The sequence below is a fragment of the Panicum virgatum genome, chromosome 5K, assembly GCF_016808335.1.
Source record: "Panicum virgatum strain AP13 chromosome 5K, P.virgatum_v5, whole genome shotgun sequence".
Lineage (NCBI taxonomy): Eukaryota > Viridiplantae > Streptophyta > Magnoliopsida > Poales > Poaceae > Panicum > Panicum virgatum.
In genome coordinates, this window is record NC_053140.1 from 2,175,027 (window position 1) to 2,235,974 (window position 60,948).

General features: G+C 48.6%; 5 protein-coding genes and 1 pseudogene across 13 annotated transcripts; 4 read left to right on the forward strand and 2 right to left on the reverse strand.

Annotated features, from left to right (window-relative positions):
* The first annotated feature begins 15,081 nt into the window (after positions 1-15,081).
* LOC120710415 (skin secretory protein xP2-like) lies at positions 15,082-17,470 on the forward strand. Its single transcript, XM_039996105.1, has 4 exons — positions 15,082-16,062; positions 16,184-16,312; positions 16,445-16,617; positions 16,883-17,470. The coding sequence occupies exons 1-4, from the start codon at positions 15,619-15,621 to the stop codon at positions 17,136-17,138; spliced, it is 1,002 nt and encodes a 333-aa protein (XP_039852039.1). The 5' UTR covers positions 15,082-15,618; the 3' UTR covers positions 17,139-17,470.
* Positions 17,471-19,221: 1,751 nt separating this feature from the next.
* Positions 19,222-23,047, forward strand: LOC120705611. Its single transcript, XM_039990049.1, has 2 exons — positions 19,222-19,667; positions 20,940-23,047. Exon 2 carries the CDS (start codon positions 21,049-21,051, stop codon positions 22,834-22,836), a length of 1,788 nt encoding a protein of 595 aa, XP_039845983.1. The 5' UTR covers positions 19,222-19,667; positions 20,940-21,048; the 3' UTR covers positions 22,837-23,047.
* An 83-nt stretch (positions 23,048-23,130) lies between these two features.
* On the reverse strand, positions 23,131-27,016 carry LOC120705612 (sodium/calcium exchanger NCL1-like). The gene is made up of 7 exons (XM_039990050.1): positions 26,569-27,016; positions 25,199-25,387; positions 24,766-24,947; positions 24,504-24,649; positions 24,151-24,418; positions 23,760-24,062; positions 23,131-23,659 (listed from the first exon to the last, which is right to left on the reverse strand). The coding sequence occupies exons 1-7, from the start codon at positions 26,945-26,947 to the stop codon at positions 23,411-23,413; spliced, it is 1,716 nt and encodes a 571-aa protein (XP_039845984.1). The 5' UTR covers positions 26,948-27,016; the 3' UTR covers positions 23,131-23,410.
* Positions 27,017-31,936: 4,920 nt separating this feature from the next.
* LOC120705613 (probable pre-mRNA-splicing factor ATP-dependent RNA helicase DEAH9) lies at positions 31,937-46,120 on the reverse strand. Of its 9 annotated transcripts, none has more exons than XR_005688012.1 (25): positions 45,919-46,120; positions 45,658-45,802; positions 44,896-44,970; positions 44,109-44,198; positions 42,848-42,927; positions 42,359-42,428; positions 42,177-42,262; positions 41,730-41,799; positions 41,554-41,649; positions 40,596-40,701; positions 39,602-39,648; positions 39,423-39,506; positions 39,292-39,345; positions 38,575-38,675; positions 38,210-38,300; positions 37,518-37,682; positions 36,126-36,215; positions 35,970-36,041; positions 35,319-35,417; positions 35,101-35,187; positions 34,578-34,631; positions 33,536-33,615; positions 33,295-33,452; positions 32,610-32,700; positions 31,937-32,417 (listed from the first exon to the last, which is right to left on the reverse strand). XR_005688012.1 is itself a non-coding variant. In XM_039990055.1 (24 exons), exons 1-23 carry the CDS (start codon positions 46,029-46,031, stop codon positions 33,305-33,307), a joined length of 2,103 nt encoding a protein of 700 aa, XP_039845989.1. In that variant the 5' UTR covers positions 46,032-46,120; the 3' UTR covers positions 31,937-32,417; positions 33,295-33,304. The 9 variants fall into 9 exon arrangements, 5 of the variants coding, with proteins under 5 accessions (XP_039845989.1, XP_039845990.1, XP_039845985.1 ...); XR_005688011.1 differs by having other exon boundaries at positions 31,937-32,463; XR_005688010.1 differs by having other exon boundaries at positions 32,610-32,718.
* Positions 46,121-55,326: 9,206 nt separating this feature from the next.
* Positions 55,327-56,056, forward strand: LOC120709413 (annotated as a pseudogene).
* A 1,077-nt stretch (positions 56,057-57,133) lies between these two features.
* LOC120705615 (basic leucine zipper 2-like) lies at positions 57,134-59,515 on the forward strand. Its single transcript, XM_039990058.1, has 4 exons — positions 57,134-58,105; positions 58,227-58,317; positions 58,633-58,759; positions 58,968-59,515. The coding sequence occupies exons 1-4, from the start codon at positions 57,570-57,572 to the stop codon at positions 59,138-59,140; spliced, it is 927 nt and encodes a 308-aa protein (XP_039845992.1). The 5' UTR covers positions 57,134-57,569; the 3' UTR covers positions 59,141-59,515.
* Positions 59,516-60,948: the final 1,433 nt, after the last annotated feature.

Consider the following 60,948-nt stretch of genomic DNA (forward strand, 5'->3'; position numbering starts at 1 on the left):
CGGCCGATTGAACAATTCAATCGATCAAAACACATCAATACATTACTTTTCTTTATATTTATTACCTTTACTTTTGTCTATAAACTCTAGCTCTTTCAACCCCCATATTTGCTGTTCTTCTTTCGTCTCCGCGACGTCTGAAGGCGTTCTAGGTGGCCTGCCGATCCTAGAACAACCCTACGCGCGCTTGCCCTAACGGGGTCCCTCCCGGGCGAGCGTTCGTCGGATTTCGCCGTTCTGCACCGGCGAACCGGTCTGACCGGTTACCCCGACCGGTCTGATCGGTCTGAGCATCGGCGCTGCAATTGTGCCGTCACTCACCGCGCGATCAAGCACATTCGTGTGTTGGCCCTAGATTGGCGCCAACATATTTTGGCGACTCCGCTGGGGAAGAAGATCTTTGTTATTTAAAACCGATCTAATCTATTTCATCTACTGCCATGGTGAAACTGTCGAATCCTGGTGAGATCTATCCCGATAGCATCAGCAGACCGTCTGTTGATGAATTGCCGCCCGAGGATCGTCAAGCTTATGAAGCCTTCATAAAGGAGTGTGAAGAGGAGAACAAGCGGCGCAAGAAAAAAAACTTGAAGAAAAGTATCGGTGGTTCTTGTCTCACTTTTCCAAGAATCGGAAGGGTGATATCTCTAAAGATAAGGAGGTGGTCATTCTTTCGGATGAAGATGAGCAAGGTAAATCAAGTGCTACTGTAAGTGCTACGACACCGCCTACTTTAGAGCAAATTACTCAATTGGTGGTTAATGGTCAAGAAAAGATTCTTGCTACTGTTTAAAATATGATTGATAAATCATTAAGCAACCAACCTTTGATTGATGATAGTGGTACTCCTGGACCTAATATTGATGGCACTTTTTATCATAATACTATGCATCCCGAATCATCGGCGATACCTGCACCACAGTACGGCATGTCGATGAATTTTTATGATGGTCAGAAACCTCCAGAGCAGTGCAATGCGAATGGAACGGTCAGACCGGTTGCACAAACCGGTCAGACCGGTCTCGGTGGACCGGTTCCAACCGGTCAGACCGGTTTTCCGACCGGTCAGACCGGTCCTGGTGCTCCGGTGGCGTATCAGTCGTTTCTGAACCTATTACTAGTATACCTCCTGTTCAGGCTGATTTTAGCCGAACAAATGGGTTTACTGGTTATGGTGTTCCTCCATACTTCACTATGACTTATAATCCGTATACTATGCCTCCCCAAAGTTCGGACTATTCATATGGTGCAATGACAAACCATGGTTATTCGCAGCAAACACCATATACACAGCCGAATCATGCACCGCAAATGCCGAATAATTCTAGCGCCAATGTTCAGAGGCCAAATAATTCTTATTTTAATCAAATACTTGAGAAACATAAGAAAGATTTGGATGTTATGTTTAAAGAGTCTTTCGGTATAGAACTTAAGGATAAAACTATTGTTTGTCAAAAACCATATCCTGAGAGTTTTGATTTCATACCATATCCTCAGAATTTCAAGGTGCCTGAATTTATTAAATTCACTGGGAAGGATAGTAGGACTACATGGGGGCATGTTAGTCAGTTTAATGTACAAATGAGAATTTATGGGAGTCTTGATCATTTGAAAATTAGAATGTTCCCTTTGTCTTTATCTGACACTGCTTTTTCATAGTTTTCGGCATTGGCTCCTAATTCTATCAAAACATGGTCTTAATTAGAGCGTAAATTTCATGAGCATTTTTTCAATGGTGATAATGAATTGAGGCTATGTCATTTAACATCGGTTAAGCAAAAACATGATGAATCTGTTGCTGAATTTGTTAGAAGATTTAGATATACAAAAAACCGCTGTTATAGTTTGTTTATTTCTGAAAAGGATCTTGCCGAATTAGCTCTTAATGGTTTGAGTTTCTAACCGTTAATCAAGTGTTACAAAGGGCTTTGGCTCAAGAAAGCCGAAGTAAAGATGCAAAATTTAAACCCGATCGTCTTAGTATGCATATGCTACAAGGAGAATCTTCAGACGATGAGGGTAATGAAGTATATGCTGCTGAATTTGTATGGTCATCTAGTGATAAGCACAGCACTTGTACTTCTTTAAAGCCGATTTCTAAAAATCGACAAGATGAGATTAAATTCACTTTTGATGTGACAAAGTGTGATATAATTTTTGATGAATTGGCAAAGCTTGGGAAGATTAAATTCTCTCACACTATTCCATCAACGGAGGAATTGAAGTGGCGTGCATATTGTAAGTTACACAATACTTTTTCTCATGCCACTAATGATTGCAATGTTCTTCGTAGTCAAATACAACCGGCTATAAATGAAGGATGATTGGTTGTTCCTGCGATGCAAATTGATCAAAATCCTTTTCCCATTCATACACTTTAGTTGTCGAATCCAAAAATATTGATTCGGCCGCATCAAGCCGAATCGACTAAAGGGATAAATGTGGTGGTTGGTGAGGAAAGGCATGAGAAAAAAGTGCTGCAGAGCAAGACTCCTCGAGTTGCAACAGAGGCTTCAACGCTCGGGGGCAGGACAAGGAAAAAGGGGCCGATAGCGAGTCGACCGGTCTGACCGGTTCTAGAACCGGTCTGACCGGTACGCCTAGTAAGTCTGGGAATTCCTCCAGAAACAAGACAAGGGCGAGTTTTAAAGAACTCTTGGCTAAGTATGAGAAGCAAAGAGTTATTCAGAAGAAGGAGAAGCGATCAGATGAAGCTAAGGATGTGAGCTTATCGTTAGAACTTCAAGAGCAATCGGTTTGTTGTTCACACCAAAATAATTGTTATGGGCCGTTTATTCCCTGGTTTCATCCTTATTTTTATAAGACTATGGATTATAGTAGGATGCATATGCAATCATATTATATTCAATTTCCTCCTATGTATCCAAATTATGTTTCACCACAAAGACCGATTGTTGCTAGCAATGATCGGGTCAAAGGAGACTTTAATTGCAACAAAGAAGACGTGAGAAAAGATTCAAAATATTTACAGTCGAGGTGGTGTCCTTCAGACTTGTCTCGTACCCAAAAGCGAAGATTGCAATGTTTACGCAAACAAGAAACGATGGGACAAAAAGTGGAGGTCAAGACAACAAAGCCAATAGCCATGAAGAAAGTTTGGAGACCGAAGCAAATTGATTCATCATCAACTTGAAGAAAAGCAAGACATGACCGATAATTTTTATCGTCCTTAGTACAAAAAATGGCCGATGAATCGTTGATCATCGCCTTTAGACAATTTTGGTCCAGAAGAGTATTCTTTGGCACGCAAACTTTGCCAAAAAACAGGGGGGCATATGTTGACGACCAAAATTGGCAGCAGACTAGACCAACCGGTCTGACCGGTCGCCCCAGGCGGTCTGACCGGTCTGTGACGATGTAGCCGATCCGGCAGGGGCCGACCGTTCTGACCGGTAGGTCTGACCGGTCCAAGTAGAGTCCGAGTACAACTAGAGATTTTTATAGATTTAGATCTTGTAATAGTATTTATTGCGGGACAAATCCACCCACCCTATAAATATAAAAGGCCACGGCCGATTGAACAATCCAATCGATTAAAACACACCAATACATTACTTTTCTTTATGTTTATTGACTTTACTTTTGTCTCTAAACCCTAGCTCTTTCAACCCCCATATTTGCTGTTCTTCATTCGTCTCCGCGACGTCTGAAGGCGTTCTAGTTGGCCTGTCGATCATAGAACAACCCTACGTGCGCTTGCCCTGACGGGGTCCCTCCCGGGCGAGCGTTCGTTGGATTTCGCCGTTCTACATCGGCGAACCGGTCTGACCGGTTACCCCGACTGGTCTGACCGGTCTGAGCATCGGCGCTGCAATTGTGCCGTCGCTCATCGCGCGATCAAGCGCATTTGTGTGTTGGCCGGCACCAACACTATCCACGAGAACGAGATACGGATTTCTGCACTGACAGACACATCCATCACTTGGAGGCTTGTAGCTCAAGTCGAAGATTGTAGCCACTGTGTATTTGCACACTGAGGCTCTGAAAACGGCTGGGTGCTAATGGGGAACTAACGTCAGGACGATTCAGAAGTCGCACGGATTAAAACCCTGGTTGGAATCAAACATTTCAGTCTGTCAGGTTCAGGTCGCGGCCGCTCAAGAATGTGTCTGTCGTTTTGGACGTAGGGGACGAGGAACAGTCAGTCGATGGCCATGATCGGATCGGATGAGGATTTGGATTTGGAGGAAGGAGCGGATATGATAGGATCCATAGGCGTTGGGCCGTTGGCTAGGTAGGTAGGGCGATCGATGTGTTGCCGCGCCACGGAGCCCGGCCGAGTTCTTGCTCGGCACCGGAGAGAGAGAGAGGACCTCTCTTCGCTCGCGGCTGGCTTTTCGAGGACGATGAGTGAGAGCAGGACTCGAGAGCACATGAGCCGGACCCCGCGAGACGAATCTACACGGACCGGACGGACGCAGCGGCGGCACGCCACACGCGATTCGACAGTTACTTGGGCTTCATCCCCCGTTCCAGATCGTGCACGTGTCAAGCCGCCTCGGGAGCGGAACCACACCCGCCGACCACAGACGTGGGTGGGTTCTGGCACCTGCTGCCGGACATTTTATTATGGATTCCCCTCCTTGCAGGCCGAATTCGTTGCGGGCCGGCCTCAGAGACTGAAACGGGCCGGGCCTGAAATCTGGTTCAGATGTGCAGTTCCTTCCCATAAGGTCCGTCCGTCTTTCCTCCTTGCTGGGCTCTCTGAATTCTGTTGCAGCTAGTTTAATTTGGGTGCTTCAGCCAACCAGACAAACAATAGGATGGCTCCACTCCAAAAAGAAAAGAAAAGAAAAGAAAAATAAAATCAGTAGGTTGGCTGACACGCATGATCCAACAGCTGGAGCAGGACCATCCGGCGACGGTCGATCATCCCCATGGTCCCTTTCACTTGCTGTGCTCGGCCATACAGTGACAGCAGGCGCGCAAGCCCCCCAGCGTTCCGACCCAAGAATACAAGGTTGCCGGGCAGGGCAAAAAAGGACCACAAGATACGGGTGCAGAGAGCGCCCGAGCCTGCGCAAAGGCATCTAGGCCTCGGTGGCACATGCGTGTCCACGGGGACGGGGCTGCCCTTGCAGCCTTGCAGGTAGGCCAACAAGTGAAGCTGTTGCCTTTACTGTCAGCGACTACTACGTACTTCAAAAAAAAAAAAGAACTAGCAGAGGTCATGACTAGCTCGTGCGGGCGGATTGATGGGCCGGCGGCCTGTTGAATTGGTGCCGGATCGTGAGCGTATCCGTGCGGCAGCGACGCGATCACGCGAGGATCCAGCCAGCCAGCCATGTCGAGGCTCCGCTCGATCGAACGGGGGAGGTTGGAGGATTCGGGCGGCCGGATCGGATGAATGGTGCATGCATGTGCGAGCCTAGCTAGCTAGCTAGCTGTGGATCCGCGTGGAACACCCGTGGACATGGTCTATTCATGGCGAGTCCCACATGTAAGACCATGGAATGGAAAGACATATAAGCCAGCAACCAGAACAGAGAGAGGGAAGAAAAAGGAAATCAGAAACTGAATCGGGGTGTTCCCCTTCCGTGTTCGTCCTCGGCGGCGACCATCTCACGTCACGGCGATCTCGCCGGCGGCAACGGGAGAATTTATCCGGTGAGAGCCTGTTATCTTCCTCACGCCCTGGTTCTCACCGCCAGTGGTCTCGGGGTTGTGACACCGCGCCGCGGCGGAGTCAGCCGATCTGGGTGAATCTTTCTCCAAGCTCCACCTGCGCGCCCCAGCTTTCCGGGTGGTCCTGCTCCTGCGCCCCGCGCGCCGTGGCTCGCTCCATCACCCGCCCTAGCTAGCTTCGTCGTCCTCCTCTAGCTACTATCGCCCCACCACCGCCCGCCGGAGATGGACATGCATGGCCAACAAAGCTCGGTCGAGAACGCCGCGCCGGCGCGGGGGCCGGCCGGTGCTGGCATGCATCCATCCGTGCGCGTGAGCGATCGATCATCCTCGCCGGCCAGTCCGACGGCCCGGCCCGGTGTGGCCTCGGATGGTCCGGGGATCGAACGAGCAAGGACGGCCGGGCCATGCGTGGTGGCTAGCTAGCAGCTAGCTTGGAAGGAGCACCGTGATCTTTCCGTCTTACGGGCGGCCCTGAGGTGGACACGAGAAAGATATGGTGGTTAGATATACGGTGACACGGGAGATTGAGCTTGCCATCTCCGAAAGATGCCGCTACCCTTTCCTCCTCTGTAGTATCTAGCTACTATCTTCCTACCTCAGCTCGCCGCGGCCTGTGGATCCATCGAATCACTCACTGCTCTTGCTTGCATCATACTCAAGCTAGCATGGCTCGTGTCATTAGCTCATCATCCATTGCATGGCTTTGGAACCAAGCTCTATCTCTATGTGACTTGTGGGCAGGGTTCACCTTACCGGTGGGAACCAGTCCGGTTCCGGTTTGGGCCAGTACCAAACCGGCCCAAATTCAAAATTTGAATTTGAATTCGAAAAAATGAAAAATTTCTAAAAAATTCCTAAAAATACTTCAAGGTGCGACAAATCTAATGGTGTCAATTTTTCTCAAAAATTCGTTCGTTTAACATACTTTTCGGGCATTCAAAGTTAAAACAAAAAAGAAAAGGAAAAAAATGAGACGGCCCATTAAGGCCCACTTGGTAAACCGGTAAAACCGGCCGGTAAACCGGTCTAACCGGCCGGTATACCGGTCCAAACCAGTTACACATGTGATTTTAAATTTGGATTTGAATACAAACCGGTCAAACCGGCCGGTAAGCCGGTCAAACCGACCAGTAAACCGGTCTAACCGGTCGGTATACCGGTACGAACCGGTTGAACTGAGTTTTTTGAATTCAAATTTGAATTTGACCGGTTTCTACCGGTAACCGGTCAAATCGGTCCGGTAAACCGGAACCGGTGGGGAAAAAAACCCTGCTTGTGAGTGCGTGCTAGCCTGCTCATACCGTGTATGTACGGGACGCAGGAGGTGCTCATGGGTAATTGGTACTCCCGCCGCTCTAAATTATAATTTATTTGACTTTTTTGACCTCAAGTGCGACCACTCGTATTATTTAAAAAATTATCTAAATATAGTCAAATTTAAATTATTTTTTAGAAACTTATATTAATAAAGCATAACACAACAAAAAAGTGATATTTTACATAAAATTTTAAATAAAACGAGTGACCAAACTTGAAGTTAAAAAAATAAAAGAATTATAGTTTGGAATAGAGGGAGTATGCACATGACATGCATCTACATATGGCGACAGGGTGGAGTCTGTCTACCCCAATGCTGAAATGGTATGTGTTGTGCTGAGATCCCGGCAAGATCTTAACCGATGCGCGCCCGCCTCGTGAGAAACCCTAGCTAGCTACTTTGCTGTGAGATGGACCCATGCGTCACGCTTCTCTGTCGTCTCAACTTAGACGACCATGCATGTAATGTGATTGTGATACAAGTTCAACAAGCTAGACGAGCTGTCCAATGGCCATTGGATGAACGCATGATGAGGCCATGTATATCCATCTATCACATCATTGCTTAACCCACTGGACACGATTATGCTACAAATAACTCTGTCCTAGACTCCACAAAAAGCCTCCCAAACGCGTTACATCTGATGAGCGAAGCAACAACTAACAACGTCCTCGCTCTGAACTCAATCGAGCACTAATTCTACACAAAGGAATGGCCAAACTCCTCCTCCCCTCTAGCTACTTGCAACCTGGATGGATCACGTACGTTAGTACTTCTCCAATTCTTCTAGGATTGTTTGAGACCCTGCCTGACGAGCCGCTGTCACTGTCCCGTACGATCGTATCAACGCTAGCTCACTAGATTCAATTCAGAGACGACGCGCAACAGAAAAGAAGCAAGTTGCATGCGCAAAGAGGCAGCAGCAGGCATACATGATACATGTCCCGTGCCAAGCAGCCGGAACAAGCATCCCCGTCCCCCAGTTGTTCATGATCTGCTGCCGCCCGGCCACCCCCCTGATGAATCGAGGTAGGTTAGGTCGCTCACATGGACCTCGTGCAGTGAATGGGATTCAAGGATCCTCTGAACCGATCGCTTCATCAAGTGGTTGCAGGGAGAGAGAGATAGAGAGGCCAGCAGGGGCCTAGCCTGAAAGAGGGGGCAGAAAGGAGCTGCGCGCGTTGCCAATCCGAGCGAGATGGCCGAAACGAGGAGGGTTGAAAAGCTTGGGGGAGATCAGGAGGAGATCGTGCTGGAAGCGCGTCCTGATCGGAGATCGCAGAGAAGCTACTGTGAAAGCTCGTGCGCTTTGTCCTGGCTCGCTGGAATTGTTTTGGTCGGCCCCAACTGATGGAGAGAATAATGGCTTGTATTCTTTCAAATTTTAGAAGAGTGAGATATATAGATTCTATACATGTGCTTCTAGATGTGTCTCTATACATGGGCTTATATATACACCAACACCCCCCACAGTCTGAACTACCAGCACAGCGGTGTTCAAGACTGAACAGCAAGAAAGCCAACACCCCTCCGCAGTCTGAACAACCGGCGCAGTGTTGTTCAAGACTGGACAAGAAGAGAGTACAAAGGGCAAATACTCTCCCGCAGCCACAACTAGCCACCTGCTACGTTGAGGCTGAAGCGAAACTCCGAGAAGGTCGAGGAGGGTACTCCCTTGATGAAGATGTCAGCAAACTGGGAGGTAGTCGGGACATATAGTACCCGAACATCGCCGATGGCGACTCTGTCGCGCACGAAGTGCAGATCGATCTCCACATGCTTCGTCCGCTGGTGCTGGACGGGGTTGGTGGAGAGATACACGGCGTTAACGTTGTCGCAGTAGACGAGCGTGCTCTTGGCGAGCGGGCAGTGGAGCTCCGCCAAGAGCTGTCGGAGCCAGGACGCCTCCACCACGCCGTTAGCGACAGCCCGGTACTCCGTCTTAGCACTGGAGCGGGAGACGACCGGCTACCGCTTGGACGACCAGGAGACCAGATTACCGTCCAGAAAGACGGCGTAGTCGGAAGTGGAGCGACGAGTGTCCGGGCAACCAGCCCAGCCAGCGTCGGTGTAGACTACCAGTTCAGCAGAGGGCGAGCGGTGAACCACCAAGCCGAGGTCCACAGTGCCACGGACGTAACGGAGGAGACGCTTCAGCACAGCAAGGTGTGCCTCCCGGGGATCATGCATGTGGAGACAGACCTACTGAACCGCGTAGGTGAGGTCCGGCCTGGTGAAGGTGAGGTACTGCAAAGCGCCGGCCAGACTCCGTTAGGCAGTAGGATCAGCCACCGGAACACCCAGATCAGCAGACAGCTTCGCCTGAGTTTCGATAGGAGTGGAGCAGGGATTGCAATCAATCATCACAGCCCGCTCCAGAATATCAAGTGCGTACTGCCGCTGGTGAAGGAGAAGACCAGACGGGCGAGGCTCAACAGTGACGCCCAAGAAGTGGTGGAGCTGACCAAGATCCTTCATAGCAAACTCCTGCTGTAGGGAGGAGATGACACTCTGAAGCAACCGCTGACTGGAGGTTGTGAGCACAATGTCATCGACATAGAGCAGCAGATAGGCAGTCTCATCCCCACGGCGGTAGATGAAGAGAGACGTGTCAGACTTGGCCTCGGTGAACCCCAATGTCAGCAAGAACGTGGCGAACCGAGAGTACCATGCCCGAGGAGTCTGCTTCAGACCATATAGAGACTTGTTGAGCCGGCAGACCATATCCGGACGACTCGAGTCCACAAATCCCGCTAGCTGAGAGCAGTAGACAGTCTCTGACAGAGTGCCGTGAAGAAACACATTCTTCACGTCCAGCTGGTGCACAGGCCAAGAGCGCGAGAGCGCAAGCGAGAGGACCATGCGCACCGTAGCGGGCTTTACCACTGGACTGAAGGTCTCATCATATTCCACACCAGATCGCTAAGTGAAACCCCGGAGAACCCAGCGAGCCTTGTAGCGCTCCAGCGAGCCTTGTAGCGCTCCAGTGTGCCATCAGCCCGACGCTTATGCGTCTAGATCCACTTGCCAGTCACCACATTGCAACCAGACGGACGCGGCACGAGGTCCCACTTCTGGTTGGCAAGAAGAGCCGCGTACTCCTCTTCCATCGCGCGACGCCAGGGAGGATCCGCCAAGGTGTCGCGGACAGAAGAGGGTACCGGAGAGACCCGCGGCTCTCCCTCGGTGGCGGAGAGAGTCGCGACCTGAGACGCCATCCGCTGAGTCACCATGGGATGTATATGCCGAGGATCCCGATGGATGACTAGTGGGTGGTACACCTCCGACTCGGCTCGAGTGGGAGCCGGAGGAGGCGGCGGCGGCGACGGCTCCGGTGTAGATGTCCCAGGAGCCTCCGGAGCAGGAGGTGGCGCCGGTGTCGGCGCCGAACGACGCCGGTACACCTGCACCGGCTGAACGTACCGCTGCGGCGCCGGTGTCGGCACCGAACGACGCCGGTACACCTGCACCGGCTGAGCGTAACGCGTAGGTGCAGGGGAAGGCACCGGGTCCGCGCGTGGCGCAGCGGGAGACACCGGGTCCGCGCGCGGCACGACCGGAGGTCCGGGGGCCGCGCGTGGCGCGATTGCAGGTACCGGGGCCGCGCTCGGCATAGCAGGGATCACCGGAAGCGGTGCCGGTGTGCCGAAAAAACCTGCAGGGAAAGGACAAACAGGTAACAGTGGCTGAACCACCGAGTCAGTCGGAAACAGAGACTCCAGCTCGGGGTCAGGAGAAGGAGTGGAGGAGGTGGAGTAGGGGAAATCCGACTCGTCAAAGACGACGTGTCGGGAGATCAGGACGCGGCGAGAGGTGAGGTCAAAGCATCGGTACCCCTTGTGGTTAGGGGAGTAACCGAGGAATACATAATGAGTCGAGCGGGGCGCCAGCTTGTGAGAAACGGTGTCGGAGGTGTTAGGGTAACACGCACACCCGAAGACCCGAAGTTGGTCGTAGCGAGGAGGGGTACTGAAGAGAGCGTGGTGTGGAGTGGGAGCAGGAGAAGTAGTGGACGGAAGGCGGTTGAGCAGGTAGGTGGCGGTGTGGAGGTTCTCAGCCCAGAAGCGCGGGGGCAGAGAGGCCAGGATCAGAAGGGTGCGCACGACGTCGTTCGTCGTGCGAATCATCCGCTCAGCCTTGCAGTTCTGAGGAGAGGTATATGAACAAGACATACGCAGCTGAACACCCCGAGAGAGAAAGAAGGAAAGGGAGGTGGAGTTATCGAACTCTCGCTCGTTGTCACACTGGACGACCTTAACGGTGAGGCCGAACTGAGTGGACACCCAGGAAAAGAAGTGGAGGAGATTGGGGAACGTCTCAGACTTGGCGCGCAAAGGAAAAGTCCAAGAGTAATGAGAAAAATCATCAATAATGACCAGATAATATTTATAGCCAGACATGCTGAGTACAGGAGATGTCCACAGGTCACAATGAATAAAATCAAAAGCATGTGCAGCATGCGAATAAGAAGAAAACAGAAGTCTAACATGACGACCTAACTGACACGCATGACAGAGGTGCTCAGCAGGAGCCCTAGTACATGGAACATCAGTATTATGACTTAGCTGAGCCAAAACGTCACGGCCGGGGTGACCAAGCCGGCGGTGCCAGGTGGTAGAAGAAGGCGACACGGCAAAAGCAGTAGACGAAGAAGAAGTCGAAGCCGGAGCAGTGGCAGCAGGAAGCCGAAGAGTGTAAAGGGGCCCCGGCCTGTCACATCGGAGGAGCGGACGCCGGGAAGCCGAATCCTTCACAGTAAAACCAGAAGAGTCAAATTCGATAGAACAGGAGTTGTCAGCAGTAAACTGCCGAATGGAAAGAAGGTTGTGAACCATTTGAGGAGCAACAAGAACATTAGAAAGACGAGGAGCAGAATCCACTGCAGTGACAGGAAGGCAAGACTCATCACCAACCATGATAGAAGAAGGACAAGAGAGGTGTGGGGTCGGACAGAAGAGAGGATACCGGCATCAGGAGTGGTGTGGAAGGACGTACCCGAGTCGGCGATCCACTCGGTGCTGACCGGCGGTGTCAGTCCCATGGTACTGAAGGACTGCGCCAGAGCAGTCTGGTCACACCTCCCAGGTCAGGTCAGCTGTTGGCTGGGCTGAGCGGGCGGGGTCCAGTACGGTGCGGAGAGGGGAGCAGCACCGGTGAACATGGCCGCAAGCTGGAGCTGAGGACGAGGCCCCCTCCCGGACCCTGGAACGGCCACATAGAGATGCGCCTTGACTATGGGTTGCTGAAGGTTGGCCAGGGCGTATCTCCAGGGGCAGGGGCAGAAGCGGGAGTCGAAGCCAGAGCCGACGGAGTCGGCGCGCCCCGACGACCCCCACCAGTACCGGTACCCCCAGAAGATGGGCCACCACCACCACCACGTCCCCCCCCCCCCCCCCGCCGCCGACGTTTACGCCCCCCCCCCACCTACGGTCTGCCCGGTGGGAGCAGCACCAAGGACAAAGGTGGCAGGGGCGGCGGAGGAAGCCGGTGGAGCAGCGACGAGCACGGTTGAGGTGGACGAGGGCGATCCGGACGCGAGACCCCTGGTGATCTCCTCGAGGGCGAGGTTGTCTCGGACCTGCAGGAAGGAGGGGAAGGGCCTCTGATGGGCGATCTAGCTCTTCAGGTGGTCGTAGGTGCTGCTCAGGCCCCGCAGGACATTGAGCACCAAGATCCGATCGGACACCGGATCCCCAAGGTCGTGAAGAGCATCGGCCATGCCCTTCATCCGCCGGCAGTACTCACCGACGGAGAGGCCCCCCTGCACAAAGGTGCGGAAGGTGGCGTCGAGCTGGAGGGCGCGGTACTCGGCGTTGCCGAGGAACTGCCCCTCGAGTGCCACCCAGGCCTGCCGCGCGGTGCCGCCGTGTGTCCTGACGAGGTCCTGAAGATCTAGGGAGATGGTCCCAAAAATCCAGGACATGGCGACGCTGTCGAGGCGCAGCCACGCCACGTCCTGCGCCTCGATCGGCGTGTCGATGAGGACGTGGTCATCGAGGGCGTAGCGGCGGAGGGCGAGCAGGACCTGGTCCCGCCAGTGTTCGTAGGAGGAGGACGTGGGGTCGAGGACGACGGTGACCAGTGTTCGGAGGAGGAGGACGCCGGAGGCCTGGAGGTGGAGCTGGGCGACCATGGGGTCGATCGGGTCATACCGGGCTCCAGATCCAGCGGGCGGGCCCTGGTGGGAGGAAGAGGCGCCGAGCTGGCCGGAGGAGACGCGGAGGAAGTGCTCCGCCTCGGCGACCCGGAGAGCGAGGGCGTCGGTCGTGGCGCGCTCCCAGGCGAGGGCAGCCACGCGAACCCGCTCCTGGGCCGCCGAAGCCTCCGACTTGGCGGCGAGGAGGGCCGCGGCGAGAACGGCGTCGGCCTGCTGCCCACGGAGGGCGGCGGCGGCGAGCGGCGCATCCGCGAGCGCCATTTCGAGTCCGGACCACGCGGTGGGGCCGTCAGGGAGGGGCTATTTGCCCGCTGCGTAGGCGGCCTGGGCATCCTGCAGCGCTGGCCCATGCCCTCTGCACCCGCCACGCCCCCAGTGCCCTCAGCAGGAGCGGTGGCTGGGTCAGGGGCGGCAGCACGGTCACGGAGGTGGGGCTAGGCGCCCGGGCCCAAGTCCCCGCGCCCCCTGTGCCCCCGGCGCTCACGCCCCACGCGCCCGCAGTAGCGACGGCGGCAGGGTCGGGCAGGGCGGCGACATCCGGGATGGGATCGAGGACGACCATCGCAGCAGAGGAGGCGGCGGCCCGTGGAGCAAGTCTGGGCGCGGCTGCTGGCGACCACGCGCCCAGAGCAGGGGTGGAGGCGGCGGCCGGCATCCACGCGCCCAGAGCAGGGGCGCGAGCAGAGCCAGCAGCAGGGGAGAGAGGAAGGGGAGAGGAGGGGCGGCGCCGGCGGCAGCGGCTGGGAGGGGAGAGGAAACTCTAACCCTAGGCTAATGATACCATGATGGAGAGAATAATGGCTTGTATTCTTCCAAACCCTAAAAAGGTGGGATATATAGATCCTATACATGAGCCTCTAGATGAGCCTCTATACATGGACTCACATATACACCAACACCAACCTCATTCACCAGAAGGGGAAACTCAGCATTGGGGCTCTATTATTGTGCCCTCTGAATAGAAACCTTGGCAGGCCAGGGGACCAGATTAGGTGCTCCGATCCTTTGCTTTGTTCATCGCATCGGTGATGGACGCAGAGAAGAGGAGATTTTCTTCCGATCCGTCGGCGAGGTTACATGTGGATCGGGGGGAGGGGTTTCTTTGCTGATGCGGATTGGCTTTTGGTCGTTGGATTCCAAGCGATCCGCTTTCGAGGCAGTTCTTTCGCCTGTAGTTCGATCAGGCGGACAAACTATGCTTGTCATGGCCGACCACCCCTTGCCAAGTTTCTCATTTGTGCTTGCCTAAAAAGAGGCTCTGGCAACGTGTAACCACTCGCTAGCTGTAAAATTATTTCACCAAAGTTTAGAAATTCAACCAAATTGTCACATATATATACTAACTGCTCCTATTTTAGCATTCTTAGTTTCAACAGTATGCTGGTTCTTTTGGGGGGCTGCAGGAATGCAAGAAAAATCATCAGTAATTAGTTCAGTGATTTTTTTCTATATATGCAGCCATGCAGGAATAATGCAAGAGAAGCATTAGTAAGCTTTTTACTTAAAAAAAACATTAGCAAGCTGACTTGGCTAGAGACCTACCATTATCCATCAGTTTACTGATTGGTGGTGCATGTCGCTCATGCAGCCTGACAGTTTCCAAGGAGAAGTTGAGTCCAGCCATCTCGCGCGCTCACGCGGCTGCAGCCGCTCGCCGGGAGGGCCGGGCTCCTGGTACGTGGGCGGCTACTCCTCCCCTGCAACCTCGGAGGAGACACGAGAGAACCGGGAGCAAAGTGGAGCGAGGATTAGGGCGGCGGCCGGGTTAGCCGGCCGGGGCGAACGGAGAGGAACAAGATTCGATCCACTGCCCCCTGTTCTCGCTCTAGATCTCCCGCTCCCGAGTCTCCCGGCCGGCTCCAACCGCGCCACTCGCGGGCACACTCCTCCCCCCGGCTCCCACCTATAAATACACCCCTGCTCATGGCGCTCCCCTCAGCCACATGTATTCCTCGATCTGGTAGCCTGCAAGAACCGTGCTGCGAGCCCCTGCTGCATTGATTCCTCCTCTGTCTATTCTCCCGGGACGATCCTGCCAGCAGCTCGTGGCGCCTGCAGGGAATCGATCGATCATCCCCGGTTGCGGAACCGGTGGTTGTTGAATCGTTCTTCTTCGATCACTGCTGGGGGTTTGTTGCTCGCCCCGTCCGTCTCTCAGCTGTTGCTGGAATGGAATAATCTGTTCCTGTTTCTGTTCTTCTTCGTGCTCATCTCTCCCTTGATGCATTTCTCGTTCTTGGCCTCGTAGAGATATCTGTCTGTCCACACCGACCAGAAATTTGATCTCGCGGTCTCTCTGTCTCTAGCGCTGTTCTTCATTGATTTGTTGTGTGTGGGCACTCTTCACTGCCTTGAGTTCATGAAGCTGGAAACTCCGCCACAAAAAGCAGCCTGCATTTACTTGCTGAATCTGTTTCTCCTTCTGTGACGGAACAAGAAGAAGATCATCCAAGAACCCCGGCAGGACTCTCGTCGATTGGTTAGATGCAAAGAGATGGTGCATGAGCAGAGCAGCGGCGGCCACCACCATCAGCAGTTGCCTAGGTACGGCAGCGGCAGCGGCCCCGGCGTGCCCACCGGCGTGGCGCGGGCGTCGAAGAAGAACAAGCCCAAGAAGATCCCGCAGCGCGGCCTCGGCGTCGCGCAGCTCGAGAAGCTACGGATCGAGGAGCAGAAGAAGATGGAGGGAGCCGCCGTGCCGGGGCCCGCGCACGGGCCGCACCCGCACGCCATCGGCGGCGGCGGCCTCGGCCACCTCTCGATGCACCGTCCGGCGCCGGCGCCGGCGCCGCCGCCGCCGCTCTCGCTGAGCGCCCTGCCGAGGCCGGCCGCGGACGGCGGCGTGCACTGCAGCTTCCCGCCGGTGCTCTGGGACCCGGCGGACCCGATGCGACACCCGTACAAGAGAAGCATGTGCCCGCAACCTCCACTTCCAACGGTACGTGCCTTCTTCTCTTCTCTTCTGTTCTCTTCTCTTCTCTTCTCCAGACGCCCACGCGTTCATGCTGACAAGCTTCAGGTTTCAGACCTCAGCGGCGTGGAAACCTTTCGCTGGGCAGGTGAGCACGGGCTTGTCGCTGACGGCGTCGTCGAGCCACCACCCAACGGAGCCCCCTTCAAACCAAATGTACAGCAGCGGCGTTACCAGGAACAGCGCGGCGGCGCCGGCGCCGGCCGACGAGGATAGGGTACGCGTCTCGTCTCGTTGAGGTTTCAGATTTTTTTTATCAATGGAATCGAAGTTTCATAATTATTACTGTGCTGTGAACGTATTTCGGTGCTCGGGATTGCTGCTAAGTGTGGATTTGGCCAGAGTGCAGGACGCGGCCGGCGTGGATAGGTCATGGCCATTCATGTTCGAGGGCATGAACGCGGCCGCCTTCCGGACGACAGGCAAAGCTCCTTTCGCCGCCAGGTCGACGAGGGAGGCCGGGTTGCCTGATGCCTGTCCTGACCTGAGCAGATACGAGTTCAGAGCAACGAATTATTTCAGGTAAATGTTGTAAAGCTAATGCACATGTTCAGTGTGGATTTGTGATTTCATCCGAGTTAGATTCTGCACAAAGCAAATTCTTGGCCTTTTCAGTTATTGCATTATTCTCACAACATTCAGGGGCAAGTCAAAGCTAATGCAGAGAAATGAGGGAGAAAAATACAGAATTACATTTCTTTCTATGCATTTTTGCTGCAACTGATCCCAGTGCTGATAAAACATTTAAGACGCGTAATCTGATTTTAGTTTAATCTCTGCTGTGCAGCACAAATCCGAGTTATTCAGACTGGGCATCAGAGTTTGCTCCCCGCAAGAGCAGCAAGGAGAACGGCTGCACCGGAGAGCCTGCCTACCTCACCTTGAACGCACAGCCTGCTGCTCCCCTCATCAAGCAGCCCCATTTGATCCCGTCGATTCACCTCCCAGAGTACAGCGACTTCGGCGTCATGCAGTCTCAGGCAAGTGAAGTTCTGTTGCCATCTTCCTCTGAAACCTACGATGACTTGGCGGAGACATTCTGATGGAGTAACCTAACTGGTGAACTTGAACAGCAGGGAAGCGTTTCAGCGTCGGCGTCGTCGTCGTCGCGGCCCTTCTACAGCTTCATGCCGGTCGGGCCGGTTCGATGCGAGAGACCCCTGAACGAGATCAAGTCCGACGTGTCTGAAGGCGTCGACCTGGAACTGAAGCTTTGAAGGAGCTCATCAGACATCAGCGTGGGCTCCTCCCTCTGTTCCTTCCAGATAAACATGGCACCAAATCTGCAATGGAAACGACACCTTGTAGAAAAAACCGACCGTAGTGGTGTGTTCAGTCTGTAACCTGAAACATGATGTATCAAAGTTTGCGTTCTGAAGATGGTTTTCGCTTCAAATAAGCATCTGGTGAAAGGGTACCTCTACCTGAGCCATCCCCTGGTCGTTTCAAGCAGAGCGCAGCCTTGTGCGTGATGGAAGCACTTTCTACATCCCGATAAGCTCGTGCTAAATGTTGCAGAGGCTCCCTCAGCGGAGGAGTATCATTCAGATGGGTAGATGCCTAGATGGTGCTGTGTTGAACAGGAGCATGTGCAGGACGGGTATTACTAGCTTGCAGCTAGGCTGTGGGGTCTCTTGCTCTACTGTATATAGATCTAGCAAGCATCATGGTTTTTCTTTGAGACATTTGTGGATGTAGGGTAACATGCATGGAATCACAATATTCCCATTTTATTTGGAATTATTGATATTTTATTACCTTTCAAGATACAACTTTTTATCACAGCCTCCACAATTGTAAGGAATAAATAGATACACTTTTATTAAAGCGTGCCATCATAAATGTTCAAAAGTTAAACTAGAGGTAGCCGGAAAAATAAACAGCAAATAAAAAGAAAATAAAAAAACATAGTTCTTCTAGATATGAAAAAAGTACCTGATAAACATTGACTTCTCTTATATTTAGCTCATAGGTGTTGATGCTACTTAGGTACATTTGGTTACTCGAATGTCTCAACTTAGCTTTTGTATTTGTGAGCCTATCTAATCGTAGCCAACCCGTCCAGCATGCTGAAAAGAGATGGTGTTTAGGTTCTTATGAGGACAAGTTGTATGGGACAAATGTGTTGTATTATTATTTTATTATGTAATTACACCACCATTTTTTTTTCCTCGAATACGTAAGAGAATTGCGCATGTTTTGATTAAGATAGGAAAAAATAAATTACACAATGGAATGCAGGATTCAACCTGGACACCGTCATTGAAGAATATCCAGCAATTCCTTTTTCCCAATAAACTATCATTATTGAAAACAAGTAACGCTCTAATGGTCCGCCAATGATTTCTATTTCCCCAATAATTATTGATTTGCCCTATACTCACAATATGTTAGATGTTTTCAAATGAGATTATTGGGGAACAATAAAAATGTTTCCCAATAATTTATGAAAGTAGTATTGAAATATCCCAATAAAATTATTTGAAGATGTTTATTGGGCACTATGGGAGATAATCATAGTTATATTATTAAGGCTATTTTTTTGAATTGCATTAATCCCAATAAACCAGCTGCACAGTTGCATCTTGTGCAAGGCTGAGACAAATGCTGGCAATCAAACGCTTTCTCAGTTAAGCCTTTGTACTCAACTCAATAACATTCTGTTGGGTTCATTATTCACCAAATTTAACTTCAAATCTCTAATTAAATTGCGGTTTCCAAAAAGATAATTACGATTTTTACAAATTTATTATGCATAAGCTAAATTTTCAACGACCCAATCTTGATTACCATGCAAACTTGGTTGAGATTATCGAATTGAGCAATTGGCCTTGACCTCATTTAACCATAATATTTCCATTCGAGATCTTTTTTTTGTTTTGAAAAGAACCCATTCGAGATCTATCATCAGAACCTTTTCATCTTATTAATCCCGGGAGGAAAAATTCCAAAAAGTTCAAGTTTATTTCGAAGTGTTACGTATGATGAAGATTTTCTTTTTGAAACTCGTATGATGGAGAAAGATGCCAGTAGATCATCGGTCGAACAAATAAAAAAAATGTCACAAAAGAGTACAAATTAAAAAAAAACGATGGCGCAATATCAAAAACACCCCTCCATCTGCGGCCCACTCCCCCTCCAGAGTCCAGCCCTAACCCACCACCCATCCATCGTCTTCCCCCTACCGGCGCGGCGGCGCCACCGACCGACCGACGCCGTCTTCCTGCTTCCCCCACGACCCTTCCGTCCTGACCGTATCGAAGGAAGTGTCACGCCGTCCATTGGCGGCCCTTCTCCGCCAGACGGGCACTCCTCCGCGCCTCCTTCCCCGAAGCGAAGCACTCCAACCACATCGGAGGAATTCGTTCTCTCTACTCGTTCCTCATCCTGCTGTCCTCTTCTGGACTAGCGTGGAGCGGAGATCTGCCCGTGCCAGGCCACGCTGCCCGCCCGCAGGCTGCGTCGCTCTGCCACAAGCCGCGTCGCCCGCTCCCCCGCGCGCGGAGCAGGTCTCACTGCCTGCCTTGCTCATCCTCGCTCCTCCCACGCCTGTGAACCCAGACAATAGAAAGGTAAGCAATCCCCTTCGCTGACACCTCTCAATTTTGTGGGATTTGATGTTAAACTCTAAAATTTGGGGGCAAAATCAAGAAGCCCTACATCTAGGAGCATGGCTAGTGCGCGCTTTCACCAGAGAGCATCAATAGGAGGGTAATAGGATAATATTCACTGATTAACACTACACTTTTGGCTGTGCCGTCTTATTTGCGTGTTGTCTCACTCCCTAGTCTCGTTTCCTATAGATTTTGTGCTCAAATTATATGATAATAACGTCCAACTTTGATATGAATAAGAGCTATGTATGGATGTCAAATAGTGTTTGCATTAGTGTGCAAATTGCAATTTACTCTACCTGGGAGGAATAGAGTCCAAACACTAGCCTTGGGGGCAGTCGGCAGAGAGTGCTACAAATCAGAACATTTGAAACTTTGGGTGCTATTAAATTGTACTGGAACATTTCAGTCTGTTTTGCTAAAGTTGGGACCTTTGAGGGAAACAATCCATTGTCACCCAATCGAGCTGAAATTTTGTTCAATGGGTTAAGTGGACAGTGTGGCTTCACTCACCAGGAAATTGTTATGTTCACTATTGCAAATATAATTCAACTCAGGCTATTTGGTAAATATATGGCATGACCTTTCCGGTTGTCTACTCACTGTGATGGTGGAGCCAAAGATATCATCGGCATACAATGTGCCTTACCAAAGGATAGCGAACTACCAAGTCACTTTTTTTAATGAAATATTGAAAACCCTTATTCTAAGGTTAGAGAACAGAATGTTGTACTTCCATGAAAAAGCAAAAACATATTATTTTACGCTTCTTACAAAGTTACAGCTCAAGTTAGCTGTTAGGGTCCCTTGAGTTTTGAGGCTGTAGAGGGTTTCTTTTTCTTTTTATTTTTTTTATTGCAGGAGGCTTTGCCCCCAAATTGATGATGTTACATACTGAACACTAAAAGCTAGGGCATTGAGTTGGGATATAGATACAGTTTATACATTTGTAGAATGTGACTCAAAGTAGATGCCAAAAACTGATTTACTACTTCCATTTTTAAATATATGATGCATATGGCAAGATAATTGGTGTGAACCAATTTTAGCTTGCCCTAAGTGTCATATATTTAATAACAGAGGGAGTAGTAACAAACTGCAGAGGCAGGCTTTTAATCTGGTGTTTGTACCCTGCATGAATTCTCAGTAGCATAAACCACTTGCCCCTGTATGGAATGAAATATACCTTTGTTACTTTAATGACAAATTGCTTGTGACAATGCTGTGCAGGTCAATGTTTTTGCAGCTAAAGGTATACATTTGTTGCTACCAAGTTATCTGTGTGTTTTCTATGATTCAAGGAGACATATATTCTTCAGCTTAGTGGGTGTGCTCGTTGATGGAAGACGGCCAGATTTTAGTTCAGCAAGAGCAGAACCTTGTACCTAGCGAGCAAACCCTTGTCATTGGTCAAGAGTTTGCAGATGTCGACACATGCCGGAGGGCTGTCAAGGACATGGCCATTGCTTTGCACTATGAGCTCCGTGTCGTGAAATCTGATCGTAGCCGATTTATCGCCAAGTGCTCAAAAGAAGGCTGCCCATGGCGTGTGCACATCGCTAAGTGCCCTGGTGTTCCGACTTTCACTGTCCGGACTTTGCACGGGGAGCACACATGTGAGGGTGTTCGGGATCATCATCATCATCAGCAGGCTACTGTTGGTTGGGTGGCTAGGTCTGTTGAGGCAAGGCTAAGGGATAACCCGCAGATTAAGCCAAAGGAGATATTGCAGGACATTCGGGAGCAGCATGGGGTTGCTGTATCTTATATGCAGGCATGGCGTGGAAAGGAGAGAAGTATGGCTGCCGTTAACGGTACACTTGAGGATGGATACCGCCTTCTTCCTGCATATTGTGAGCAGATTGGGAAGACAAATCCTGGTAGTGTTGCAACATATAGAGGGACCGGACCAGGGAATGCCTTCCAGCGTCTGTTTGTCTCATTTCGTGCATCCATTTATGGTTTCCTGAATGGTTGCAGGCCCCTTCTGGAAATTGACAAGGCTGACCTAAAGGGGAAGTATCTTGGGACATTGCTATGTGCTTCAGCTGTTGATGCTGATCACATGATGTTCCCTCTAGCATTTGGTATTGTCGATTCTGAGAGTGACGACAACTGGAGGTGGTTTGTATCAGAATTGAGGAAGATGCTTGGAGTTAGCACAGATAAGATGCCCGTCCTGACAATACTATCTGAGAGGAAACCGCAAGTGGTTAAAGCTGTTGAAGATAACTTCCCTACTGCTTTCCATGGATTTTGCTTGAGATATGTGAGTGAGAATTTTTGCGATGAGTTCAAGAATCCTAAACTTCTTAACCTTTTCTGGAGTGCTGTTTACAGTCTAACGGCAGCAGAATTTGACGCAAAGGTAAATGAAATGATGCAAGTCCAAGATGTCATGCCATGGCTACAGCGTTTTCCACCAAACCTGTGGGCAGTTGCTTTCTTTGAGGGTATCCGATATGGCCATTTTAGTCTTGGAATAACTGAGATATTATACAATTTATCCCTTGAATGTCATGAGCTTCCCATTGTGCAAACCATCGAGCACATCAGGCACCAACTGACCTGCTGGTTTGCTGAACGTCAGAACTTGGCACAATCATACAATTCGGTTCTTGTTCCCTCAGCTGAGAAACTTATTTCAGAAGCCATCGCTGACTCACAATGTTATCAAGTCCTTCGAGCAAACAAGGTGGAGTTTGAGATTGTGTCATCGGAGCGAACAAACATTGTGGACACTCAAGCTAGGTTTTGCTCATGTCGTCGATGGCAAATTTACGGCATTCCGTGTGCACATGCTTCAGCTGCACTGCTTTCATGTGGTGAAGACCCCCGCCACTATGCTCATGACTGCTTCAGTGTAATGAAGTACCGGGAAACCTACTCCCAGCCGATCTATCCAATTCCAGACAGAAGCCTCTGGAACAGTTCGTCTTCAGGGTTACAGGGCGTACTCAACAAAGCAGATATGATGCTTAGCCCGCCCAATATCCGGAGGCCTCCTGGCCGTCCAAAGATGAAGATTCTTAAGATAGAGAGCCTGAAGCGGCCAAAACGGATTGTTCAGTGTGGTCGATGTCATCTTCTTGGGCATTCACAAAAGAAGTGCTCATTGCGAAGCTGATACTTATCCATTGATGTACATTGAACTTTGTTTTGGCAAAATAGGGAAGTTTATGCTTGTTTGTGTCTGTCTATATTCCTATGTTGTGCTGTTAGTCCGACCAGTTCCCTTCTGCAAATACTTCTAAGTTACCTCCCAGTAGGAGCTAGAAGGTCAAAATAGCTTATGCGTGTTGCACATTTTATACTGCAAAATTATTACTCAATTTTACGAATTTTTTTTATACGAAGCACTGTCTAGGTGCTTTGCCAATAGCTGCGCAAGGAAGGTGGTGAAGAAATACGATTCACACACTTTCACGATCTGAAGACCTTTATCTGATAGAATCTGACTAACTCGAGAAGAAAATACAATCGACACCCACACTGATTTAGGACCTTGATTTGGCTCTACAGTGAGAATGTAGCTGTTAGAATGTGAAGGACGTGGTTTGGATACACAAGGAAAGGTAGAAAGTAGAGCGTGATTACACCAACACGAGAAACAGAGCCTGCCCAGAGCAGTCAAAATTACAGGATCAAACCGACTTGTGGCCGCTAGAAAACAGGCGTTCACTTGAGGAGAGCCAATGCGCCTATGACCAGCCGAAGACGTAGTCGAGGATGTAGACGATGACCAGCGAGAGGGGGTAGAGCATGTAGGCGATGAGGCACGTCCATAGCGGGAACGTGGTCCGGAAGCTGGTGAAGAGGGCCATGATGACGCAGACGACCAGGATGATGAGCACCTCCGACGAGAAGTCCCACGTCAGGTTCCGGAAGTAGATGAGCGCCAGGAACACGCCCAGGCACAGCGTGTTGTTCATCGTCACGCCGCCGTACACCTGCAAGCAAACAAAGAAGCGACATCAAATTTTTGTTGCCAATGCAAGGAGCTCTAGATGCAGTCACCGTGTCTGTCAGTGGTGTGCCAAGGACAGGTACCTCCGAGAAGGTGAGGGAGCAGGTCCTCTGCTTCTTCCTGCTGGCGAAGATGATGGCGGAGACAGCCTCGCTGGAGTTGGTGGCCAGCGGGAGGGCGATGAACGAGATGAAGAAGGATGGGATGTGCGTGGCGTTGGAGAAGTTGTGGACGGCGTCCACGAGCGGGTCCGCGAACGCAGCGGCTATGGCAGCGCCCAGGAGGAGGAACCCCACGGCCTTGGCGATGCACCACCCGGGGTTCTCCACGCTCTCCACCGCTTCGTCGGACTTGTCAATCAGCTGGGCATGCTCCTGCCTCGTCCTCTGCACAATTTCACTCAGCCCACGTCAGGTTTTCTGCACTGCGCCATTCCTGAGCTGCTGGAGGAAGGCTCCAGGGCGAGCAGGTTACCTCGTGGAACTCGTTGATGAACTTGTTGGAGAAGGCGCCGCTTGCCGGCACGGTGCGCTTGGCCTCGTTGAGCCATTTCTTCATCCCCTGCACGAACTCATCCTCCTCCAAGACGTCGTTGCGGGACGTGTCAAAGTCATTCATGACCTTGTCGACCGCGTCCATCTTGTCAAAGTCAAGCTCCTCGAAGTTGATACCGACGATGAGAGCGTGCAGCTCGGAATGGGAAAGGTTGCCGCTGTCATCTATGTCAATCTTGCGGAACAACCTGCGTGTCAACACAAGATAAGGTTCATGATATTTCCATGAAATAGGATTCTCCTGCAGTATCAACAATGTTCAGAGCATCGTACTTTCTGATGACGTCTTCATTGGGTGTGCCGTCATCGTTGAGCAGACGGCCGAGTGCCTGCATTTGGGCATGCCTCAGGATCCCGGAGATCACATGTTTGTGCTTTGCGTATGCAAGCTTCCTCCTCTGAATCCATGGCTGGAAAACCTGGTGCAAGATTGAGGATTCAGTACTGTCAAAGTTGATTCTTGTGGTCCAGATCTGTCAATCTTGTTATCGTTTCACGAAGCTGAAGTACATGAACGTATATATGATTCACTTACCTGATACAGGCAGTAGGAAAGCACGAGCAAGAATGACGTGATAAGGGCCAACAAGACAGCCAGGCGCTGCCCATGGTGGGTCTTCAACATCTTGGGGAACTGAGCAATGATGAAGGGGATAACAGATAACCCCATGATCCGTGCCGCATAGCTGGTCTGCACATCAGTTGTAATACCAGTGCCTGGAACAAATTTACCAGTCTAGTAAAAAGGAAGGCAAACTAAGCACACAGGATCAAATGTTAAAGCATGAGCTTTAGTTTGGTAGTTATTGAGTGTTTATTCTTCCTAGTTGTTAAATCTGTAGAATCCTATCAACCGTTCTAATACAATTCCCCCCTTCTAGATATAACTGAAATTTGTACTTCAGTCTACTACTTCAGAATTACTGGATAACCAAGCATCAGACCTTACATGACAGAAAGCAACCTACCAGTCAGGCTGAAGCCCTTGGTGTTCGTTAAATCAACTGCCTCACGGTTTGGCCCAAGGTCACATTTACCAACAACAACACAGGTTCCCCAGAGCAGGGTGATGAGGAAGACAGTGGAACCAGCAAGCAGCCCCATTCCGATCAGGACCTGACTTTGTGCAGTCTCTTTACTCCCAGAGAGGCCAGATACTGTAATAGTGTAATAAACATTAAACAGATCAGAATTATAGCTGTACGTGCAAACATAGAGAGAATATTCAGTAAAACAAAGCTAGTTTCATGATTCTAGTATATGGGCAAAGAGAAATGTGTTTGATCAACTGTCAACAATACTAAACTTTACATCATTACTATCACAGAACTAATTGCTCTTGCATGACAAGGAAACATAACACATGATTTACAAACAATTTCTCAAACCGCTTTGTATTTTTTAAAGTGGCTTTCACACCATTTGGTTAGAGTAGGACAAAAACATATCTAACGAGGTTGGAGGTTACTGTGGTGTTCAAGCTAGAATAATGATCCGGATGCGACTGTTGTCTAACACCATAGGGGCCTCTGTCAGAATCTGTGGAGTCCCTGTTGGCCCGTGCCATATTGGTACACTGCCGATGCAGATCGCACCGAGATCTATACAGTCAATTTGGCATCCCCACTGTGTTAATGATAACAGGAGAATCTGCATCCGACTGTAACAACGAGGTCTTACTCCTTTCTGAGTACACAAGCTTCAGTAGCGATTTCACTGCACACGAGGCTATGATCTGGTAAAAATTTCTATGGTTCGGGCTTATAACTATGAATTGCCGAACAGAATTTACAAACCAATCCTACACAGTTCGCAAATGAAGAAAAGGGAATTATGCAAGACAAAAGGAAGTGAAAGGAAAAGTTTAAAGGCCAAAAGGCTTTGATGGAACTACAAAAAGCCAATTACAGAGAAGAAAAGGCAGAGCACAGACTGCACATCAAACATTCGCTCTGCTTTAGTCCTGGAATTACCAGAGGCTCCATAAAAGCCAATGAAAATCTCTGATCAAGTAAAAAACAAATTAGACTGATAGAAACATCAGATCTGAAGCAAACAAATAAATGGAGAAGAGATATTTTTTCGAAAAAAAGGGGTGGAAAAGGTTTTGAACTTAATTACTCCCCGATCGCTTTTGCCCTGCTAATCCCAAGAGCAATTAAGCATTCCTTTCTATCCTGATGAAGCGTTCTACCCCGAAGTGAGAAGTAAGCAAGCTTTGCGAAAAGCTCCTAACGCTCGAACCATAAGCTAGGCGGCGGAGCAGGCAACCGAATGCTTGGCAATCCATCAAAGCAACCAGGGAAGGAAGCGAGCGGAGGCGAGGGAGAGCGCGAACCGAGGACGAGGAGCGCGTCGGGGAGGGCGCCGAGGATGGGGAGGAGGAGTCCGCCGACGAGGCCCGGCCCCATGATCTCGAGCAGCAGCTCGCTGCCCGCGGACAGGTACGTGGCGGCCTTGAACATGAGGAAGCCGTAGACGAGGGCGAGGAAGAGGTTCCCGAGCACGGTGGTGGTGCAGGGGAGGAAGCCGTACGACTGCTCGCACTTCTCCTCCGCCGCCGCCGCCGCGGCCGGCGAGGCGAGGCGGATCACCGAGACGAGCGGCGCCGACGGGGAGCCGTCGGAGATGAGGCGGCCGTACGCGGCCGCAGCCATGAGGGAGAGCAGGAGCGGGACCAGCGGGAACGCGCGGCGGGGCTGCCGGCGGGTCGCCATTGCCGCTGCGCCGCGGTGGTGAGCTAGGCCTGCCTGTGGGCTGGGGCGCTCGTGCTGTTGCTTGGTGGCGAGGGCGGGTGCGCGTAGCTTTATACGCCGGGGCGGGGTTTGCGGGATCTTCTGCGCCGGTTCGATGTGTTGCCTTTCCTTTTTTTTCTCTCTTGAATTGATTTTTTTTCTTGTTGGGCGATCAACGGTGCGAGCTGGAACTACGGAGTAGTACTCCGTAGAATAGAAGCGGACGCGACGCGTAACATTCTTTACGTGGCGTGCTACAGGTGCCCCTGTACGCTTTCCATGTGACACTTTTTTTTTCTTTAGATTTAATAAAATACTATATAAAATATGGTAAGCCAAAGCGACTCCGGATCTATAAATGACAGTAGGCAAATATCTTGTAGGGGCCCCACGTGGCAAGTGGGTGTGTGTCCATTTTGGGCTTCACTTTTAAATTCTGTTTTGTGGTTTAAGTGCTTGAACTTATTGGTTGGCCACACATATGTACAAATGGGGAGGTGAGATATCTTGTGATTATTGACACATGAGACGTTTGACAACAAGAAAATGACAAGTAAGGATGAAAACGAAAAAAATCTTGTCCGAATTTGTATATTTATCCCGCCTATTTACGTATTTAGGGAGAAACATTGAATGGGATTAGAAGCGAAAAGGGGTGTATCCCGTCCGTATTTGCGGGATCCTTTTTCATTCGGGATGGCCCCATATTAGTTTCATATTTGTAGAATTCGGAAATAATTTATTATACACACCATATGTTCTCTCTTGTTTCTCAACATCAATCGGTACACTTTTCGAATTTAAACATAGGAAACATGAAGCCTTAATTATATATTTTTAAAATAGTTTGCGTAGAAGAGTGCGCAATGTTATAATCATGCAAGGTGAATGGTGATTAAACAATAATGCATTTTGGTTTTCCAGTTCCTATCCATTTTCGTAACCCAATATTCCGTTTTCACTCCCGTTCCCGGTTATTTCTTTTCCGCTTCTGCTTCCCGAATAGTAACTAAAGGGATATGTACAGATACGCAGCCCTATAAATGTCTATCTGATGGAGACCCATTTTTCAGCTTGCAAACCACAGATTGCAGTTACGAAGACGCTAGTAATAAGGAATGGGCCCCCGTGAGATCGTGCAGGCTACCAACTCACACGCGACATGTCAACCCAGCGGAAAATAATCGAGCCGCCGCGGCACCACCTCGCAACGTCGCCGACACCGTGGCGGATGGCACGCTGCAGCCGATTGGGCACTCAGATCTGCTCTCGCTCGCTGGGTCACTCTCTCTGCTGTGACCTGTGAGCGATCCGGATAGGCACAAAGCTTGGCCAACGGTGCGGCCGTACTGTACCGAGTGGCACTCGGTAGTACTCGTACTCCAAGTGGGCCCACCGCCCACCCCGGCCCCACCTGACAATCGGGAGCCGCCGGGGGGGGGGGGGGGGCGAAAATGGGGTTCCGCGCATCTGATGAGATCATCTCGTGCCACGAATTGGGCGACGAAGCTACCATCCGAGCCACGTGGACAGCCTCACGCCCCCGGGCCCACGCTCATGCACGAGAGCGTTATTTTATGAGGCTGATGAATGGTTGATCGGGAGTCGGTGATCGATCCATCAGCAAAGAGCTTACTACTGTACGGAATAGCTTGTATGCTCTCAAGAGATTAGCAAAGAAAGAAAAAAAAAAGAAGTTGCTCTCATGTACTCCCTCCATCCTCAAATATAAATCATTCTGGGATTCAAAATTTGTCCTAAAATGTAAGTCACTCTAGGTTGAGAGTGGATCCAACCATCTTAATTGTGCATCATTTTCGGGTCTTTCCCAATAGGAAGATGTGCATGAAACCATGTAGAGGGAGGTACATATGGGGGAGGTGCATGGGAAAAGGCATGCTAGTTTAATTAGCACATTCCCGATGCTTAATAATTAGGGATAGAAGAGTCTTTTCTACACAACCATAATCTGTCCTAAAAACTTTAGAATGACTTATATTTGATGACGGAGGGAGTACTTATTATGACCATGCATCATGGGGTAACAGCTAGCGAGCTGCTTCTGCTTGCCTGAGCTTAGCAACCCCGCTGGTTCAGATCGGTGTCACTGACCAGAGTTTTTTTTACCGACCGGTCGGATGAAACCACCGCCGTCCGGTTCCGGTAAACCAGACCGGTTTGACCGGTTACCGGAAAAAATCGGCCAAATTCAAATTCCAAACAAAAAACGACAGTTCAACCGGTTTCCACCGGTTAGCCGACCGGTTAGGTCCTTAAACCGCTTCGGTTTGAGTGGTAACCGGGGCGTTGAACAAAAAAACCGACGGTAGTCTTCCCAAGATTGCTCTGTCCACGCCGATGTTGTCTCCCATTCCTGAACTAACATAATGTAAAAATGGGGATCTTCCCATTCGTACACCCATCTCGTCGGTGGCTGCATGCTGATGTCAGGTATGGGATAGTAAAAAGAGTGCGAGGTATCGCTGTAGGAGGAAGAAGAATACTGTGGAGTGTCGTAGTCCGTTGGTCCAACCGTTCTCCTCTGCGATTGCGGTACTCCATGGTCGGGGGCCCATTTTTTATTTTTCTTTTTTGTTTAACTTCAAATGCCCGCAAAATATACTAAATGAACGAATATTTGAAAAAATTCGACATCATTAGATTCGTCGCAACTTGAAGTATTTTTAGGAATTTTTTTGATAATTTTTCATTTTTTTGAATTCAAATTTTAAGTTTTGAATTGGGACGGTTTGAAACTGGCCGGTACCGGAACCGGTCCAGACCGGTAACCACGCGGACCGGTTCCGGTCGGTAAAAAAACCCTGTCACTGACAGGCCAGATTAAGCTACGCAAGCACATTTTGACCATGGCTAACTAAACCAACACTAATCACCAACGGATTCCACACCTGCCAGATTTGAATAAACCAGCCGGTCGCTTTCTGTCGCTACCAGTCATCGTTCATGGCCTTTCTAGATAGATCACATTGGATTCAATCGGAGCCTGCCGCTCCGGATGGGCGCAGCTTGAGAGTGGGACAGATGGGGCTTGCGCGCGAAAGGCTGCCTGTCGCTCGCAGCTTTGGTTGGAAAAGAAGAGATCAGGTCATGCTTATCAGAAAGAAAAGGGCCCCTCCGGATTATATTAAACCCTAATCAGTGTTGGATCCGCGGAGTGGCCGCGTTGTTCGAAGAAGAATTGAGGGGCGACGAAGCTACCATCCGAGCCACGTGGGATAGCCATGCTCATGCACGAGAGCGTTATTTTATGAGGCTGATGAATGATTGATCATCAGGAGTCGGTGATCGATCCATCAGCCAAGAGCTTTACTACTACTGCGCGGAGTAGCTTTTGTGTGCCCTCAAAGGATTAACAAAAAAAAATGAAGCTGCTCTCATGTACTTATTATGACCATGCATCATGGGGTAACAGCAAGCGAGGTGCTTCTGCTTGCCTGAGCTTATTAGCAACCCCTGCTGGTTCAGATCGCTGTCACTGACCGGGGCCAGATTAGGCCACGCAAGCACATTTTGACCAGCATGGCTAACTAAACCACCACTAATCGCCAACGGATTCCACACCTGCCAGATTTGAATACACCAGCCGGTCGCTTTCTGTTGCTACCAGTCATCGTTCAAGGCCTTTCTAGCTAGATCACATTGGATTCAATCGGAGCCTGCCACTCCGGATGGGCGCAGCTTGAGAGTGAGACAGATGGGGCTTTGGAAGCAACTAGCCTGCATGTCGCTCGCAGCTTTGGTTGGAAAAGAAGAGATCAGGTCATGCTTATCAGAAAGAAAAGGGGCCCTCCGGATTATATTAAACCCTAATCAGTGTTGGATCCGCGGAGTGGCCGCGTTGCGCGCGCGAAGAATTCCGGTGTTGCCGATCGTGCTGGCGCCCGTTTCTGACTACTTATATGCAGGCGTTGTTATTTAGTGTTTACTATCCATAATTCCAGACGTCATGTGTGGAAACTGGAAAGAGAATAGTAATTAATATAGAACGACATGCCTGGCCAGCCCGCTAGTCAGAGTGATAGTGGCGTCCATGGACCATGGCGTATGCTTAAATGTTGTTTAGGTTTGAACAGGCAATAATGCTACGTGCTGATCATAAGGGTTTATATGAAAATTTTAAAAATTATGATGATCAAGTGACTTCCCAGTTTTGCAGGACGTTCTGAGCTTGCGGCGCGTATGAATAGCACGTGCTGATCATAAGCATTTCTCCAAGAAAAAAAAAAGGAATCAGGCTTGTACGTGCCTTCCTTTGTTCCTACAGCAGCAATCGCTAGCTTAGGCCTAGGCTAGCTAACCATTATTATCTCTCTTCCTGCCAACTTGCCACGACAAAATGAGTGGCACGACGAAGCAGCTACCCATCCAACGTTAACGCATTGACACCGGTGGCAGCGGCACGTCGCCTTTGAAGCTTTGATTTGCTCACCATAATAATCCTAATTTCTGTAACCAAATTGCACGAAAGTGTACAAGGCCGTAAAATCCCGGGTTCACACGACACGAGTGGGCAACCGGCCCCGGGTTGAAAGGACAAGAAAAGGAAAAGGGATGGCTTTGCTGCCGTTTAACTGTCGCTGTGGGGACAAGGTCATGTCTATCCTCTACTTTTGTCGGCAGTGACTTTGTGCTGATCCATGGAACTGTGCCACAGCAAAACCATGCGCGGCTTGGGTTTCTTCACGCGCGTCCTCCGCGGCCGCGGGGCACGCGAACGCCACTGGGTCGGTGAACCCGCCCACGCGGGGTCGCCGCGCTGTGCGGGCGGGACGGGGAAGAAGGGCAGAGGGCATGTTCGGGTTCAGACGACAGGTCATTTCTCTGTGCAGGAGACATCAATCTTGATCACATCACATTACTCTCCACTTTTCACTATTTCATAGTACTAGCTCACATCCCCGAATGCCGAAAGGGAGCTAATCGTTTCAGAAAGGGACCGCCCACCAGCACTAAGGTCTGAGGATAGGTGGACTGGGATCCAAATCGAAAGGTTTTAAGATTCTTAAATACGAATACAAATAAAGTTAAAACCACATCGCAAAATTGAGGTGCCACGTTACTGACAGGTACCTAGGCGCAGTGGGCGGAGTGCTCTTTCTATAAAAAAACAAAAGGTTGCATACTCAACCAAGGGACATTCAGTAAAAAATTAATACTCATCAGAAGAGCACTAGATACCATGCGGACTGCTGACTCTTTAGGTTTTCGGGATCTAGCAAATCTAACTTGTTCTTTACCTCGTGCTCAAGACAATCTCATGATATGGAGTGTGTTGGATTCTCCACTTGTCAAAGCAGGTACAAGCAGGCTTGCAAAAAGGTGGACATCATCGTTTGTTTAACGGAGATATTTAGAGCCCACAGGACTCCTTTCTTCCCTTCTTGATACTACTATAGTGCTTGGTGATTTGCTCATTCTAAAACGAATAGTCCTATAGTATGATGAAAATGGACTAGATGAGCTGTAACCTTGTTTCCCTGTTATATCAATAGAAATAGATATAGGTGCCGTTCAGAAAAAAAGGGTTTGATCAGAAAATTCTGGCAAAACATAAAAAAAAATTAAGAAACTTTTGGCAACCATCTGCATGGAGCTTGGAAGAAGCATACAGTAACAAGTTAACCTCAAGTAACAACAGATATTGCCATCTTCAGGAATGTGCAGCGAAAATAACTGCCTTCTGAAAATTCTCAGCCAATCGGTTATTCCAGGAGCTGCAGCCAAGCAATTTCCTATTCAATGATATCTGATTTAACTTTCCACTCACATTTCTTTCATCTCTTCAACGATTTTTCAACTTACAGTATCAAATTCCAAGCAGGATAAACATGTAAACTGATAAGAATGATTCTAACAAGGCATGTTTTACCTAAGCAATGTCCCATAACTACTGGAGTAGGATAACGCCACAAGAGTTGGGCATATCCTTTGCATTAGTAAAAGTGTGTCACTAAGAAAGTAAAGCTCTCTAACAAAACAAAACAAAACAAAGTGTAGCACTGTTCTATAAATTAGTGTACGCACAGATCAGCCAGTAATCAAGCATATACTTAGTCTGACAGCAATACACTCTGGACCTCCAGTTGATTACTGTTAAAGCACGTGCTTTTAGTAAAGCAAGCCATTCTGCTCTACATAATAGCACCAAGCTGAACTAATAAAACCGGTGGCTTTGTATCCAACCTTAGCCAATAAGCAACTGGGAAAAAAGGTGTAAACACCTTGAGTCTTGCCATTAAGTCATTGTTAAAACTTTACACCATTGTTGAATGTAAGGAAAAGACAACTGAGTAACCAAAAGAAATTACCAGAGTTATGTTAGTGGAGAGCTGGATTGGGTGCTCGGAACTGATAAAAATGTGGTGCAGCTTCTGTAAGCCATGACGGTTCAATGGCAATAACATTTCGCATGTAGTGCTTGTCGGTGGAAACAAGAGACTGGTAAACAACCCACTTTGGATTGACCCTAAAATGCAATAATGGTGTCATGAAAGGTATAATTTGAAAAAAACAAGTGTTCATGAAATATAAAATTATTACTGAGCTCACCTAAAGAGAACTGAAGATGGATGAATGTACACTTCTTGTGATGTCCTAAGCGTCTTATACATTCCATTTTGGCTGTATTCCTATATAACAGAGAAAGTCATTAGGGTCACTGAAAATCAAACGCGAGTTACTTAGATGCATGCTGTCGATAAACTGCTCTCTGGGATAAAGGGAAAACGAATGCGGAACGCATGCTAACTACAGAAGAGTTTAATATAATTCATATTATTGCAATGTCCTACAGACAGCAGCTAACTATTTTTGGTGGCAGAATAAAGAACCTTCTGAAATCTCAACACCATGCATCTGCACAGCAAAACCAGCATACTCGAGTGTCGTGGGTAAGGATGATACTTTCAAGATATCAGATACAAATGGAAATGTTGCATTTTTTCTTTCTTTCTTTTGTTCAGGCTACGGTAAGCAACCGAGGAGGCTGGATACGGATCAGCCACCTCACAAAATAAGCAAGGGAAAGGCTGCCTAGGAATTCCCTTAACCAGACTCCACCTTTTGTGCGAGCTTTCAGCACAGGTCAACCTTTTTGTGGTAAGCAACCGAGAAGGTGAAAGTGTAACTGGAAAATGTGTTGACCCATACATATACAGCATTTGGTCAGCTAAGGGATCAACTTTAGGACAAACATACAACCATAAGTACAAAGAAAAAGAATCACAAACATCAGATAGAGACATGGTGTGGGCAAGGAAAGCTGAAGAAACGCACTGTCCAACTTGAGACAGGTTAGCTAGGCAGGCCAGCTCAGTAAAGCCCCAGCTGACTCAGGTGAAATTCATTCCCAATCAGTAGGCCTGTCGACAGTGACCAAATATCCTTTGGAATGTTTTCTCAATCAGACTGGAAAGTAGCTGTCAATTCGCTGATGCACGGATAAAGATTTACAGGCCCAAATCATATACTAGATGTTTGTAGGGATTGAGAAATAAACTAAACTTTCACTAGAAGTTAGATATATTAGAGACCACCCAATCTGCTTGGTAATGTAATAGATAACACCACATTGATTAAATAGAGAAAATACCTCCAGATGACATGCATTAGCAAATGAACCGGCAATAATGGCCTTTCTAACAGCCTACAAAATATCGGGATAGTAATGGAGTAAGCACAAGCACATGGGTATTTTTTATAGCTAACAAAAAATACATTAGGATACAATTAAAAGCACTTCAGATAAGCATAACAGTGAGAGGAATGTGTAAATAACATGTTCTATATAAAAAAGATAGAAAACGGACAGCAGCAAAGAAAATATGAGCTAGTATAATGGTGATAGCAGTAGGCATGTCCCTTAACCAATATATACTATCCTCTGAGTTTGGCTATTTGAACAGTGCTTCATTACTCAGAGCCTAGGGCCAAACAGGTGTGTTGGATGCCACCTCGGTCACACAACTGTCCTGATTGCTGGCCTAGGGTGAGAGGATGACCTTGGCAGTCAAAGGAAGACCAGCCACAGGGGAGCAAGGTCTTGCTGGGTGGAATAAATTAGACCTGATATGCACAAAATAATGATGCCAAAACTAGTTCGAAGTTCATCATACCTGCATATCTCTGTCACATGATTTCAACGGTATTCCAAAACCCTTCACTATCCTGAGAAGCTGGCCCCTAATTTCAACGACTTTCTTCTGCGGCAATGAGAAAAAAGATGTATTTTGAAACGTGTGCGCACACTTGGAACAACGGGAGAACAGCATAGTTTTGGATAGTGCAAGATTCCTAATTTAAAAAATCATAACCTTATGTAGTGAATACATACCAATGCTTGGTAATTCAAAAAGTTCTTGTAACACCATTGGCTAGATTTTCCAGACTGGTGAAATCCTTTGTAGATATTCAGAAATGTTACATGATCTCCCTGTGGTAGAACATACAATCAGGACATAAGAAAATATGATTAACCAACCAAGAGCAAATACAGACAAAGCACATACTTCTATGAAACACACGTCGGAAAGCACTCTAAAAAATATGGATATTCTAGCAATGATGCTAATCTGAAATCCAAGTTTTGAGATAGAAGAAGAAAAAGAAATGACTTATCCAAATTCTAATGAGGAGGAGGAGCAATCAACCTATCACCAGTATCAGCTTGCTGATCCCACAGCATCAGTGCAAATGAAGCATCAGAAAAGACACACGCTTTAAGCAGCGTAATGCATTGAGGAGTTTGCTCAAATGTCAAAAGAAAAGTGTGTCTCTAATTTAAAAAAAGCAATTAGGAACAGGTAAATTAATTTCAAACAATTTTTTTATGGTGTAATATTGTTTTACTGTCATCAATGGGTGTCCCATGGTACGTGACCTCAGTAAGCAGAGCACTAATATAAGTGTCAATATTAACAGCTACGTGACATCAGGGTTCCTGACTAATAAAACAATAGAAATGTGGAAAGTTGATTCTGCAAACCTCAGCAGCAGCAAATCGAAGCTTGGCTTCATCAAATTCCTTCTTCACTCCCCTCAAAGAAACCCACACAGACTGCATAAACCAGTAGGTATCAGAACAATAGCAAGATTAAAATAGCGCAAGAAAAGGAAAAGTATCTGAGATACAAATTCTAACTTGAACAGATAGAAATGATGCTATGGTCAATATCTCATCAGAGCATCCAAAATCATTTGCTGACAAGATCATTTTTGAAATCATGGGGTCCTGCAAGAAATTATTATGTTACTGTACATATTAACATGTCAACTTGGGCAAATAATGTTCTTCAGCACAACTGTAAGAATAAAAGAGCATACTGAAAAGGCAAGCGTCAAAACACATAAAAATGGCCAACAGAGCGGCATGACTTTCAGGCTTTCAGCTGCTTTCAGAATGTTGTTGGTCAAGTTCAACAAGTAACAATGTGCATCATATGAGCATAAATAAATAATTAAAACATTAGAAGTGTCATCTGGAAAAAAAAATAGTATACAACAACAATTGCTCAAAAAGCTTAGCCACAAAGTAAAACATGTCACTATTGGATGCATGCCTGCATCACATACTTCACACTACATAGCATATCTGTTAACAGAGCTTAACTGGCAGTCTGCCAGGCAAAAATATATAAGCAACAACCTGAAAAGCATTATGCTGAAATAACAATTGAAAAAAAAACGCATGTCCCTGTTTTTATTTCAAAATATTTATCATTTTTCTTTGCAATTAAGCAATGACCTTAATATTAGTATAGGCCTTGTTTTCCTTTGAAATCTTTCATTCCAAATAAAGATATTCATATAACACACAATCACTTTATCCTGCTAAATAAATACATCTGTGAGAGCTAGCAGCATTCTGAATTTCTGATTACTTCCTAAGAAGTTTTCAATTAACTACATTTATTGTAACATCTGTTTAACAGCCAGATTAGCCTTTTTAGTACCCAAATTATTGTGCTACTGCAGTAACAATCAAACATAGTTGAAATTTCCAGGAAGAGACAGTCAGACAAAAGTTTGACCACTCTAGAGCACATCAACCACAATTTAATTGAATTTAGGGTTTTCCTTGCAGGATTTTTAGGGTCCTATGTATTCTTTTTTTTTCTTTCTAGAAATACATGAGTAACTCTGAAACTCAAATATTAGTAGTCCACAAATGATACCAGTTGGTGGAAGTGCTTTAGACTCGCTAAACAGAAACCCAAGAATAAGCAGACTTGACACAGTTGCCGTGGTAGGATTGCCAGGGTATTATGGCAACCAGGACTTGCCAAAGCAACTATTCCATAATCATATTATAGAGGGTTCAGAACATTCCCTTACACATGGAGTTATCTTTTTCTTGAATACGCAGGAGAGCTGCATATCGTTGTATAAAGGAGAACAAATGGTCCAATTACAGTAAAACCACACCTCACCTTGGACCAGAGTGAGGGTAGCATAGAGAGAACACAAAAAGAGATGTTACAGATAAGATGCACACATGGAGTTATCAGCAGGATAAGTACTAAGCTGCACATACCAGAGGGATCTCAGCAACTTGGAAACCAATGGGTACTGTCAATTTGGCATCTTCATCAAGGATTCCTAGGGAGAATAGAACTTCGAGAGCCCGAATCATTGCCTCCGGGGATGGAGAAGCTGGCCAATCAAAGCCAAGAATGTTGTCTATGCCTAGGGCTTTTAACTGCCACCATGGAAGTAGATTGCAATGCATTATATTTGTTAACTTCAGTGAGAAGAAAATTATTCACAAAGCCATAAAGTTTATTTGAAGGCACCATGATAGCTATATGCTTAACAATTAATAGTTGTTGTCTTATCTTCTGTTAAGAAACCAACAGCAACTTCAATAATTCGCATCATAAATGCCAGAATGCAGAAAACAATTCAATTATAAATGCATGCTTCAATCCAAACTTTCCAAAAAGAAAAGAAAATGAGACTGGTTCTCTATGGTGCGCATTACGTTTTTGTTGGAATTTATTTGGTTACATGCAGCAGATATAAGCATAATCTTTGTATAATAGCATATTAGCACATTTATACCAAAAGAAATGGAACAATACCACATTCAATCCATGTCTTTTATAGAGCCACATATAAGACAACATAAGCAATGAAAGGTAGGGTGCACAAAAACATCACTGTGCAGTATATATATTATATATAATATAACTATAAAAGAATAAGGATACAGATAAACCAAGTTACCTGTATGACGCAGGAAACCAAGTTGGACCTTTGCATTTCTGGAATTCCTTCTGACTGCATTTCATTAAGATAATATTCCTCTGTATAAAGCCTGCAGGAGATATCAAGAAATTACAAGATGTACAAAGACAGTGAAAATCTAACTCAATGAGAAAGTGTAACACATACGTAGGTCATTTACTTTGAAAATATTTATACGATTTTTAATGTTTTAACCTCTATATCAGCAAAATATATTCAAAATCAGTAATAATGAAATTACGCCAGCACATGATTGCCATCAGATGATGAGAACCATAAATCAACATCATGGTTTGTAATAACAAAAAATAATAATAATATTTCCATAACAAAACATCACCTACCGAAAGCACTTCCCAGGTCGCACCCTTCCAGCTCTGCCTGCTCGTTGCCTTGCAGAAGCCTTTGATATTGGTGCAACAACTAAACTCTCGATATCAGAAATCTAAGCCCAAAATTAGATGCAGTGTCACAAAAAAAAGACTCCCAACAAATATTAAGAGTCTACACCAACCAATAAAATCCCTCTTTTTTTAAATTGTCAGATCTAATCAACCTTCAAAAGAGGTGAAGGGAAATACTGAGAATGAGTAACACAAAGGTGCGTGATAAATAGCTTTTCAGAATATTAGGTGTTTTACTGTTTTAGAGTCAATTGATCCTAGCTACTCTTACACGTTGGCATGCTTAAGATTTTACACAACTCCTATTGGAAGGGTGAAGCATAGAAGTATTCAATAACAGCAACATAGTATCTTTTACAAGCAAAACTATAACTCTAGCAAACAAGAGAAGGGGCCTGAATTTACTCATGAGGAATGCCTTTACAGATATTGATTAGGATTTGAAATCCAATAACTCTCATTCTTGCATACCAAGTATTGAGCACATAAAAAGTTAGAATCTGAAGGTTATTGCACTAGTAGGCATGTTCACTTCAAATATTCAATGAAAAGGGAACAAAAAGTAAAGTTATATCTATGACAGGCAGAGTCAGTGCTAAAGTCAAGTTCAGAAGAAATGATGAACTATTTGTCATAGAAAATAGAAATGTAAAGTACCGGATTATAACACTTCTGCTTGGAAAATCCACTATCAACAACATACACCACACCCTGCAAAACAGAGAAAGAATCAATAATACAGTTACAATCAACTGGTATTTGTTATCCTAACCATGCACATGCAGTACCTCCAAAGTCAATGACGTCTCGGCAATGTTGGTTGACAACACAACTTTTCTTTTTCCTCTTGAAGTAGGAGCGAAAATGAGATCCTAGAAAGCCAAAGAGAAACAGACAGAGTCAACTTGGAGATGGAGTGGTGCCAATTGGAGCATCACTTATTGCTAAAACTAATGCAATTACTTACTTGATCTCCACGCGGAAGACCAGAGTACAAGGGCAAAATCAGCAAGTCTGAAAGTTGAAGCAATCTGGATGCATTAGAAACCAAAATTTACAACCGCAACTCCGCAAGCAGAATGCAATTTGACAAGTAGATTTGCCCCAGAGCCATGTGGGGACTCAAATACCAGTTGCGGGCTCAGACTGGCCGTGAACTGGGCCATGAATAGGCTATGCCCTTATCTTTAACTAGTTTGGCGACTTGCTTCATGGTCATATTAGTGGTTATAGTTCCTAAGGGCCTGATTGGTTGGCTGCATGCAGCTTAACCAGGCCCGTCGGATGCAGGCTCCGTGTGTTTGGTTTCCTGGTCCACTCCCTCGACCAGGCTGCACGCATGCAAAAGGCTGCTCTCGGCCAGGCTCCAGAGGAACGAGGGAATGACTGTTTCCCTGGAGCCAGGCTCCGCTGCTGCAAGCGCGAGCGCATGGGTATGCGTATGGGAGAACGTGCAGACACAAAAAATCACTTTTGCACTAGAAGTGCGAGCAACCAAACAGCGTCTGAACCGAGCCTGTATACAGGCGTGCGCACACCAATCAAGCAGCTCTAGCACCTGGCGAGACTGGCCACAGCGGGCCTCTACGCAGCATGCGAGCCAGGCTGTTGGCTATCCGCAAACCAATCAGGCCCTAAAGATCCAGTTTGTTAGCCTCGTTTCTTATGGCTGACCTATCAAGGCTGTCAGATCTATTTCCTTAATCAATAGTAGAAAAAACTCACTCACTCACTCCCCCCTTCCTGTGTGTCCCAAATTCTGGAATCACATCCAAACCATGAGGGAGGTAGCTGGCAAGAGACAGGTGCAACACCTCCCTCTTACCAACTGCAATATCAGTCCCTTCTATGTAAGCAGGTAACTACAGCCCATTCACTTCCAGAACATCATCCCCTGGTCATGATTAGTAGTATTAACCTATTAGTTCAATATTTTCTACGATGCTGAGAGAATAAATTACCCAAATAGTGTCTTCCAAGGTGCTGAATTTCTTCATTCAGCAACTTAACAGCAGCGTCTATGTCATCCTGACCAGTTAAGAATACCAAGATATCCCCTGGTGGTTCCTGAAAAAAAAAACGTTAAGTGATGACAAAGCAATGCTATTAGATTAACCGGGGCTTTATCAGCACAATAACAAGAAAGATAGCAGCTCCTTATATACTTCGGAAACTAAAAAACTGTAAAAAGGGATCAGGAAACCATGATGGTTTATCAGTGCTACAATGGCATCGCTTAAGACTTTCATTAACTACTTTGCCTGACAGTGTAACCTCATAGCTGATGAAAGGCTGGCTGGCCAGACCTTTTATGTTAGGTGAATAATTAAATTAGACAGATGTTAATTACAAGGATAAGAAAACAGCCTTTCCTTTCTTTACTCAAATTGCTTCACCCAGAAATATTTCGACAAGTTATCTTTTAATACCCAGAAAACACCTTGTGTGGGAAATTCCGCACTGGGTATGCCCTTTTTTATCTTTTGATCACAAGCAGTCTTTATTAGATGTTTATATCTTATGAACTTTGTAGCAGGAATGTATGTTTATTGTGGCAGTCAGGTTATAACTTGAGTGCCAATGCTTTAAGACGAGCATGTGATTGCAAACAAAACTAGTTCTACAGGTCACATATAGTGACGCAGTTGAAAAGCACACATACATACAAATCAGAAATCACCTACAAAGTTTATGTTAGCTTCAGAGTTCCATCTAAGATCTAAAACAAATGTGAATAACCTTGACCTTTGTTTTGTTAAGTTGACAAACAGCCTAACAGAAATAACTAACATACCAAACAAATCAAATAAATCTAGGAAACAAAGGAAACTGAAGTTGCAAATCATCAAATGTATGACATTAGGAAGCATAATAGCCAAATTTAATCTAATTTTCGCCAAACAGCAAGAAGCGAATAACCTTTTCATGAATAAGAAGTACAGTATTCACAGCAGCCCGTAAGTAGTCTGAGACAGGTTCTTCAACATAATGAATTTCCACGGTGTATCCTTTACCCTGTAGTGACAAATTATGTCTTTATTAATAAAAGGGCTCACATTCTCCCATGTGTATCTCATCTCAAAAGGAGAACATACTTCAACAGAAAGTATAGCAGGTTCTGGGTTGGGCAAATCATCAGAAGACCCGAGCAAGGAATTCTTCCGCCTGTGTGTGAAATCAAATACAAAGATCAGGATCACACTAACTTTATAGCAGAAAAGGAGCGTGTCACTGCATGTGATGGACATAAACGATGTTTCAACACCAGTCACCAATGCATGCATCAGAGTTACAACTGAATGCAGTTGATAAATAGAATTTTCGGTGGATTCGCCATGGCAAGAACTTTATCTTTTTCATTAAAACAAACAAACAGTGAACACAGCCACATTGCATGAGATTCCTGCTGATACCAGTATGCTTATTTATGCCATGTATCCTGGATCCATAGATAGGCAATGTGCTCGTTTCACTTGGCAGGTTATACACAAAAACAACAACATCCAGCCAGGAAGAAATGAAAATTATTGATAAGGATTGACCTAATGTTGAAGAAAGTTGACATTGATCTTGCTTCAATTGTTGCAGAGGAGATGATCAGACGCAGCTCGGGCCGGCGACGCTGAATCTGATTTATCCATGTAAACATACAGCCATTGTGGAAATAAAAATATTATTCGCACACATTAAGAGGAAGCCAACTCTGTATTCAAGAGAGGCTAACCTTTTTCAGGAGTCCCAGCAACATATCAGTTGAGATGGATCTTTCATGAGCTTCATCCACCATAATTACACTAATAGAACAGAAAAACGTGGATCAATATGAGAACAAAGAGAGTTGGCATGTTTCACAAATATAAGTTCATATAGGTTTGTTCTAAGTAAAACAATTTTAACTCTGACCATCTATATTTAAAAAAATTTATAGATTCACATTAATATAAAAATTGCTTTTATAATTATAACTCTGACCATCTACGTACTGCTTGTCAAAGTTAAAAAAAATGACTTAGGAAAAAATTAGATGGACTTAACTTTGCGAAGTAATTATTAATGGATTTTCTCCCAACAGAAAGTAAATTTTACACCATTATGAACCAACCAATATATATTCAGGGCATCAAAGAGAGTCACGTGTACAATTGGATCAGACATGGTTGAGTATTTTCCTGTCACAAAGTAAGCTATTGAGGCTTCAAGCATACGAACATACCTATATTTGGTAAGAAGAGGATCTTCCATCATTTCTCTAATCAATACCCCATCTGTGAGAAATTTTATCATGGTCATACCCTGAGAAACCAGGTGGACATAAGCATATTTGAGTATTCTGCTTTGATACCCAAATTAGTACTCAACCATGTTTTCAAATCGTCTAGTCGGACCTAGTCGCCTTGGGACTGATCAGACGACTAGTCGCGATTAGTCGTCGATCAGGCCGATTAGTCGAGCCTAGTCGGTCCTAGTCGTCTGCCTAGTCGTCCTAGTGTCCCAGGACCGATATGATATATGTACTACATATTACTTAATAAAAAGCAAGCATGAAGGCAACAATGATGGTGGAAGTGTATGTGCGGGAACACTTCCACAGCTCTGTGGCATCGATCCACATCTGCACATACACATAACACTAAGCAGAGGAGAGAAAGAAGCTAGAAGAATAGCAAGCAAGAGGGGAATCGGAGCTCGAGTATGAGCAGACAGTAAAGCAGGGGAGGGGAGAGCACAGAGAAGAAGCACGAGCAGATAGTGAAGCAGGGGAGGGGAGAGCACAGAGAAGAAGCATGCCACTTACCGTCGGAGGAAGAGGAGGTCATCTTCAGGTGCTGATGCTGGTGGCAGCCTTGCAGAACGCCGGCGCCCAAGGCCTGGCGGAGGCGGAGGCAGAGCCAAGAACTTAGGAAGCGGAAGAAAGAGGGTCGTCGGCCGCCGGGTCTTGCCAGCTGCGCCGGCGGACGTGCAGCAGGCGGCGGCGATCCACGGGGCGGCGCAATTTTGGGCGGGGCAGCGCGATTTTGGCGCGGATTTGGCGGGCGGCGGCGGACGACGCTCGTAGTCTGGAGGAGCGGGCGGACGGTCGTGGTCTGGAGCTGGGAGCTGCTGTGTCTGACTCTATATACCTAAAACCTAATGGGCCGCCTCTCCAGCCCACCACCGGCCCAAGCCCACAACGCAAAATAGCCCACCACCAACTCGTGGTCTGATCGTTTTTCTAGCTGATCGGCGCGACTAATCGCGATTAGACGACGACTAATCGGACGACTAGAAAACTAGTCGCTCCAACCTAATCGGTGCCCCTTATCGAGGTCCATGGACCGATAAGCCCGACTAATCGCGACTAATCGCGATTAGTCGGACGACTAGATAACATGGGTACTCAAATCAACAAATCAAAACTGTAGGCATGTTAATGTGTTTCATATTGCCAGCTTCATATAAACAAAACTAACGCAAGGAACAAAAATCAATGATACCGGATTTGTTTGATCTTCAAATCGGATTGTATAACCAACTTCTTCTCCAAGTTTCACGCCTACTTCTTCAGCTACCCTTGATGCAACCGTCTGTTCAAATTACTAGGATGAGTTGAAATAGCAATGTTACGAAGAAAAAAGGAAAGGAGAAACTTCTGCATATATAACAGGAATACTATGCGATAACAATGTGTCAGACTAGTAAAATGTGCAGTTAGCATCCATCATGCAAGTCAATCATAATATTCTACAAATTGATTGCTCTAGAGTGGGTTCTACGAAAACTATGATCAGATGAATACATTTTCAGCATAGAAGTTCCCAGTGCTGAATTGGTAAGTAGAGTATTTCCTCAGTAGGCATCATGTTAACAGGATATAATCAGAAGTTGAAATACCATTCAGCAAATAATGTTCAAAGGGAAATAACTATAAGTAAAAGGTTCAGACATCGAATACTAAAATATTTATCCAGACCATGGATGTTTGACGAGTAATTGCAGAATCAGGACATGGTAAACCTGATCACAAAAATTCAGCTTGGCAGTTATTCTTAGTGGAAGTGCCACACTAAGGCCCAAGTACAACACAGTTGGAAGTATTAGCCACCCGAAGAATGTGCAAAATGAGCAAGACTGTGGCATTATAAAAGCCAAAACAGAATGCTTTGTGTACTCGAAAATATAGCATTCAACATGCATTCATCAGACGATAAAACAAAATGGCCTGGTTTTGAATAAATAGTTTGCACAAGCACAACTAAATGAAGAATAAAAAGCACTTGATACCTGCACAGCCAATCGCCTGGGCTGAGTGCATCCAATAAGTCGACCACCATCAGCCCAACCAGCCTCCTTAAGGTACTGATTTGAAATACAATGAAGTTAGTGATGAAACATAGGAAGACAGCCATAAATTATATTCAGATTACAGTTGCGCTTTGGAGTTCTTGCTGTCTCTCTGGCTCGTGTTTGTTTCTTTTCCTGCCTTTTAGCTTATCTCTAATCCAGGTGAGTGTATACTAGTGTTCAAGTTCACTACAAGATATAGTTTTGATGTTGATATGTATAGTTCTTACGACTAGCACATAGAATCTGAAGAAGCTTACTAGATTCAGAGTCAGTCACTTTTTGACAGCAATTTAGAAAACCACAGACATTATTACAACAACAGCAGATGCAGGCTCTCACCAACTGCAACAATGGTAGCTGGTAAACACTACAAGGGGGCATGAACCAAATGCAGAACGGAGGAATCCATATCACGCTGCGTATGCCAATCTCCCACGCAAGATTTTTGGGGATTCGGAACAGAATTATCACAAATGTGTTGTGTACACGTTAAGCAAGCATAACCATCGACCTCGTCACTTTAAACCACCCTAAGAATGTTGCCACATCAAGTAGCATTTGACGCTTGTGGGGTGAACTGGCGGCTAACTTGCACCAGCTGGTCGACTGAACGCCTAGTGGGAAGGCGTAGCACAAAAATGTTATCCAATCGTCCTACACACCCCGAGGCGTTAAATTAAAGACCACTTGCGAAAGTACCTGAGGGATCTGTGTGGACTTGCCACTGCCTGTCTCGCCGACGACGATGGTGGTGGCGTGCCTCTCCACCAGGTAGAGGATGGCCTTACGGTACTTGTACACCGGCAGCCGCTGCCGCTGCCTCTCCAAGCTCGCGTACCCAAAGCTGCCGCCAAACACAACCAAAGCAACAGCAGCACACCCAGTCTCAGATTTTGACACACCAAGCAACGAATGCGGGGACAAGGGGGGAAGGGGAGGGTTTAGGGTTTGGGACCGCACCCAGAGGAGGATGCGGAGCTGGTGGAGGAGGGGAGGAAGATAACCCCGCCCTCCTCGTCGTCGACGAGTAGGGTGCTGGGCTTCTCCGACCCCGGCTTCCAGAACCTGGACATGGCCGCCCCCGACTCTGATGCCTGGCGACGAGGGCGCGGCTGGCGGTTGGAGAAGTGGGGAGGAGCGGGGACGGCGAGACCGCGAGAGAAGGGGGGACTCTAGTCCCGTCCAGCGGAAAAGCACGGCCCATTGTCCCACCGCTCGGGCCTTTCACGCAGCCCACTACCGGTAGTGTTTTTCTGCTCCTTTTCTTTTGAGCATTGTTTAAGAAATCCGTTTTACTATTCAACATGCGCTCATAATCTCAAAAAAAAATCAACATGCGCTCAACCATCTTCTTAGTTTCCTTTAAAAACAATCTTATTTTACAGTAGCTTGTAAACATAAAACCCACATGGAACTGAATTGATCAGGCTCCTTGTGTGATAGAACCTGCCATGGAAATTTGAGTTCTAGACTCGATGTGTGTGTGTGTGCTCATATTGTTCTGTTTTATTTCATGAAAATGAAATCAAATTGCCCTCTCAAGTATGCTTGAAGTCTAGATAACCTCCTAAGCTACTTTTTTACTCAATTTACTCCTAGAACTATGTCAAGTAATCTATTTTTTTGCGGATAGTAAATTGGTCCAATTTACCATGGTTATCTTTTTTTTTTCCTTTTATCCACGCACGCGTGGGTTGAAAACTCATAAGTGTGATTTTTTTTTAAAAAAACTGCCGATAATGAATCACTCTGTTGGCTGCATCCAGCCAACAGTGTTTTTCTCTCATACCAAACCAGCACCCACCAGCAGCCACCAGGCAGCCAGCAGTACTTTTCTCTCACGACAAATCAGCACCAGCAACCAGCGACAACACAACGAACCACTATGAATAAAGCATCCTATAAGGTCAATTAGTCGGTAGCTGTAGTTAATTGGCGAGCGCGTGCCGCCTTTCACATCTTTCTATCGATGGAAGGGACGTTTCATTTTAAAGGCCGACGCGACGCATCCCAATTAAAATAAATAAATTGGCGACCGATCGATTTGCCATGCATGCAATGCAAGCATATGCACATCGCCCTCGTCATCATTTAATTTGCTTTTCCGTGTGGTTGCACGGCAACAAGGTGACCCCGAATTGAAACTGATGATACGTAGCGCAGACCACGTTTGGCGTGGCTTCGGATGGCTCCGGCTCCCACTGATGATTAAGGGTGTGTTCGGTAGAATTCCGGCTCCTTTAAAAACGGTCCTGGCTCTGATTTTGTTGGTGGAGCGGTTTTTATGGTGGAGCTGAAACCGTTTTGGCAAAACAGCTACATCTATTTTTTTAAAATATAAATAAAATATGAAATGATCATAATACCCTCTTCTCCTTTTTTCATTTTCTTCCTATTTTCTTTTTTTTTTCTCTCCACCTTATCCTTCTTCACGGGCTCACGGGCCGCACCAGCCTCCATGCTCGTCTTCGGCCTCCTCGGAGCCCGCAAGCCGCCTCCACGGCAGCTGCCCTGCGCACCTCCCGCACAGGCCGCAGCTGGCCTCGCCCGCTGCCGCGCGGCCTCGGCAGCCGGCCGCGCCATCCGCCGCCCGCAGCTGCCCTCGTCCGCCGCGCACGCCTCACGCAGCTCGCCCCGCCCGCCGCCGCGCGGCCTCGGCCGCCGGCCGCGCCATCCGCCGCCCGCAGCTGGCCTCGTCCGCCGCGCACGCCTCCCGCCGCTCGCCCCGCCCGCCGCCACGCGGCCTCCGGCAGCCGGCCGCGTCATCCGCCACCCGGCTTGCCATAGCCGCAGCGCCTTAAGGAAGCGGATCGTGCAAAGTGACCGGGGCAACGCGGGAGGAGGCGAGCGCAGCGAAACCGGGGGCAAAGATGATAGTCGCGATGAAGCAGCCGGAGGAGCCACGCGGAGCTACGTTTTGGGGCTCCTCCTCGCGTGTGGAAGCCGCGTGGGGCTCCAAGGACAGCTTCACGCTGGGAGCTGGTGCAAAATACACCGTTTGGTAGAGCTCCAGCTGGAGCTCGTTTTGGAGCCGGAGCCGGAGCTATGCCAAAAAGAGCCTAGTTACTAGTGGTACTGTGTTCATGCACTGTTCATCAAATCCGTTTTTCTATCCCCTATCCTTCTCTCACACAGCCGAAGCCCTTTTTGTGGCTTCTCCGGCTCCGCGCTACACTGTCACTACGGTGCCAGACTTATCTCTTTGATGATCCATTCTACTGGACGTTGAGACAAGGCAAGAAGAAGATAACTGGCAATAGCTGGCACGGCATGGGGTAAGGGGGGCTGTTCGGCTGATCCAGTGAATAGTGTTCAGCTGGTAGAATGAATAGTATTATGTGGGAGGAGATAAGCCGAGACAACCCGAAATTGGATCAGCCGAACAGCCCCAAGAACAAAAGCCAGAGAGATTGCGGCAATGCTGAGTATGTAGCTGTATGCTGTGTCTCCGTGTGTGGTGCTTGATACGGTTTCTTCTTCTTCGGCTGTGTTTAGTTTCAAAATTTCTCTCTCCAAATTTTACTATTCATCTATCACATCAAATCTTTTGTCTCGTACATGGAGCATTAAATGTAGGTAAATAAAAAAACTAATTATATAGTTTTGATGTACATGACGAGACGAATCTTTTGAGCCTAGTTAGATCATGATAGGACAACAATTATCACAAGCAAACGAAAAGTGCTACAATGTGCTATAGTGTTCGATGTGATTTTGTTACCACCATTTTACGAATCTAAACACTGCCTTCTTCTGCTGCTGCTGAAGAAAAGTGATCATACGGTTTGCTGCTGTCAGACTGGGTTCGAAGACGTCGACGATGTACTGATCGACGCGGTCAGAACACGTGGGTATCGTACGTACGGTATGCGTGTAGTAAAATTAAAGGTGCATGCCGGTGGGCCTACCCTGGCTGGCCTCGCGGTACTAGTGCGCACATGCATCACGGATGCAAAGCAAATGGGAGTGGGAGGGAGGGTTGGTGAAGGGCTGGAAATGAGATGGGTGGGTTCAAGATTTTGACTTTGTGTATTCAAAATTTTTGATAGGTTCAATTTTTTAACAGCCTAGTACGGATTCATAATTTATAATTAAGTACTAACATCATAAAATTTATCATAACTTGAAACTGTTCAATATATATAGATAATAGATGTACTAAATAATAAATATATCAAGGAGCGACATCTCAAATATATAGAGAATAAAATCATAAAATAGCCTAACAACATTGATAAGAAAGCTTACAAATTACAGTGTTAAGTTGTTTCTTCTTCGCAGCAGGTTCTTTATAGATGGAATAACATTCTCCGGATCAGGTTGTCCCTTCTTTGCAGTAGCTCTTTCCAAGAAAGACCTCAAATCTGCAGTAGCACTACCACTCTTCCTCCTCATGCTTCAGACTTCACTTGGGTTCTACAAAATCAAGAAATGCTCACTACATCACTGCTCTGTTCCATTGTCACAAATTCCAGAGAAATGAAATAGCAATTAGCACAATTATCTTACCAATTCTCAATTGTGAGTTTCTGGCAAGCCACCTCCACCTGCCCGCCGTGAGGTCTGCAAAGCACAAGCCGTAGCTGAGTACGAGAGTAGCCGAGGGGCGAGTGCTGCGCTGGTGCACCACACTCGCTGCCCTCCGCGGGGCGCGGCTCTACTGCTCCGCACCTCCGCTTCCGAGCAGGACCGCCGGCCACCATGGGCCCGTGGCCGCACAGCGCTCAACGAGCCGAGCCGCATCACGCAGCGCTTCGCGCTCGCTACCGCTCGCCCGCGCCGCTGCTGCCGCAGGCCGCCCAGCTCGGGTTAGCCGGCCGCCACTGCTGTGAGCGCCTGCGCCTAGCCGGCGCCGGTCTGCTCGTGCCTTCGAGCTTCGCGTCGCGGCCTCTCGTCTTGCCGCGCCTGGTGCCTGCGTGTCCGCCACCGCCCACTGGCTTGCCGCACCCTCGCCGCGCCGCGCCGCTAGGGTTAGCTGCTGCTGCTCGGCTGTTCGTGCCACGTAGATGTCGACCTGACGCTGAGGGAGAGGGTGTGGGAGGAGGGGGCGATAGGGGACTGGGGTGGGGCGGTGAGGAGGCCTGGGGGATAAGATGGCAGGCCAATTGGGCTGTTATTTGGGTTGCTCGGCCCATTTCGGGGAAGAATACTGAGATCACGAGATTTTCTCTTTTTTCTCATTTTTTTGAATATACATACATGTATACACTATATCTACTTGTTTTTTTCCTCAAAATAATAGGTATTCAGGTGAATGCCTTTGAATTCAATGGGGGCCGCCCCTGGCCGCAGGGGTCGCCATGCGTAGCTAAAACTAGCCACGCTCGCCGTCGCAGCGGTGTACTAGTACTCTACTCATCAGGGAAGAGCACCGACGACGAGCAGAGGGATCTAGCGAGTAGCTGGCTAGAGCTGCAGGTAGGAGTGGCAAAGGGCCCAATATTTTGAACTAAAAAATCTAAGAGCCAGGCTCTAAAAGGTCCAGACTCTAATTTTATATAATTTTTTGTTGAACTGTGAAGAGGCCACTAGGACCATAGGCCATTATCACCACTAGCTGCAGGACGGAGGAGGAGGCTAGGCCCCCGGCGCTGCAGGAGAAGAGTGTGGGCGCGTGTGTCTGATCGATGTCCCCCCCCCCCGGCCAGGGGCGGAGGCAGCACTGGGTCTAGGGGGCTCCAGCGCCCCTAGACTCCAAAAAACCATGGAGCCCCCCTTGAGCTCCCCCTCAAATTTTTTAGAAGAAAGGATGAGGAAGAAGGAGAGGAAGAAGAAAGAGAAAGAGAGGAAGAAAAAATCTGCCCTCCTTCAACCATTTCTGGATCCGCCACGGCCCCGGCCTGTACGTGGCCCGTTGCGTGCATGCAGTAGCCTGCCTCGTCGATCAAGAATCGATTGATATTGAAGATTATGCATGGTGGCCTGGCCCCCGCGCCCCGCCTGCCGATGGGGCCCAATGTGCAGCCGTTGCTTAGCTTTCTGTCCTCTCCTCCTCCTCCTCCCTAATCATCTCCACATGCAATGCAACCGTACGTCGTCTGGATCATCGGTTTCATTTCTTTGTGTTTTTCTCTTGATTCTTGGCGAAGAAGCACGCAAACGACAAACAGTACATGGTCGACAACACTATACTCCCTCCGTATCGTAAAATAAGTCGCTTCAGACATCGATATCGATACGTACGGTTTCCAAAATATTTTGACTAATAACTTTTTACTATAAAAGATTTATAAAATATACTAAACATATTTTTTTTTACAAAACTGCATTTCAAGATGAATCTGCTTATATATTTTTTATGTTTTCAAACTTAATCCAAATTTTTTTTACTTATAGTCAAAGTTCAAAATATTTGATTTAAGATGAAATATTTAAATTAAAAGACAAACTCAAAGCGACGTTCTTTACAATATGAATGGAGTATGTACGTATCACGGTGTGGTCTATATATATATATATATATAGTGCATGATCGATCGAGAGCCGCCTGCATGCATGCAGCGAGCTGTGTGCCTGTGTGCGGCATGCATGATGCATATGTGGCTAAGCAAGCTAAGGTCGTACGGCCGGGAGGGAACGGGGCTGCTGCGTGCTGCCTGCTGGTGCTGCCCGTCCGTCGACGTGGCCGCGCCCGGTCTCATGAGAGAGAGGCCGCCGCCGGTCGGGAATGGGATGCACGCTACCTCTGCTTCTCGGCGCCAACTTGCGGCACGTGCATTATCATCAGTACCGCGCGCCAAGTCAGCCGCGGGGACGGGTTCCTGCCGGCGCGATCATGGCTGGTTGGTGCGGACCTGGTATATGATCATGATGCTGATCATCACTCGCATCGCATCACATGCATGATGATGACGCGGACATGCATGCATGCAGATCGACAAATCAAGCCATACACTAGCTAGCTCTGATCTCTCGGCTCTCGCTCGCTCCCAGTTGTCAAGTTCGTGGCTAGCTCTGCCGCCCCCTCACCCTAATGCATGGCGCCCTGCACACACTGGCGCAAGCATGCACACCACCTATCCATCGATTCGGCACCCAACAAACGCGTGCACGCGCTGCACATCATACGCTGCGTCTCGAGCTCGATCTGCTGTGCGCATCGCCCGGATCATCATCAGAGCTCAATCGGAGGAGGAGCGGAGCCGCCCAACAACCGCAGGCGGCAGCAAATGCGGAACAGGGCGCGCGGGCGACGAGCTAGCTGGACGCGTCCATGCTCCGCGGCTTTGCGCAGCTAGCGTACGTCCACGGCCACGGGTGGCGCGTTTTTGGAAGCTCCATCCGATCCGCCGGATCTATCATATCCCAGGGCCCGCTACTGCAAATGCAAGTTGCTGCTGCCGGCCGCCGGCCGGTGATCATTGATCAATGCATGCGATCGGTCGATCGAGCTGCATGCCGCGGCAGCAGCAGTTAATAATTTCGGCTCCGGCCGCCGGGCCTCCTGGCTGCTGATGCTGGCCGCCATTGAAACGGAAAAGGTCCGGGCCGGCAATCCGTGATCATCAGGAGACGGCATGCAGAGGTGGGCGACGATCCATCATCATATTGAGAGAGCAGATCAACAAAAGGAGCGAGGGAGGAGAGGCATGCATGGTGAGATAGATGATCGAGCAGCATGCATGTGTGGCGCATGTGGCGGATCATGGCTCGGCGCCTCCGCGGGGACCAGAGCCAACAGGAGACGGGACGGAGGGGAGAGGGATCAGGATGGAGAGCGCGATGATCTCGATCGAGAGGAGGATATATGTTGGCGTGTTGGTGTGCGCGGCCGCAAAAAGCGGCACATGCACATGGAGTATCAAGCTACTAGTAGCTATCTTCTTATTATTATTCTTCTTCCTTCCTTTCTCCATCATCCTTTGTTTATTTGCAGTCCTCCCTCCCTTCAAAATAGCAAATTGTATTGTTCCAAAAAACTACAAATTGTTTTGACTATGTACCATAAATTTCACAGTATAATTTAGAATGAAGGGAGTAGTAGCACTTAGGATTTAACGCTAAGTGATATATGGGGAGCGAGATCTCTCCGGTTACGTTACATGGCACGAAAAAAAAGAATTTGTGAGCAGCGTTACATTTTGAGGTGCATAGATGCATGATGATGATCACTCTAATACTCTATACACACACAGTACAGGTTCTTTTTCAGAAAATGGAACGCTGAATATATTTTCTGCATGTGGTCGGTGCACGCATTCCAGTATGTATATATACGCGCAAATTTAACACTACTTGAATAATCTATGCAAGCAGTAACGAGCACTGTTGAACAGTATACTTGGCTAGCTGGGCAAGCAGTGGGCTGGCGTGCATGCATAGCCAACATGAAGACAGTAGTGGTGGTAGCTAGATCCGGATCGAAGGACGCGTACCGGCTGGATCGGAGCTACAGACAAGCCGATCCCAAAACTCGGTGGATCTCATGCATTTGTGTCCTGCATTGCATTTGTAGCGATCGATCAACCTGCGCTGCTTTGTTTGTCTCAACCCTCGAGCACGCACGCACTAATAAAAAATATTCAGAGGCAGGTAAAAATATTTTTAGGGGCCGATGCGGTATCTCCTCCTACTGGAAATCGATTTATAGGAACGAATAATGTACCTGTCCGAAACTGATTTCTGAGCAACGGGTCATGACGGATCATAGCATGACCCGTATTGCTTCAAATCAATATTCAGAAAATAAAAAAGTAGAAAAATAGAAAATAGCAAAAGAAAAAATATCGCAGCTAGCTAGCCATCACCAAAAACTCCTCTAATATCAGGGTACAATTTTTTTTTGACAAAATATGCACGCATGTGTAAACTGATATTCAAGCCGCGTACCTCAAGGCTCACGCGTATCTTGCTCTCCACCACACTAGACATAGCGGTGAGCTGGTTACTACTACAGATCGGGTCATTTGTCCCGGTTCCAAAGGGCTATTTGTCCCGGTTTTGGAACCGAGATTCGGCTGCCTCCCGGGTGGTAGAACCGGGACAAAATGTCCCTCGCGCTAAAAAATCTTTGCGCCCTGTGGGATTCGAACCCAAGACCTATTGCCTAGCGCATAGCTTCCTTGCCAACTCACCTAAGTAGTACATGTGACTCAGTAAAGAATAACTCCATTTTAAACTATCACGTGGAGGGACCTTTTGTCCGGGTTGGTAACACCAACCGGGACGGGTTGGTGTTACCAACTGGGATAAAAAGGGTTGGGCCTTTTATCCCGAGTGGAGCCACCAACCGGGACAAAAGGGGGACTTTTTGTCCGGGTTGGTACCTCCAACCGGGACAAAAGGCCCATGTCCCCCCCCCCCCCGCTGGCCCGGCTAGACTTTGGACCCGGGACAAAAGCCACTTATTATCCCGGGCCCAAAGACAACCGGAACAAATGGCCTGGAACAAAGGCCTATTCTGTAATAGTGGGTAGGACTTAGAGCAACTCCAGCAGACCCTCTAAACAACCCTCTATCTCAAGTTTAGAGGGGTTAAACAAAAAGATGCACTCCAGCAGACCCCCTACTAATAAGCCCTCTATTTTGAGAAGGTATCCAAATTCCCTCCTCCATCCTCCATTTCTAGGGAGTCTCTAGTGAGCCCTCTGTTAGGGAATAGAACTGAGGGTTATTATTGGAGTTGAAGTAAATTTGAAAACTCCTAAAAAAATAGAGCCAACTCCTATTTAGCATTTGAAGGGTATGATTTTGTGGCTACTGCTGGAGTTGGTCTTAGGAGCTATGTCCCCCTTCTTTAACAAAAATCCAACGCAAATAATTTATTGATGAAATTAGATCTAATTTATGTAGAAAATCAATGCAAATTGTCTGGCCCCTTCTGATTGTCTCTCCAATTCTGCCAGCGATGGTGGCAGAGCGTGGAATGGAGCCGGATTAAGCCATGGTAGCTTGCAGCAACAAGTACGTCGCTCAACTAAACAACGACCTGGCTCGGCTGGCTGTCGAATTTTTGGGGAAATTGGTTCAGTAGCACTCAAAGATCACGACTTTTTAAAATACCACCGAAAGCGTGACCCCATAAAATACCACTGAAAGGTTGAAACGTTACCTGAATGTAGCATTCCGTTAGTTTTGCTTTATAGAAGGGTTTCGGTCATCTGTTTTCAGCGCAAAAACTGGACATAAAATGACTAATATGCCCTCGGCACATGGAAATCTTATCCCCTGCTTCGACCCCTCCCTGCTCGCTCTCCAAACCGACGCCGCCCCTCCTCCCTTCCGCGGGCTGCGGCACACTGCCGCCGCCGTCGCCGCTCGACCCCCATCTGCGCCGGCGGAGCCCCGCCCCCCTCCCAGATCGCCGTAGCCCTGTCCCTTCGGAGCCGACACCCCGCGGTGCTGTCGACGCAGACGCCGCTGGAGCCCATGGAGTTCCTGTCGCGGTCCTGGAGCATGTCGGCCTCGGAGATCTCCAAGGTGCTGGCCGCGGCCGCGGCCGCGGCGGGAGGCGAAGCTCCAACTTCGTCGTCAAACCGCCTGTCCGGGATGCTCATGCTGGAGACGCTCGCGCTCGCCGCCGCCTCCGGCACCAACATCAGCCCCCTCAAGCGCGTAAGGATCGATCCGATCAAATTCCTGTGCATCTCTCTGCAATGCGTCGCGGGTGCCGACCCTCACCGCCGCCGCGACCACGGCCCTCTGGGGAGCCACGGCGATGAGGCACCGAGCGCATTGGGAGGCGAGGAGCAGAGCTGCCGTGGCGCCGTACGAGATGTAGGCCGGGAGCCACCGCGCGGATGTCTAGTGCAAGGAAGGGGCGCTCCTCAAACGCAGCCGCAAAGGCGCCCTGCAGTGGAAGCAGGTGGCCGTGTACATCAACAGCAAGTTGCAGGTGATCATGAAGCTCAAGAGCAAGCACATCGGCGGCGCGTTCTCGAAGAGGAAGGGCGTCATGTACGGCGTCTACGACGACATCCGGGCGTGGCCGGCGCACGAGGGCGGCGGCACGCCGGGCTCGGTGGCGGAGGCGTGCCACTTCGAGCTGAGGACGGCGCAGGCCCTGCTGGAGTTCCAGTGCGAGAGCAGGGCGCAGAGGCAGGACTGGGCATATGCTGAGTACAACTGTTTATTGAACCTGGTGCATTTGTTTGTGTGAATCTGTTGGCTTTTGGATGTGTTAACATGAAGTATTAGTTGTGGTTGGTAATTTTCAGTGTATATGCTGTCATTGATAATGTTCTTTTTGTTGAAATGAAGCAAACATGAGCCCTATGCTTCTTTCTTATGTGCGGTCCCTGTTTTTATGTGTAAAAACGGTTCGGGGATATAAATGTCCAAGTTAACAGACCAGCAACTCAAATATAACAGAATGCTACATCTAGGTAACGTTTCAACCTTTGAATGATATTTTACGGGGGCTCAAGCTTTCGGTGGTATTTTACGAAAGTCGCGATCTTCTAGTGCCACAGAACCAATTTTCCCATTGATTTTTTTTCTTCCTTTTGTGTGTGTGAGAGAAGACATACGTAGAGAGAGAGAGCAGCGGCAACAGCGCCCAGCTTGAGAGGATAGTAACGGGGCCGGACGGGCCCAATTGGTGAAAAGGAGATCCAGGCAGAGAGAGAAGAGGAGGGGAGGCCCACCAGGAAACCTCGGGGTCACGTCAGCACGGGGCGGCTTGGTCCCGCCGCTCTTAACTTAATTTAACCGCCCGCCCCCGCGACTTTTGAGCGCGGCCGTTAATCACTTCTCCCTTCGCCCTCGCTTCATCCATCCGAATCCGATCGGCGCGTGCCTACTGCCTACCCACGGACCGCGTTCATCGCTCGCGCCCGTGCACCCACCGACCCAATCCAACGCTCCAATCGCGGTGCGTTCAATTCTTACAATGCCATTCATATTTTTCATATTCATATTTTCAAGCCTTTACCTCTAGTATTTTGCTAGCGGAACAATGTAATTATCCCCACCTCTTCTAGTCTTATGAATTCTTCCTTTCAAAAAAAAAGTCTTATGAATTCTTACTGCTTCTGCTCCCTCTAAAGCTATGCGAAACCGGTTGTCACGTAGCCTTCCGTCTTTTGATTGCGTGGAAGTCTACGCTACCATAGTGTACTACGGCATAGCAAAAGCACCAGCAGGCCCCGCATGTCAGTGGGGCGAGGTGCACCGACCAAGCTATAGGCCTGACCCATCCCATGTCCAAGGCTCCCGCCTCCCCTTCCTCCCGCGCTCTTCACCCACACCAGCAGCTGTTGCTAGCTGTCTGTCCCCTCCTGTCCTGTGACCCCGACGGCCTCACTCCTCTATTTCTCTCTCCCTGCATGCTCAGCTCAGCTCTCAGCTCGATCCTCCCTCCCCTCCTCGTCCCTATCATTCCCGTTGCGGCATTGCCCCAATTTAGCGCGGAGACGGGCGCGCCGACCTCCCATTCTCGCTACCCGCCCGCCATTCTCGCTCCGCAGCGGCGGCAGGGCGCCCCGGCAGCGGGAGCAGCGAAACACGCGAGCTAAAAACGGGCACCGCGCGCGCGATCCCCGGCACCCGCGCCCGCCGGCCTTACATTGCCAGCCCGGGCCCTCGGCATTGGGGGAGGTTCCGGCGTTGCGCCGTCGTTCCCGCGTGTTGCGTTGATTCCTCGAACCAACGCGCGGCGCGGGGTCCCGGCCATGGCGCAGCTGCCGCCCAAGATCCCCGCCATGGCGCCGGCATGGCCCGAGTTCGGGGGCGGGCACCACCACCACGCCCACCACCATCACCAGCGCAGCCCCTCCGTGGGCACGTTCCTCGCCGCGCCCATGCCCCCGCTCCCGCTCCCCCCGCCGCAGCAGCCGTCCTGGGTCGAGGAGTTCCTCGACTTCACGGCCGCCAAGCGCGGCGCGCACCGCCGCACCGTCAGCGACTCGGTCGCCTTCCTCGAGCCCGGCCCCGACGACGGCAATGCCGCGCACGACTTCGACCGCCTCGACGACGACCAGCTCCTGTCCATGTTCTCAGACGACCTCCCGCCGCCGCCGCCGCCACAGCAGCAGGCCGCTCCCGTGGCGAGCTCGTCGTCGCCGTCCGACCACAACAGCATCAATGACGAGAAGACGGACAGGGCCGAGACCGAGGAGGCGCAGAGCAAGTGCCACGGGGACTGCGCCGCCGCCGCGCCGGGGCAGCCGGCCTCCGCCGCCGCAGTTGATCCCAAGCGCGTCAAGAGGTGATCTTGATTCTTGCCTGGCCCCTTTTCTGCACCGCTCAATTCTGGCAATGCGCCACCTTGCGAGGCAGAATTCACCAATTTGCTCTCGTTCCTTGGTGCCACGCCACGACGACCGCAGGATCCTGGCGAACCGGCAGTCCGCGCAGCGGTCGCGCGTGCGCAAGCTGCAGTACATCTCGGAGCTGGAGCGCAGCGTCACGTCGCTTCAGGTGCGTGCCGAATTATGCATTTTTCAGCTGAGCTCTGCCACGAACAGTCCTGAATTATGCATCTTGAGCTGAGCTCTGCCAAGAACCGTGCTGAATTATGGGTTTTGGGATGAGCTCCTGCCAAGAACAGTGCTGAATTATGCGTTTTGAGCTGAGCTCCTGCCAAGAACCGTGCTGAATTGTGCATTTTGAGCTGGGCTCTGCCAAGAACCGTGCTGAATTATGCATTCCCCAAGCATTTGGAGCTGAATTTCGCCCAAAATAAATAAAGAAAAAAATATCTGTGAATTTGACCGTGCGTGGATTGTTTCGCAGACGGAGGTGTCGGCGTTATCCCCGCGCGTTGCCTTCCTCGACCACCAGCGCTCGCTGCTGACGCTGGGGAACAGCCACCTCAAGCAGCGGATCGCCGCGCTCGCGCAGGACAAGATCTTCAAAGATGGTGACCGCCATTGCCGCCGCCGCCGCCCCCCCCCCCCCCCCCCCCCCGATAGCAATACATCGCCGGTCACCATCGGAATTCAATCCGGCGCTGCATGCATGCATGCATGCAGAATTGCCATGATGATGGTGTCCCGAACCTCTCGCTACAAGTATCTGACCCGGTCCGATCTCTCTCTCTCTCTCTCTCTCTCCGTGTGTTTGCGCAGCTCATCAAGAGGCCCTGACGAAGGAGATCGAGAGGCTGAGGCAAATCTACCACCAGCAGAGCCTGAAGAACGCCGAGTCGTCCCCGACGCCCGACGCGGCCCCGATCCGCAGCGACAAGGACCTGATCGCCAGCGAGGGGACCGCGGCGCCCGCGCCCTGCCCGCCCTCGTGATGAGGCCGGAGACCATCCGGTCGCTGTAGTGGGTGGGGGGTGGGGTGGGGGGGGGGAGGTGGCCTCCGCCTGTCGTCCATGACAACGAGAGGTGTCGCTGCTTGGGTTTGTGCATTCCTTGGGGGTGTAATCGTGATGTTAAGGAGAGTCTCGATTGATTTGGTTTTGTTCATTCTCGCATCCTACTCTGCTGCTGGCTGCCTGCTGCTCCTCCTTCCACCTCCCTGATTTGTAATTTTTGTTTGGGCATTTTGGGCGAAGGTTGCTGTAGGTAAGAGACCAAATGTAATTCAGATTGGTTGAGGTCGATTTGTGTGTTTGGGGTGGTTTTGTATCTGATCATTCGGAAAAAAAAATGTATGTTTTCGGAACGAACCAGTCTTGTCCACCTTCAATTCCTCCCTGCTGCCACTGTTTAACTTCCAGAATCTAGGCAGCTCTGCTGGAATCTGCAACTCTTACCGTGACTGCAATGCATAAACTACTCGCCGAATTGTTTAACGGTAGAGTGCTTTACAACCAAGGGGATTAGGATTAGGATTAACACTCCCTGTCGCATGCGATCCGCCGTCAACCAGACATGCAGGCATCTCATTCCTTGCTGCTTCGCCACAGGAATTTAAAACAGCGGCGGCAAGAACAGAAGGTGCCTTCCTTCCGCTGCAAGGGATCAGGCATGTTCTCTGCAGCTGCACAGCATGTGCATGTGCGTGCCGCTCCCGTACCGGCCGGTGGAAGTTATTCTGACAAGCAGGGTAGGTTAGTGTGGTTATGTATGTCCTTACCAGGGCACTCGAGTAATCAAGTTGCAGCAGCAGCCTGGCCTTTTGATTCTGGACTCGTCAGCTTGCCAACCAAGTTGGGATTCTTCTTACAGCGGTTAAGATAATGACATCCGCCGCTACTCGTTTTCTGAATTTTCTGAAGGTTGGCAAAGAAGTTGTGTTGAGAAAGGCCAGACAGTGAAGCTATCAGCCCAACGTCGGAGCGGAAGATGTCCAATGGGCTGGTTGGGCTAGACTAGCATTTTTTCATTTCTATATTAAAAAATAAAAAAAATCAAAAATATATGTTATTATTGTAAAATTTCAAATATGGGGCATGTCGCCCGGGTAGGGGGCGACAGGCCCCCTGTCGCCCGTGTAGTAGACGACAGGACCTATCTATAAATTTTTTTATTAATAGGTTCTTGTGTAGAAACGTTGCGTTGTGGGGGGACTGGTCGCCCCCCTGCGGGCGACACGTGGGGCCGGTCTCCCCCCACAACGGCGACAGGAGCTTCGGGGGCCGGTCGTTAAAAAAACATTTTCATTGTATTTACATCTATTTAAACTATAATATACGTTTAGATTATTATTATGATATAGTATAGGCCCTGTTTAGGACCGCGAGTGGGATGAGCGTGACGGCGATAAGCGCAACGCCGCTCCCGGCCCACTTCTGCGATTTTGCTCTGTGACATCCCGGAAAAATTTACCAAATAAACCACTCGCTAAATTATTTTCATCGTTGAGCTCAGTAACCCTCAACCCTAATCAGAATTTTTCCGCCGACCGTTCCCTCCCTCTTTTTCCTCGTTGCCGTCCCATCCCGTGCCGCCCGGCCGCCTGTCGGCCACGCGCGACCGCTCACCGCGGTCGGCCCCGACGCATCTCTCTCTTTCTCCCTCTCTCCTTTTTCTTTTCTTTTTTCTTTTTCCCTTTTCCCATTTTCTTTTCTTTTCTCCATTTTTCTTTTTCCTTCCCCTCCTCCTTTCCTTCCCTCTCTCCCCTCCCGCGCACCGCGGCCTGCTCGCCGCCCCGACCCCG

What these genes read in the sequence shown, in the direction of transcription:
- LOC120710415 (XM_039996105.1), top strand. Translation starts at nt 15,619, where the DNA reads ATGGTGCATGAGCAGAGCAGCGGCGGCCACCACCATCAGCAGTTGCCT. An exon ending in CGCAACCTCCACTTCCAACG is followed by an intron (nt 16,063 to 16,183) that starts GTACGTGCCTTC and finishes TTCGCTGGGCAG; the next exon opens with GTGAGCACGGGCTTGTCGCT. An exon ending in CGCCGGCCGACGAGGATAGG is followed by an intron (nt 16,313 to 16,444) that starts GTACGCGTCTCG and finishes GCCAGAGTGCAG; the next exon opens with GACGCGGCCGGCGTGGATAG.
- LOC120705611 (XM_039990049.1), top strand. Translation starts at nt 21,049, where the DNA reads ATGGAAGACGGCCAGATTTTAGTTCAGCAAGAGCAGAACCTTGTACCT.
- LOC120705612 (XM_039990050.1), bottom strand. Translation starts at nt 26,947, where the DNA reads ATGGCGACCCGCCGGCAGCCCCGCCGCGCGTTCCCGCTGGTCCCGCTC. An exon ending in CAAGGGCTTCAGCCTGACTG is followed by an intron (nt 24,948 to 25,198) that starts GTAGGTTGCTTT and finishes AATTTGTTCCAG; the next exon opens with GCACTGGTATTACAACTGAT. An exon ending in AATGAAGACGTCATCAGAAA is followed by an intron (nt 24,419 to 24,503) that starts GTACGATGCTCT and finishes GTTGACACGCAG; the next exon opens with GTTGTTCCGCAAGATTGACA.
- LOC120705613 (XM_039990055.1), bottom strand. Translation starts at nt 46,031, where the DNA reads ATGTCCAGGTTCTGGAAGCCGGGGTCGGAGAAGCCCAGCACCCTACTC. An exon ending in AGCTCCGCATCCTCCTCTGG is followed by an intron (nt 45,803 to 45,918) that starts GTGCGGTCCCAA and finishes GTTTGGCGGCAG; the next exon opens with CTTTGGGTACGCGAGCTTGG. An exon ending in AGCAGAAGTGTTATAATCCG is followed by an intron (nt 38,676 to 39,291) that starts GTACTTTACATT and finishes TTTTGGGCTTAG; the next exon opens with ATTTCTGATATCGAGAGTTT.
- LOC120705615 (XM_039990058.1), top strand. Translation starts at nt 57,570, where the DNA reads ATGGCGCAGCTGCCGCCCAAGATCCCCGCCATGGCGCCGGCATGGCCC. An exon ending in GATCCCAAGCGCGTCAAGAG is followed by an intron (nt 58,106 to 58,226) that starts GTGATCTTGATT and finishes CGACGACCGCAG; the next exon opens with GATCCTGGCGAACCGGCAGT. An exon ending in GGACAAGATCTTCAAAGATG is followed by an intron (nt 58,760 to 58,967) that starts GTGACCGCCATT and finishes GTGTTTGCGCAG; the next exon opens with CTCATCAAGAGGCCCTGACG.